Source organism: Lissotriton helveticus, chromosome 4_1 (assembly GCF_964261635.1).
Source record: "Lissotriton helveticus chromosome 4_1, aLisHel1.1, whole genome shotgun sequence".
Taxonomy (NCBI): Eukaryota; Metazoa; Chordata; class Amphibia; order Caudata; family Salamandridae; genus Lissotriton; species Lissotriton helveticus.
In genome coordinates this window covers 1,491,030,710-1,491,102,798 of record NC_136063.1, presented here as the reverse complement: position 1 = coordinate 1,491,102,798, position 72,089 = coordinate 1,491,030,710, and positions in this window count along the sequence as shown.

Sequence of the window (72,089 nt, the reverse complement as noted above, 5' to 3'; positions counted from 1 at the left end):
AATTGTTCAAGATGGGAACTAAGAGGCGTCCTGCGCCAGCAGCCTGGGCATCAGGTGCGATATGGGCTGACTTTTCCACACGTGGAGTGGCAAAACTCTGCAAACTCCACCAGCAGAGTGGAGTTTACCATCCACTGGCGGAGCGGAGATTACCGCCCACCCCTACTATGGGCCCTCATAGGCTCTCAATAATTTGCACAATCAAGATGGCTGCCACCTGGTAGTAGGACCTGTTCAATGTTTGTGGGCTCTCCCTTCCCCATGTAGCATCAAGGAGGCAGTAATTAGAGCAATCTCGTTTGAATCATCTTTCTACAACAATGTAGCATTAGGGTGACAAATACCAAAACAAGAAAATGATAGATGGAATGCTTGAATTAATCTCATCCACTGGCGATTGCTTGTGCCACAACCCAACCTGGGTCTGCCCCTGAACTGGAACACAGCATCCTAGGACCAGTTTCACCCTAATGAGGGCTCTTTAGCCAGGTTTATCTTGGTTCCAGGGGCAGAGTGAGCCTGGGATCCAAGTCTGGGCATACCTGGTATACTTAGTGCGGCAAATGCAAAAACTGCAAGGTGATGGCAGTTCAGGCTGGACTGTTCCTACTGGAGCAGGGTCAAAACTGATTTGCATATAGCTGGGGACAAACTGAGGTGGCATGGTGTGCAAAATTACTCTGGATTGGGATGCGGCCGACTGATTACCAGTGGCTGATATTAATTCAAGCATTCCATCAATCACTGTTTTGTCTACTTATTGTGTCTCTCCAGGTGTGATCGGTATGCCCAGAAGTGGGTCAAGTGCACACTGTGTTACTGGAACCATGCTGTACCCAGCTGATGAGCCCATTAATAGGGTGAAACCAGTCCTGGGATGCTTGTGGTCTGGTTCAGGGGCGTCCTGGCTTGGCAATACAGGCTGAACTGTTGCTATTGGAACAGGGTCAAGACTGATTTGCATGTAGCTGGGTCCAAACTGAGGTGGCATGGTGTGCAAAATAATGATGGCTTGGAATGTGGCCCAAGTGATTACCAGTGGTGATATTAATTCAAGCATTTCATCAATCACTATTTCGTATACTTATCATGTAGCATCAGAGAGGCAGTGTTCAGAGAGATCTTCTATGGGTCCTGTTTCTATGTCCTTAGTCTCTCAACAATTTGCAGGGTTAAGATGGCTGTCGCCCTGGGAGAAGTTTTGTTTCAATGTGGGTGGCCTCTCCATTACCCATGTAGCATCTGGAACGCAGTGATTAGAGAGATATAATTTGAGTCCAGTTTCTATGACTTTGGACTCCAAGCAATCTAGAGGAATCAAAGATAGCTGCTTCCCCTCACAGAGGGGATGGGCTGATACACATCAGGATGGATGAGAGAACAGGCTAGGAGTGGTGCTTTGCAGAGGGTATGCAAAGCAGTGTCAAGGTGAGCCCCAAAGGTCTCCTACCTGGATGCCCCACTGGTGGTACCTTGCATTAGGATGAGGAGGATGGGATCCAGAGAGGAACAGCCCCTTTAAGGTAAGCAGAGGGTCGAAGTTCCAGACTGGGCTTGGGGGAGGAATTTGTTGGTCTGTCTCCTCGTGCTGTGGGCTGGTAATCTTCTGATTAATTGAGGAATACAAGTCAGCACTTGCTGATGGGGCGGTGGGATGTGCCTGGTACTGGTTGAAGGCTGCTAGTGGGTGGGTGAAGTCAGACCCAAGTCATTGAGTTAACGGAACAGTCTCCATCCTGTTGCTCATCTTGCAGCTAAAGGCTGCAGACAAGTGACAGCAGAATTTCACTGAGGTCTGCGTCAGACAACGAGTTCCACCTGCTGTCACTCTTGGGCTCCGAACCTTGGGCAGCAGCTTGACCTGTCTGATTCAGCTTCACAGAACTCTCACATGACAAGACCTTAGTAATGAAAGTTCCTTTTATGGTGCAACCCACGGGTCCTGCTGGGTCTGTCATTATCTCTTAAGAAAGCACAAAGGGGGAGGAGGAGTCCATTAGATTTTTCCATAAGTTTGTAATGATTTGCTCATTATTATTTTTCCACAACTGAATCCAGTCCTTGGAAAGACAGGAGTCACTGCAGTCAAGTGCTTATTTGTGCGGGTCCTTTATGGGCAGGTAGGCATGTCACCAAATCACCAAATCATTGGTGAGAAGGGTGAAACACTTCTTCATACTGCCACATTAAAGGAGGATGGACAGCCTAATTTAGAGCTTCCAACTTCAGATACCCCTCTTTTCCACTAAGATAGCTCCATCTGCCACAGCGGAAGATCCCTCTAGGGAAACATTTCTGTGATCACAACTCCACCAAGCTTATTCAACTTGGTGAATTGCATACATGAAACGGGCCACCAAAGTTTGGTTATGTTTCCAGTTCGACATTAAAAGTGTTCCACATGTGCTGAGAGCTTTCTCCCAGCACATGAGGCACATTTTAAGGGTTTTCTGTTAAAGACCACTATGGTTTACCTGGTGGTCCTCTATATATATTGGCTCTGCCAAAAATGGTGGAATACAGATTGACATACATTGGGAGGTTGGACTGATGCCATTTTGGGCAGTGGCAACCTGGTGACATTCCAAATGTTAAAACTAATGTGAAGAACACTTTCCCCACACTCCACTTGATGAGGGGAAGGTCAGATTTAGAAGGATGATAAATCCTTTGTTTTTTGGCAGATGTACCCCTACTATCAATCAATCAATCAATCAATCAAACAGGGAATTGTAAGCGCACTACTCACCCCTGAGGTTCTCTAGGGGCTGGGTTGGGGTCAGCCGTTCCGTGCAGCCGAAGAGCCAGGTCTTGTGAGTCTTCCTGAAGGTGTCCAGAGAGGGGGTGCATCTGATGTTGATTGGGAGCTCGTTCCAGGTCTTGGCCGTGATATAGGAGAAGGGCCTTCCCCCTGCTTTGGCTCTATGAATGCGTTCTGGGTTCCGATGTTGTGCAGGCATTTGTAGGCGTGGGTGAGTATTTTGAAAGTGACTCTCTTCTCGACGGGGAGCTTCCGTAGGTGTTGGCTAATGTGCTCATGTTGAGGGATACCAAAGACTAATCTGGCGTCAGTGTTCTGTATTATCTGGAGTTTGCGGAGTACAGACCGGTTTATGCTGGCGTAGAGGGCGCTTCCATAGTCGAGCCTGCTGGTAATGAGTGCGTGGGTGACCGTCTTCCTTGACTCGGGGGGATCCATTTGAAAGTCTTATAGAGGATGCAAGGTTGTTGAAGCAGCTGGAGGCAGAGGCGTTGACCTGTAGGTTCATGGAGAGGGAGGAGTTGAGTACGATGCTGAGGCTTCTGGCGTGGTCCGTGGGGGTCAGTGGTCTGCTGAGGGTGGAGGGCCACCAGGTGTTGTTCAATGCCGATGGGGTGATTCCGAGGACTAGGACTTCTGTCTTCTCTGAGTTGAGCATAAGGCAGCTATTGCTCATCCAGGCAGCGATTTCCTACATTCCTTCCTGGAAGTTGAGTTTGGTGGTGGTGGGGTCCTAGGTGAGGGAGAGGATGAGCTGGGTGTCATCGGCATAGGATGCTATACTATACTGAGGCCGTGCTGTTGGACGATGGAAGCGAGGGGGGCCATGTAGATGTTGAAGAGGGTTGGGCTGAGTGATGATCCCTATAGGACTCTGCAGTTAATTTTCGTGGGTTGCTATAGGAAGGGTGGCCGTCTGATCCTTTGCTTCTGCCGGTGAGGAATGATCGGATCCAGTCGAGGGCGGTTCCTTGTATGCCGGCGTTGTGCAGTCTGGTTGCCAGTATGCGGTGGGAGACCGTGGTGAATGCTGCTGACAGGTCGAGTAGAATCAGGGCTGCGATGTGGCCTTGGTCGAAGATGGTCATGGATGTCGTCTGTGGCGGCGAGTAGGGTGGTCTCGGTGCTGTGGTTGCTGCGGAATCTGGATTGAGAAGTATTGAGGACGGCGTTGTTGTCGATGTACCTTGTCAGTTCTGCGTTGACGGTCTTCTCAGCGACTTTCGCAGCAAATGGGAGGAGCGAGATGGGTCTGTAGTTCTTGAGGTCCGTCGGGTCTGCTGAGGGTTTCTTGAGCAGGGGTCTGACTTCTGCGCGTTTCCAATTGTCAGGGAAGGTGCCGGTCTTGAAGGTGGTGTTGATGGTGTGTTGTAGTTAGGATGCTATGGTGGTTCACCTCTAAATCAAGCCCTGGCTCTGACCTTATATGGACAGATTAAAGGATGAGTTGAGATTTTCTTTATTAAATGAGATCATGGCATTAACAGGATCAAACAACCAGAATTGTATCTGAAAAGCAACACATTACATCATTTTGTATAAGTGCTCAATTTGCCTTAAGCTATTCAACTTCACCCATTCGGAGAGATCAACATCTGACATTTATCCAAAATCCTCACTATCGCTAGGGCATTTTTTGAGATTCATAAAATTAACAGAAGACTTAGGGCCTAATTCCGAGTTGCACAGTATTGGTTGGGTGGCAAATGCTAATGCGATATGTACGTAACTGTGCGATAATCCCATGCTGCCAGTAGTGTGCAATTATGAGTTAAAACCCATGCAATAAATTTAGTGATCATTAAGCCATACAGGATTCCCAATTCAGTGAGTCGAGGGTATACACCTACCACCTGCTCTGACTAGGTGGTAAATATATACTACAAACTCTGTGTGGGGTGAAGATTGAGGGAAGGGGGTGTGGAGAGTGGGGGAGGGAAGGGGAAGATAAGTTGTGGCATGCAGGGTGAGTGATTATTTGCTTCCAATCTCTAGAAAAAAGTATGGAGAAGGGTTAGCTACTGCAGTACAAAAGCTCCTGCATTTTCCCAGGTGGAATTACCACTTGGAAAAATTGGGCGCCTTGTATCAACACCTTGGAAAACTGGATCTGGGAACACTGATCCACTCAAATCAGAAGGGGTGGAATTCCATACAGGAATTCTGCTCTGCCTGACACATAATCAAGGCCTTATTGGCATGGAAGGTAAGACACTGCAGCATTTCCTTTTCAGAGGTCATAAATTACGTTTTTCTCTTACAAAAACTAGTTTTGAAGAATTATTGAACACCTAGTGGATGCAATGGATTTGAAAATGTGATCAGAGTCATCAGTTTTTTAATTACAATTTTATAAACAATTACAATGTTATTCTGGACGAAGGAATTTGTTGTATTTTTATAACTTAACATATTCATGGATGTTATTAAATGGTATACACTTTTATAAAGTTTATAATTTTATAACTAAACATATTCATGGATGTTATTACATGGTTATTGTGTCATGTGGAGACTGTAAAACAAGATGCATAGAGAATCAATACAAAAAAAAACTTTAAGCATAAAGGAAGGAAGAGAGAACAGTTTTCCGAAAATCCAGTGCATATTTGTTCCCCAGATCAAGATGAAAATGAACAACAAGTAGATGGAGAGGCCCAACTGACAGCTCTGCAACTGTCATTCTAATATGCAAGGGAGATTCTGTTATGTAACAATTTACTTAGGGTAGAAGAAGAGATTTTCAGATCATTTGTAGCAGCATCATATTGAATATGCAGAGATGAGTTTCTTTCAGCAGCGGCCCATACAGGTAAGAGCGGCGGGCCGGGTGGAGAGGGGATTCGATAGATGACCATGAGGGAAATTTAAATAAATAATTATTTTTCCCTCATCGGCGCCTATCGGAAATCCCCACCCCCAACCTGGCCCCTCCGCTATTTGGCGGCCTCGTACCCATGGGGGTCCTGCTGGGGGGCCCCAGAGACAGTTTCTGACTGCCTCTTTCGTGCCGGACACACCGGCACGAAAAGGCAGTGAAAAACTACCATTGTACTCCCTAGGTACAAAAGGGGTGTGAGTGTTTGATTGGTTCAGATGCTCCGTCCATCACCACCCCCTTTTGTACCACTTTGTTCGCCATAAGTTGGCAGGGTATGCTCAGACGTGAGTCCCTTGCTCACTTTGCCACTGGATTCAAGCAAGCCGGGCTGAAGACGGCTGAAATGCCAGAAACCGGTCCTCGGAAGCTTGTTTCCGGTCCAGGGAAGGCATGGCTTGGCAGTTCGGGCTGGACTGTTCCCATGAGGCACAGGGTCAGACTGATTTGCATATGGCCATGTCTGAACTGGGGTGACAGAGTGGGCTAAAGAACGGTGATGGATTAAACCCAGATCTGTTGACTGGGTGTGAGTGTTTGATTGGTTCAGATGCTCCGTCCATCACCACCCCCTTTTGTACCACTTTGTTCGCCATAAGTTGGCAGGGTATGCTCAGACGTGAGTCCCTTGCTCACTTTGCCACTGGATTCAAGCAAGCCGGGCTGAAGACGGCTGAAATGCCAGAAACCGGTCCTCGGAAGCTTGTTTCCGGTCCAGGGAAGGCATGGCTTGGCAGTTCGGGCTGGACTGTTCCCATGAGGCACAGGGTCAGACTGATTTGCATATGGCCATGTCTGAACTGGGGTGGCAGAGTGGGCTAAAGAACGGTGATGGATTAAACCCAGATCTGTTGACTGGGTGTGAGTGTTTGATTGGTTCAGATGCTCCGTCCATCACCACACCCTTTTGAACCATCCTGCAATCTCCCAGCATTTTTTTTTCAATTTGAGGCAGATGCAAATAGACACTTGTCTGGAGAGCTGACATCATTGAGCACCTCAAATTAGGGGCCGATTCCGGTCAGAAGGGCTCCGAACCATGTTCGGAGCCCTTCTGATTGCATCGGTCAGTGCCGGCCGGATTCTTTTCCGACCGAGCCATTCTGATGGGTTTGTCAGAATGGAATCCGACTCGGATTTCCGGATGGCCTACGACGGGCTCGGAGAGCCCGTCTGCCGTCCGGAAATCCTTCAATACTCCCCCGGTCGCCTCTTTACGACCGAGGAAGTACAATGGTAGTTTTTCACTGCCTTTTCGTGCCGGTGTGTCCGGCGCGAAAAGGCAGTCGGAAACTGTCTCTGGGGCCCCCCAGCAGGGCCCCCATGGGTACGAGGCCGCCAAATGGCGGCCTGGGAGCCCTCTGTTGATCCCTGCACCCGGTGGCAGGCACCCTGAGGTGCCGACCACGGGTGCAGGAATGAACTGCACCCCTGCTCTACACAATGCAGGCATGCATTCCACTTGGAATGCATGCTTGCATTGTGAGGTATACGAGTGCGACCGAACCCTGTTCGGTCGCATCGTACTACCAGGGTCGTTACCGATGACAGCAGGTCGGTCGGTTACGGCTCCTGACCGATGTCGGATGGACTTAGGACCGTCCGACATCGGAATCAGCCCCCAAGTAGGGACTGGGACCAAAAAATGAATGTGGATATAATGAATAGCCTATGCTTTCAATGCAATATTCTTTACATTTTCCACTGAGCACACTAACATTCAGCTTGGTGCAAAGAGCACTGTGAACAATTTTAAGTATTGAGTTATCCCCTGAAGTTCAAACTCATTGACTATGATTTTTATATAGTCAATGCCAGAAGAACCTAAGTTATGTTTTCATAGACTGAAATATTAACAAAAAGAGGCACGATAAAGTACTATGGGGTAGCTCTTACAAGACGGTTGTAGGTGTACTGGTGGTAGTATTACTAAAAGTGCGAAAGTAGTAATGAAGTAAGAAATAGTTACATCAGTAGTAGCAGTATTACTAGAAGAACAAAGTAGTGGTGTGCTCCAATATTTAGTTGTACCATTAGTAGCATAGTAAAACCAGAAGTTATTCTGTCACTAGGTTAGCACCAGTAGTAGTATTAAAATGTAGTAGTAGGAGTGGCAACTCAGTTTTTTTTAGGGTGTTATTAGTTATTGCAGCACAAATGGCAGAACACTTAGCAGTAGTAATAGTAGTACTACTAGGAGTGTTTTCAGCATGACTTCAGTTTAAATGCACCAATAATAATAATAACAGTAGAATAATTTAAACGAATACTCTAACAACTAGAAGTACTAATACTAATAGTTCCAGCAGTGGTAATGGCAGTAGTAGCTGTCACTAAATCTATAGTTGTGGCTAAGAGCAGTTGAGCCTGTAATAGTAACAGTTGGCACATTATTATTAGTACTTTGTGTTCTACTACTAATAGTATAGATACTAGTAGTCAGACGCGGCCGATACAGGTAAGAGTGGTGGGGCGGGGAGGGTGTGGGGTAAGCGGGAGAGAAGTCGACATATGACGGGACAGGGGAAATAAAATAAATAAAACCACTTACCTTGCATTCACTGCATCGGCAAGTTGGCGATGCCGCGAGCACAAGGTAAGTGGTTTTATTTGTTGTTTACCCTATCCTGTCATATGCTGACTCCCCCCCACCCCACCGCTCTTACCTGTACCAGTTGCTCCTCCTAGCAGTAGTAGTACATACCTTATGAATGGCAGTGCTACAAGCATTATTTAGAAAAGTAATACCATATGTAATAGAAGTAGTAGTACGAACAGAATTAGGAGGGTAGTAATAGGAGCAATAGTGCTAGTAGGATGACTAAAAGCAGCACTGCAATTATTATTGACGAAGAATTATTTAACATAATAAAACATTCCCAACTAGACTTTATATTGAATTAAATATTATTTCAATTTTGGAAAGCATAGCCGATGGAAAGCTAGATATTTGATTTCTGACCTTATTACGAGTATGGCGGTACATAGGACTGCAAAATCCGTGGTCATGGTCCGAGCATCGCCACACTGCAGAACTACCTGCAATATCATGAGTGTGGCAGTCGGAACACCACAGGACCGCTGCTTCTGCCATGGATCAAGGATTCCAAAGCAGTCGCGCAGTGGTCAGGCATAGTAATATGCTGGCGGTGCTACTGCTGCATTTCCAAACATATTAGGAGTTGCCAAACCACCACCCTTTACATATCGTGAGCATGCCATGAAAAGGGTAGCGGTGAGGCAACTAATAGGGCCCCCTGCTGCCCCTGGGCCTGGGGGTGCATGTGTGGGGGGAACATGAAGTGCCCCCTAGATTTGCACCCGCATTTTCTGCAGTCGGTGCTCTGACAGCGGAGGTCTGCATGTAAGGCTCTTGTATGAATCTGACAGATTGCAGCTGTCAGACCACCGCAGGACTGCCTGCTAGACCAGGACTGAAGTACTAATCTGGCGGGCAGGAGCATCACCACTTTGGCGGTCCTACAGCGGACCGCCAAAGTCATAATAAGGCCCTTAGTGTTGTGGTATTCCTATTGCTAAAACAGTTTTAGTTGAGGAGGGAGTAGACATAATTGAATCAATGTGTTTCGTAAAAGATATATTTGGAATCAATGAAGCCGAATATATCTGTTTTTCCTCACAGAAGACATTAGTGAAAACAATATAATAGAGCACATTTAATTTTTTGTGTTATATGCACATAACAAGCTTGTCCTTGTCTCTCCATCCCTTCTACTGTAGCATTACATTTGAGAACACTTGAATCATTTTCCTTCCTTGATCTAGAAATAATGCCATCCAACCGAAAACGTCATTGGCAGCATGAAAATGTTAACAGTACAGCATTTTGAAGTCACGTGCCATTAGCTACCTTGAGATGTATTGAAACATGTTCACTTTGGGTTGCTGATTACATCAAGAGATTTAATATATTGCACCCTGGCATTTAATCCTCCCAGTGATGTTTTTCATTATTTAATGGAGATTAATTTATGTTTATGTATTGGTTATGAATAATTGCATGTTGTAATTTCCACCGACTGCTTCTATAGGTCACATGCAAATTGCATTTTGTATCTCAATATGGTGCATTAAATTGGTTAATAGTAATTTAGATGAGTAAATACATAGAGCTGCCTTAGAGAGTGGAAATTAAATTTGAAAGTATGTAAATAACCATAGGTAGAGAAATGCAAAGTACAACATTTTCTGATCTAGTATCACAAATGTTATTTCCTTGCTTGTAATTTTAGAAATGTATTTCCCCTTAGGTCTGTGCAAGAGTTCAAATTGAATTTAAACCATCAAAATATCCCCTCTTGGCCCACATTATAAATGGCCACTTAATTACAATGGGGTCAGCAATGACAGTTCCTTCCAAATTCTGAGGTCAACAGAAACACTGTTTACTTTCACACATGAATTTTGACTGCTGAAAGCAAAAAAATGTAAAATGATTTACATCTCTGCTTGAACATACTTTCACTTTTTTCAATTCATAAACATTGGAAAGTTGTACCAGGCAAAGGTTTCTGGTCATAGTGCTCTTGGAAACCACGTGTCAACTCTCATTGGCACTTGTGAAAAAATGCCCCTTTTTGCATAGTTACCCCTGTTTTTTTGCTGACTTTTATTGCTAGTGTTTAGACTCTGCACACTGGGGTATCAATGTCCAGTGTACGTGCTCTGACCCCTAAAACATAAACCAATGTGGCTAATCCCTGATTGGCATATTTAATTCTCCTGTAAGGACATAGTACATTGTGTAGACACTACGCCCATGGCATGGAAAGTTAAATGTTACCTGTGGACTCCAGCACCTATTGTGCCATTCACTACTGTGATATGAAAAAGATGGCCTCAGTCCTATCATTGTAACCTATCTATTGCAGAGCCCTCCCTGTCAAAATACTCTCTTTGACCGGGAGAAACCTCCCTTTTAAATGTTAATAAGTCACCCCATGTGGCCTTGTAGCCCACAAGGTAGGGTGCCTGGTATTTAAAGGTAGGACATTTAGAAATGTACTGTTACCATGCCCCTGCAGTAACCAGCCCCCACAATCTGTTTTCACCTTCGAAGGCTCTGGCTGCTTTATGAGAAAACTAGAATATAGATTAAAATATTAATTCTGATATCTCTGGTCTGGGACCTGCTAAAAAATGATTCAATCATTATTTTTAAAATGTATTAAAATATCAGTCTAATGGTAAAATTAGATTTTTAACCCACAATTTAGGAAAATGTGGTTTTAGAAAGTTGCCTTTTCCCTGTTTGAAGCTTCTGGAGGTTAATCTGGATTAGCCTAATAGCAGATGCCTAGTCCTTGCTTGATCTTAATGAGGTGTCAAAACTGTTTTTTCCTTCCCCTTGTAGGAATACCAGTTAGATTGGAAACAGAAAAGTCATTAATTTGTAAAGGAGACTGCCCTTTCCTGAGTAAATGTAAGGTGAGAGCCGGAGAAGGTAACCCTTTCTTCCCCCAGCGAGGTGGGCTCCAAGCCCGGTGGCAGGGGGGCTAACCCAGAAACAGTTTTGAGTGACCACAGAGTACAGGACTGCTAATTTCCCTGCTCACCCATCTGGGTGGGCACAGAGGCTTTCAACAAGCGAGAAAGGGTTTTCCCATTTTAGATTTTGGGAGTAAGGGTCACTTGTGGGATTGGTTACTGCAGGCCAAAGAGGAAATGCTGCAAAAGTGGGAATGAGTGCCCTAGGAACGTTACCCCATTGGTGAGGAAGGAACTAGGAGTCAACCCATCCACTAACAAGTGCAAACTATAAATGTGGCACCCCAGGGCACCCTACCTAGATTACTTTATGGACCAGTGTAACAACAAAAGAAGGACTGCAGCTGCTTTTTGAGACTGGTGAGGAGACCTGAAGGGCTTGACCTGTTCATATTTTTACCCAGGAGAAAGTAGCTGACTGCAAAGGTCAGTTGCCTGACCACCTGTGTGGCTGCAGGGATACATTAATCTGCAAGAGGCCATTTACCTTAAGTGACTATTGACCAGTTGCAACTGGATGAGGACTGGACCTTCATGGTGACCTCTACTGCAGAGAGTCCTTACCCCTAAGTGCTGTCCCTGAGTTGCTTGGAACCTTAGTGATGGCCAGAAAGATTTATTATGAAATCTCAGAAAATCGTGTCTTTGAAAAATTTTGGACATTCCCTGAAACATTTTGTGATGTTCAGACCTCCCAGGAACCAACCACCGAAGTCAATCCATTGACAACATTACCTCACTGGGTAAGAAAATCAGAATGGTCTCACTTGGAGCTTACACGCAGTAGAAAATCTGTTTAAGCAGACTCATGGTGAGAAGGTATCCAGCCTTGGGGAACTCATTGTCAGTTTTAACCTGCAGTCTTGTCACGCCGTAGGATCCTGAGTCCTGAAAAAGAGACTTAGAAATGTTCATGGGACAAAGGTGCAAAAAGAATTTGGCCAACAAGACGACTTCCCTGGGTGCGATATTGGAGCTCAGAGCTTTCCTCATCAAACCAATGGCTTCAGTAGAACTTGGTCTAATTGCTGTCTGGCTTTGAGAGGACTTCTAAAGTAAGTGTTCCCCATCTGGGGCTTGTCCCCTTCAGCACTGCCAAGTGCCCCTCTACAATGAGGGTTCCTTATTCACAATAAATCCCAAAGTCATCCAATTGTTGAATATTAACTTTTTTAATTAATCAAATCTGTGGTATTCATGTATGTGATACCACCTTTTAAGAAAAGTAATTCATTATTTTCTGTTCATCAATAGTGACATTCATTTTCATGTCATCCCAATGCATTTCGGGCTATGGAAGCACTTCATCAGGGGAAAACGTTCTGAAAAACAATTAAATGTACATGAGGAAATCCCAAAGAAATAATATAACATCCTATTTCATTAACATAGCAATTAGAACACAGCAAATGTCTCTTATTTTGACTGTACAAAAACATGCCGATAATTGACACCTTATTAACAAGCAATACATCCTGTTGTCAGGCTTAAAATTAAAGCGATATTAAAGAAATGACCAAACTTGAAAACCACATGTCTCAAGTGACCCTCATCTCAAGCATACGAAACCACTAAAAAATGAAACAACCGTCTTGATGCTCAAATTTAACTGACCATGTTAGCCGTCACTTGCCAACCGGACTCACACTGTTAAAAATCAAACGCAAACTGAACGTGGTGTCCCTAGGACAACAGCATGCAATGTGTCTTGTGCAGTCTAAATAATCACCAAACACCAATTGACATAGTGCAAACACACAAATTATTCTCTCAGTGGTGGTTACAATGTATTCGACATTGTGATCAGAAAAACTATCCCGTGTAAAGTAAACAATGAAAAAACTCCAATGTTCTACTTACTTCAGAAGCCGTGCACTTTAACAACAAGGCATGGGAAAATCGGAAATGTCGATTTAAATAAAGTTAATGAAGCTTCCGGTTAACAATCGCGGGTCTGCCAGAACCAAAAGTCCGCCGGCGGCCATCTTGGAGTATGTTGCAGACAGATATGTGAAAATCGGAGGGGAAATAGAAATCATCTTATATGTACACGGTTGTAGGAGGCAGAATAAGTGATAAGCTGGAAAATACACGGTGTGCAAACGTAGACTAACCCTATGAAAGTTCTAAATGAAGCTACAAAACGATGTGTCACAAAGACGGGACAGGAAGAATGGTCCTAATTTCTGAATTTTCCACTGTAAAAGGTCTGTTAGGATGGTGGACATCCGCCCGCGATCACAACCCGGAAAACCGCCGGTTCCATTACCCATTAGCATGGCGGTGAAGACCCTGGCGGTGAGATTTTCCGCCCGCCACTTTTCCGGCAGTACCAGTCCACACGCCTGCCTAGTGGGTGGAACTGGACCAATACAATGGTGCTGGTGCAGAGCCAGGCTCCGCCGGCTTGATTACGATGCAGTGGTAGCCAGTCTTTCCGCGGCAGTGGAACCGCCATGGAAAGGCATGCGGAGAATGTCTCTGGGTGCCCATTGCGGGCCCCCAATGTGTTGGGGGTGTGTGTGGGTGCACTGGGGGGTATGATGTCTTCTGTACCAGGTGGCAGGCATGTGCAGTGATATGCGTGACATACTGCTTTTCACATTGCTGCGGTGCTGCTGGCAGCAGCAACCTCCGCAATGTTAATGCCTGCGATAGTACCGCCGTGGTCAGATTTCGACTGCGGAGCATGCTAATCAGACCGGTGGCTATGCCGCGGTCTTTGCGGGAGATCTTTTCCCGCTTAATGGATGTCAAGTTGGGTCATGACCCTTTTTGATCTAAGCTTGAAGAAATAGTCAAGAAGGATTTTCATAATCAAAAATACAGCTAGCTTTTCCAAGAGAAAATTCAGGCGCACCCAAATTCTTGGTGTCTAGGCCACGCACCACCCCCTCATCTAGATGTTACAGAAGTGTTTAGTTTCATACGAAGCAAAATTAAATTAAATAAGGATGTGTCTTCATCCTCAGCCAAGGTATCAAAGGACTACTGGCCATCTTGTAGAACTGGCTTAGTCATTTATGCCAGTGAGGGTAGACTGGGCACTTTCCTAAAAGGTATTGCCCAAAAGGAATATCAGATTTTATAAAGCACTTCATAATTCTGGACTCGGCTGTGAAGGGCTCAAGAATAGGGTTTTCAGGACACTTTTGTTTGAGTTCATTTAAGGCTCTGCAGACAGGTTATAACTTTGGATTCCATGTTATAACTTTAATAGTGGAGAATCATCAGCACGATTTCACTTAGCACTGAATGTAAAAACATGTGAACTAATGACCTCAAACCACTTACAAATAGAGGCCCTTCAGTTGATTATCCCTTTTCTTTGGTCAGGATTCCTAAGGTTATAACGCTGAAATATGCTTATCCCCATGAATTCATATGGTCTTCTCAAATGAGGTTTCTTATTTGTTGTTCAAAGGCAACATTTCTAGATGTCAATGGTGTTTGGTTTAATGACATCTGTCAATGTATTTATCAAAGGTACAACTCCCCTTGTTGTCCTATTGTAGTCGCAAGAGATTCTCATGCATACCTTCTGCAGAGACTGGATAATTCTTTCTTCCTTGGTCATCCAGTCCTTGACTAACAAAGAAGAAGTGGGTGCCTTGCTCAAATAATATGGTCTAGTAGCAAACAAAAAGCAGTCTTGGTTGGTTTCAACAAACAGATTAGAATGTATTGTAATCTTGTTCATGATAAATACATGTGGCCTTCTTGCTAACCATCATGTTGGAGAGCTGCAAAATCAAACACCAGAGTTGCTACACTTACAAGAGGCCCAGGCATGAAACTGGTTTAGAGTTCATGGAAACATGATGCTATCAAGGTTTCCTGTACCAAGGGTCCAACTCTATTTAAAGCCATTGGTAAGATGCCTTTTATGTTGGATGAGTCTGGAATCTCAGGAGTTCTATCCAATGGTTCAATGGCTTTCCCTATTACTGGCAACCACAGTGGAAACTTAAACTAAGGAGCCACAGGTTGTGAAAGCAGTGGAATTCCCCACTTATAAACATTCTGAAAGCAAACGTCTGCGGTAAAAACCAGGATGCAATTCTCGAGTCCCTGATCGCACAGGATGGATAATCACTGAGAGATGTGAATATGTCTTCAGTTGGAAAGCTTTGAAGCATCAGAATTGACCATATTTGTGTTTTCATATTAAAGTAATGGATTCACAGTGCTGGTCAGAGCAGACAACACTGCCATCAGGGCACACCTCAGCTGGAAAAGGACACACTTGCAGGACTTGCTACTTGTGTGAACTGAACTGAAGTCAATGTCTTTCACTAATTGTGGTCCATGCCTAAAAGAGGACACTCAATAAATGGATCATCTCAGTCATGCCCATCTTCTCACCTATGACATTTCTATCTTTCTTAGCGATATGCCATGGGTTTGGGTGTCTGACCTGTTTCCCATCAGAAAGAGTGCATCAGTGTATACCTTACCTTCATTTAAACTAATTTATAATGTGCTTACAAACATTATGTGGTACGGAATGGGGGTGATTCTGGACCAGACTTTCCTTGTTTCCCCTCATGAAGATATTAGCAACAGACACAATCTAAGTGCTGAAGGGTTTCTCTCTCCTTTGCTGTTTCCTGACCTCTCACTCAGGAACTTAGATCAACGTCAACCCTCTGTCTGGATGTTGAAAGTTTGTGGATTCTGACATCGGGTTTGTCCAAAGAGCATCAGCACTTGCAGAAAAATGTATGAAACCATCTACTCATCAGGGAGTGTACATCAGAGGAATGTCAAGAATAGACTCTGGCATATATAGTGTGTCCTAAATATTGTTTACGAATATATTGTCACATTAGGTGTAGCGTTTCTATTATAAAGATAATATTCTGTGCTGGTCTTCAAGTATTTGAACTCTTTGTAGGTGGGTACAGAAGAGATTAGCATTTGTCTCCCTCAATGTGCAGAAGGCATCAATAGAGAGAGGCATCAATGGAGAGAGATATCCTTAGAGTTCGGTTAAAATTGTTTGTGCCTTTATTAAATCCATCTAGGAAAGATGTTCTTCTTCATGTTATGTGTTGTTGGTGCCAGTGTTTCAGTATCTCCTTGATGCTGTTGGATGAAGTTGCATTGGCTAAAATCCCATACAAGGTTATGTTCCAAAATTAATCAACTTAATCAGAATGTTGGAGGTGTATGATTTCAAAGGGCATGGTAATCAATTATTCCTACAAAATTGATAGGAAAATCCCCTTTGTAATGTGGAATGACTGTACACTCTTGCACTGGGTATGTATGTAAATATTATGCTAATTATTTTGCATGGAGACTTACTCCTGCAAATAAGGAAACCACTATTAACTGTAGCATGTTGATTTTGTTGAAGAAGGCATACGGTGAAGGAGGCCTGTGTGTGATAAGCAAGCAGGTAATGGGCCACATGAATTGTACTAGCAGTCTTTCAAATTCTATATTTCTGTCAGTTAACAGTCACTCTTGCATATAGTTATCAGAGTTGTCTTTTACTCTTGCAGTAATAAATATGTGAGATAGACAGATAAGTGAATGCATCGATACCTAATTGGTTCCAGGTAGATTAAAGCTTCAAATATATGAATTATTCGACCCCTCTGCCAAGGAAATCTCATTTGAAGTGGTGAAAGCAGTGACTTTTAATGACATTTAAGAGTTGCTTTCTGTTTACTGAAATCACATCCACTGGTTGATGGAAGTCTTCACTCTCCATCGCCATCCAATCCTGGTGTTCTTTGAAAAGATCGCTTTGCAGAAAATTCCATCCCTAGCCTTCTTGATAGAATTCACTTAGCATGTCCATTTCATTCATGACTTTTTTCTCTAATTCTAGATCTGCGCTCACCAATTCAGCCTTGGGTATCTCCACCCCCTGAAATGAGGGGGTGGGAACTTGTAAGTCTACACTTATGTGTAAAACTACACTCGCAAATAGTAAATAGCACAAATGTGTAGATTTATACCTAGGTGCAGGAGTAAGCTTTCACATGAGAACATTTTACATATGGTAAATTTTCCTTTGTGAATAAGCCCATGGTGTTTACGACTGACGGCTGGATCCGGCAATCCTCAGTCCACATCGAAAAGGTAATTAATTTGCTGAACTAAGTTTTATTTTTGTATAAATTATAAATAATGTCTCCTAATGTGATTTGTTTAACTGTTTTTAAAGAAATTAATAGATCATCAAGCTTTGGGAAAGTCAATAGGTTTGGCATTGGCTGGCAGCTTTGTGGCTAAAACATTGTCTAAAAGCAAAAATATTTTCTTGGTCTTAAAAAGCATTCATTGCCAAAGTAGTCACTGGCACTTAAGGAAGTTACTTTGTGGATGTGCATCTTGTGGAAGGGAAGAATGTGATGACTCACAATAAGTTAACCAGTGGCAGAAGTGGGCAGTACAATTGCCCCGTGCTATATTCTGTAGTGAGTGGAAGAAAAATGTGAATGACTTTATATCTAGATATATCTAGTTATTAAACTTCTTCTTAATGCATCAGTTGCACTTGCCATGTTCCTTGGGACAGTAGCGAGAGCACCCTCACTTCAGCTGCAGCTTCGAAAATCTTTATTTTCGTACAGTCCATTGAGGAACAAGCTAATTGTTTTTTCCTCCTCTCAATCTTTAGTCACTGAGTGAGGCCACACCTACCTGAATGATTTAGAAAGGTGGCGAGTCTTCTCAACGAGGAAATACTGGCAGGAAGAAGCAAGAATCATTCTAAAAATAATCCAGCTTTTACACTGGCATATTGTAACAGAATATACTAGTCAGAATATTGTATGACATAAATAATATGCCCTAAATATCCTTTATAAATATATTGCTATTCAATAATCATCCAAGGGGGACGAGTTTTTGTCGGGTCAGCACACTACCGGATTTAACGCTCGTGAGAATGTTTGAACACCTAACGCCTCACACTGTTATTTAATTAATTACTTGTGTAAATCTCTAACGCTGAGGGCATCCCTCGGCGGTGGCAATAGCGGGTGGCAGCAGTTCAGTGACGAGCTCCCAGCGTGCCCTGGACACATTGACCTTTAAGCGCGTGCATCCTGAGGTGAGCTGTTCTTAACGTCTCCTCTGAGACGTGCTCGCGTAAGACGTCAGGCGCACCCATGATAAAATTACCATTTACCTTTTTCCACACAGTTTCGGAGCTTGACATTCTAAATGTAGGTAACCTTTCATCCCGAGGATGCCTGCCTTCTGCACCACTGGAGAAATTATGTTAAATGAGCATGCTGAGCTGCAGAAAGAATGGCTTCACGGCAAGCTTGAATGGATGAGCATTCAACGCGATGTTTCTTTCGAGGAGAAGCCAGAATGAGTTGAGGAAAGGCAAAATAAAGAGATATAACGTAGTATTAAATAGAGAACAGGAATGAAACGACTTTCCTTTTGTAAAAGGGAAATATTTGTACTGTATCAGTTCCAAGACAGGGGTTTGAGATAAATGCCTTAGCAATAAACTCTTTACTGATTAAGTGGTGCTGCAACAATTTGTTGAGTAGGGGTGGTGTGCGGGGCATCAGCGTACAAAAATTATTTGGGTTTTAGAAAATTCCGCTGTTAGTGAACGAGCGAATGCAGCAAATGAACAGAAACTTAAAAAATATGAAAGCATATGTTTTAGTCGGGGGGAAGTAAGAGGATGAGATGTAGTCTGAGACATGTTTGCAAAAATATGGTTCAGTGGCACTTTATGATGCAATATTTTTAAATATCCGGATAGTGTTTTTTTCAATTGTTATACAAAGTGAGTTATTTACAAGAGATCATTTAGAGGTCGGGATTCTTTTAGCCAACTCTTGTATTTGCTAGTTTTCTCATCCTATTTTAAAACCTGCCTGCCATCGCTTTCCACAATTACAATTGCCAAATTAGTCTCATTTTTAATATTTTTAAACTTTAAAAATGAGCTATTATTAATTTGTGCCTTTCGTACGCCTAGTTATTTTATCCTCCATTAGACCGAATTACAAGTGCGACAAAAGTTAGCAATTGCATCCCTTTGAAGCCATATAATATAGGCTTAGATATATAGAAAAACCAAATATGTAATGGTATGTTAAAACTTGTTTTCTGGGCCTATTTTAGTTACCATTGGCCTTTCATTGCTTTTGAACAAACAGCTAATGCTACATGTAAAAATAAAACTGACTGAAAGGCCTCAAAGTGTTCCATTATTTTTCTGAATACCCTCCAGGTTAAGGGTGCTGTAGCACCTGCTACTCCCCTAGTTCCACCTTCCTTGTATTCATTTTTTTTTTGGTTTTATTTAACATGAACCATCTCCATCTGGTGTCAGATCCCCCCACATTCACGGGGCCTGTTAAAGGCTCAATTGATTAACTTGTAGGTTTCAGTCAATTACAAGAACTATTCGTTTTTTCGATGTGGAAGCATGGCATAGAAAGCAGTGATAGACTTTTTGGGTCAATAAGCAATACAAAAAAGTTGTTGGGACACAGTGGTAGTCTTGAGTTATTGTGCACCTGGTGACTCAAATTAGGTAGGGGGTCCCTTGACTGAGATAGACTCCTGTCATCTCAGCAATGACTAATGAGAGAAGTACACATACATCGAACCAGAAGACCTAGCAAGACTGATGTCTAAAGGATCTGTGTTTTGCGCTGTTTATGTTTAATGCAGTTGTATATTCACAGTCAGGGTCAGATTGGGATCACAATTTGGCCCGGGGACTGATGAAAAAGTGGCCCACATTTGAGGGGCGTGGCCCACATTCGCGGGGCGGGGCCCACATTCGCGGGGCGGGGCCCACATTCGCAGGCATGCCCTTTCATGAAACACACAAGGAATGTAAGTGGGAGGATATTGTTTTTGGGACCGACACAGGGCCAATGTGACAATGTCCTACGAACTGAGCACCTGAAAAACAGCCAGGCCCCTTCCTATTACCAAATTATTCCCAGCCCTCCAGCGCAGGAGCACCTGAAATCAGCGAGGCCCTTTCTATTAAAAAAATATTTCCCAGCCATCCTGCACAGGACCACCTGAAAAACAGCGAGGCCCCAGCTATTTATAAATTACTCAGCCCTCCCCAGCTTCACTGCCTCAGGGCAATGGCGTGGCAGGAGAGTGGCTAAAGCAAAAACACAGCTTCTGGGCCATCCATTGGGGTGGTGGAGGAGGCTAAGGTGAAGATGGTGTGAGTTCCCCACATCACCGGGCCCCCATAGTGAAACCCATTCTTCCTCGCCCACTATGCCCTGAATGAGAAGGGCTGTGGGCGAGGACTAATGCAAGCACTGTTTCTGGGCAGCGTGGGCCCCAGGGGGGCCGAGGTGAAAATGGCTCATAGGCCTGAGCAACACCTGGCCCCCTGGGAGGCCGATTCTGGCACACAATCACCCCTCCCCAGTCCACCATCAGCATGATTGCTTGGCAGGGCAGGGGGTCAAGGAGAGGCACAGCTGATCATTGCTGAACGGCGGCCGCACAGTGAAACTGCTTCCCTCTCCCTGTCAGTGCTCTCTGTGGACTGGTAAAGGGGAGAAAACCAGCCCCCCGAGCACACTGAGACACCGTCCCTCGGCCCATGTCCGAGTGCCCACAGTGCCAATCCACACCTGTTCACGGTGAGCTCTTTCGCCCAGATAATTCTAGAAATAGGGATTAAGGGTTTCTATGAGCACCATTACACTTTGAGGAGATTACTGAAAACAAATCTATACCAGCCTCACTTATTATTTCTTCTTTGGTGTTGTCTGTCGTGATTTCAAAGTGCCATTAAGCCAAATGGGCAAATGTGCACTACAGAAATCAAAATCTCATAATGTACTGTGGTGGAATCATGCACATTGAGACATATCTCATCCTCAGCATAGGTGAGAGGCACTTGGTGACACTCTTTTTCAGGTTCTGTGGCAGCAGTATCCGTGGTAGACACTGTCAGGTACCACTGAACTCCAAGACCTTGGGTGCTATTGCACTCAAAATTGCAAAACCAAGTCATCCTTTTGCAGTCCCTTCTCCCCAGTGGGTGGGATCTGTAGAGTCTTACTCCAAAGATGGTCGACGGTAGGAACTCAGACACAGTGTGACAATAAAAACACATATTAAACTCAATGTGCAGTCAGAGGTAAATATTACAAACTAACAAGTAATCAAGGGAAGAGTTCGGTGAAGTATCTGAAATACATCCTGGAGGCCGTGCAGTCTGGAGCCAGTGTTCACATATAGAAGCTCTTTAAATGCCCTGCCACCTGTGCTGAACATGCAAACACATTGCACTTATGTATTTTCGCTCTTCATACATGCAGAGACTATACAATGCAAAGGGACTCAAAAATGCATTTTCCTCGAGTATTCGAGGACGGTAGTTAGAAGAGCAAATTACCATCGACCTTAGATTTTCAGGGGAAGACGAGAGGTACACCTACTTCCCAGAGGCATGGAAATAAAAGGAGGGGGCACTTGAACAGTTAGAACAACCGATTTAATGAATGCTTCTTACTGGTTGAGCCAAGAAGTGTTCTAGCTCAAATATGGCGGCCATGTTGTCAACAGTGGTGTAGCAGGAATGCTAAGCGCCCTAATGCAAGCAAGCAAAATGGCCACAAGCCCGATGTTAGGAGCGGAATTGGAGTCATGTTGGGGGGGGGGGGGTGCATAGAGATACTCGGGCCTCTGTGTGATGTTGCCCCTGCGCCTGCTCCACCATTAGGAGCCACACTTCAGGTTTTTGAACTCTGATACACTTTGCTCGCACTACGGGGCATATTTACAATAAGTGGCGCATCCCTGCTTATCAGCAGGGATGCGCCACTTATTGTGCGCCATGCCTCCGCCACCATGGATGCGCCGCATTTACCATGCGGCACACCATGGGGCAAAAACGGCACAGATGCGTCACGCATCTGTGCCGTAAATGTGGCGCATTGCTGGAGTCGCGTCGCAGGCGCAACGCAGCTCCAGCAATGCTCTTGGGGGCCCGACATGGTTAATGTTGCGTCAATCCTCACGCCTGCTTTAAGCAGGTGCAGGGTTTTGATGTAGCATGGGCCCCAAAGTGACTGAGTGAAATCTTGTAGATTTCCCTCAGCCACTTTTAGGAGGCGTTCCTGTGCCGGATCGCCCCCCCCCCCCCCCCCCTGCCCAGGAACGCCTCCTTCTGGCGCAGGGCTTTACAACGTGACGCATCTCCCAGATGCGTCACGCATCTGTGCCGTAAATGTGGCGCATTGCTGGAGTCGCGTCGCAAGCGCAACGCAGCTCCAGCAATGCTCTTGGGGGCCCGACATGGTTAATGTTGCGTCAATCCTCACGCCTGCTTTAAGCAGGTGCAGGGTTTTGATGTAGCATGGGCCCCAAAGTGACTGAGTGAAATCTTGTAGATTTCCCTCAGCCACTTTTAGGAGGCGTTCCTGTGCCGGATCGCCCCCCCCCCCTGCCCAGGAACGCCTCCTTCTGGCGCAGGGCTTTACAACGTGACGCATCTCCCAGATGCGTCACGCATCTGTGCCGTAAATGTGGCGCATTGCTGGAGTCGCGTCGCAAGCGCAACGCAGCTCCAGCAATGCTCTTGGGGGCCCGACATGGTTAATGTTGCGTCAATCCTCACGCCTGCTTTAAGCAGGTGCAGGGTTTTGATGTAGCATGGGCCCCAAAGTGACTGAGTGAAATCTTGTAGATTTCCCTCAGCCACTTTTAGGAGGCGTTCCTGTGCCGGATCGCCCCCCCCCCCCTGCCCAGGAACGCCTCCTTCTGGCGCAGGGCTTTACAACGTGACGCATCTCCCAGATGCGTCACGTTGTAAATACCTCGCACCATGGCTCATATTTTGCGCCACCGCTGCATCACAAAAGTGATGCAACGCGGCGTAAAAGAGGCGCAAGGGGCTTGTAAATCTGCCCCTACATTTTTAGCAGCATTGTACTGAATACAATTATGAACAGCTTAGTTAGACTAGGTCTAGTGCATGGTATGCCGTCCAGAATACTCATTAAATAAAAATGTACGTTCAACTGATCTCGCCAGTAATATTTCGATTAATCCAATTTGAATTATCAGAAAAACACACCGTGTAAATATCAAAGACAGATTGTTCTATATGCATTGTTTCCAAACCTATTGAAATGTACATCAAACAAAATACTGAATACATTGATTTGACCGAAAGAAATGAAAGGCAGGTAGGAATATACACATTTCCTTGCTTAATCATTAATAGTTGGGAATAAGAAGTCACTTTATCAGAAACAGTTACATTTATGCCAACTTATTCACTTTTAAATACAGTCTTCCTTGTTCCTACATCACCACATGTTGGAAATTATTCAGGTGCACATGAATACAGGCACATGCTGGCTGCTACAACTTTAAACCATCCCTTTAGTTTTTCTTGAACCGATTTAAGGATTATCTGTCATTTTCTACTACTCCTTGAAACCTTATAGCCAAATGTGTTTCATATTTTCTTTTCTCGGAATAGCACAGGGAAAGTTTGGAAGAGCACATTCTAATTAAAATATTTCCTGTTGTAAGCCCCGCCACTTTGAACACCATTTATTAAGAGCTGCATAGACTAGCTCAGCAGGTAATTAATTTCTGTGATCAGGGGGACCTTCAGTTTATTGCAATACGGCTGTTCCCTCGGGTGCTATTATGAGATAAATCTACTGTGGTATCTCTTCTTGCTCATAAATCATAATCTTTTGCTGTTCATCAGCGCTATGACGCCTCAGCATTTTTGGGTAGGACAGGTCATTGAATGCCCTTCACCAAGTCAGATGCTCAGTCTCCCAAAGCAGCGTGCAGGCAGACACACACTGCAAAATAGCTGTGCCACGTGTTTAATACAACCACTGATGAGGGAAGGTCAAGAGAAGATAATTACTTAGCTGTTGTGTTAAGACACAGAAATCCTGCACTGGTTAATGGTGTGACTTAAACAAATAGATCTTGTTCTTAAAGAGGAATTTTATTGAAAAAATAAAAGTGGCAGCTCACCCAAGTTCTGCTGCTTGGCCAGGACCCTTTTAGTTCTGGCTAAATGCTGCTTAAGTTGTTGCTTGAACTATTGTTGCTACTCTTCCAAAAGGGGGATGTAGAGGTGTACATCTTTTTCACTACCTGGTATTGGCTGTTAGCGGTATAATTCCGCACCCTACTAAAGGTTTTCATTCAAATCTAGGAGGGCTATTTTACATGAGTTCTTTCTTTCATAACAAAGAGAGACATTGTTATTACAGATCCTGTACAGTAGAAAGGAACTTTTCATGGTTTAACTCCTTGAAAAATTCAGTAGGAAATGTTTTTACATTGGGATATCTATGAGAAATACAATATCAAGGGGTGTGAACGCTGTGACAAGCACCATATGAAGGGATGTTACATTGTTTAACATTCAGAGATCTTAGATCTAGCTCGGGTCCGGGAGTGGTTAGATCAGCCTGGTTTTCATTGTTTATATTTGGAATGCATCTTTAACATTTTGTTGTCTGTGAATAAAATAGTTTTTTTTTTTTAAGTAAAAGCTCTAAAGGGACGCATGTGTGCCATTGTGCTCTGTGGTGTTCTGAGCTTATGTCATGTCACATCCGTTGGGTGGCTTGGGCCTCACTTCTACTGCCTTACTACCCTAAGGGGCAGATTTATGAAGGCCTTGCGCCGCCGGTGCGTCATTTTTAACATGGGAAAAAGTGACGCACCGGCGGCGCAAGGCCTTCATAAATCTGCCCCTAAGAGTAAAGTGCAGAAGGAGTATACCTGGTTCTCAGTTTTGGGAAATAGTATGGTTTCTTTGGATCAAGAGAGGTGAAAACATCCATAGTTGTTACTCATTACCCTATAAAACTCCAGCAAGCTATTATCCCTCTTGACCCCCAGTAGCCCGTGTGGGGGCACAGCACACTACTACAGCAGTAGTACCCATTGTTGATGAAAAAAGCAATAGAGTTCCAGACAGCATGAACCAGTAGGACCAGGGCCAGTAGTAGATGGACTGATGCAGTGGGGATTCCAGTTCTAGGATGGCTGCCACATGCAAAAGTAGCACTTTGGCCATGTATGTATGGAGTGGACAGATGGGCATTGTTTGTTGCAGAAACAAGCAGCGAAGCTGGTGTGGTTTACCCCGCCTCTTCTCCAGCAGAGTTTGTGAAATGTATTCCCACCGTGCTGCCACCATTCCATCCCGGTGCATACATAATTATAAACTCTTTGGGACATATTATCAAGCCCATTATCACCACTTTAGCGGCCGTTTTCGGCCGAAAAGCGGCAATAATATTATCGCAGTATTATCAAGGACCTGCTAACAGGCTTTAGCGTGTGTTTCCTTGTGCCAGCACCAGTTTTACTATCGCCTTGCATCGCATCACTAATGAGATGCAAAGTAGACGTTCCTCACATAACTTCATGGGAATACATCGCTAACGCAGCTTTGTGATATTTACAACGATGCCCGAGACCTGCGTAGCAGCAATTAAATTCGTGCTAAGCCCCCATTAAAGCTAGAATCTAACATCTGCAAAATTCCTGACTTAGCTATATTATCCTATTGGAGATGGATTGTCAGGCTAAGTGCACCATGTTCTATTATCGAGGATTTACCTATTGCTGAGTTTTTGTCGCTGGATTTCATGCGATATTCCCCCATTTCCCCACTATCGCTGGATTTATTATCGCCTTGGAGGTAAGCGTTGATAGTAACGCGCTATCTCGGTGATAAAATCCACCGATTGCTGGCGATAAGAAAAACCGTGCTAAACTCGCTTAGCGATAATCATCGCTGTTTGTTGATAATATGCCTCTTTTACTTTATGGCACACGTTCAGAATAGGGATCATGACCTGTAGTGCAGGAACTCCTCCCATGAAGCTCACTGTACTGCACATATGTCTTGCATGTGATTGTGAATTGCACTTTGGTGCACATGTAAACTATGCATGCATTCATGCAGTGGAGCTGATGTGGCTTTAGGGTAGTTGCACTAGAATCGAGATCAGCTAGGGAGAGCAGCTGTTGGAAACTGCAGTGGAGCTCTTTGCAGGCCAGTCAGGCTCACAGCCAAGAGGGGCAGTTGCAGCCTCCCAGGCTGGTCAGGCTTACATCGGGCTGACGACACACAGCTGGCGGTGACACTTAGTGGAGACCCCGAGGTGGAGGCTCCCAGATTCCGAGAGGGTCTGGTGGCAGTAGCAAGCTGGCTCCGGACCAACTGCCTTCAGTTGAATGCCACCAAAACTGAGGTGTTGGTATTAGGGAAGCATGCGGAGCTATGGGGAAATCAGTGGTGGCCACCAGAGCTGGGTGTCATTCCGATTCCTGCCTCTGGCGTCAGAAATCTAGGCATTTGGCTGGATCCTGCACTCACCTTCATGGATCACACCAAGAAGGTGGCGGCCACATGCTATGGCATCTTGCGGGGTATAAGGCCGGTTTTAAAGTACTTTGACCCCCCCACTAGACAGCTTGTGGTCCAGGCATCAATACTATCCCGGCTGGACTACGGCAGTTCGCTGATGCTAGGGATGAATCAAGCAGAGGCCTCTAGACTACAAAGGGTTCAAAATGCCGCGGCACGTGCCATTGTGGGCCTCCCCAGACACTGTTCAGTGGCTGGCACGATCGTGGCCCTACACTGTCTCCCGGTCAGACAGCGAATCAAGTTCAAAGCGCTGTGTCTGGCTTTTAAAATTTTGAAGTTTTCTTCGCCGCCGGCACTTCCCAACTTACTTACTCCCTATCTTCCTTCAAGGTCCTTGAGATCTGAGTCGCTCCACCTGGCAGTATGCCCCCGTTTCAAATTGTGCAGAATGGGTGGCCGTTCCTTCCGGGTGCTTGCGGCAGGGTTATGGAACTCGCTTCCGGTCCATATTCGAGCTCTTGACGACCTGCTTGCCTTCAGGCAGGCGATTAAAACCTTCTTGTTTCCCGTCTCTGAATAGTTGCCCCTTTCTTTTATTGTGTGTTATGTTGTAGTGTCTGTCCAAGCGCCAGGACGCCCCTTTGCTGGGGCAGCTGTGCGCGATAAAAATACAATTAACATAACATAACATAACATAACATCGGCAAGGTGTACTTATGTCCTCCCAGGCTAAAGGGGCTCACAGTAGTGAGGTGCCTTTTTGATCTTTTGGGGTCTGCAGCAGCAGCACTAGTTCGTATTCCACAGTGGCTGACTGCCATGCTTGATCTGGTGCAGTCTTTGGGACTGCTCTTAGGAGCCAGGCTGACAGACCAGGGGACCCATTCATGATACAGGTCACTCGCTACCTGGCGTTGCTCTCTGATACTGTATGCCTTCTCTTAGTTGGAAAATGCTGGGCATTTCCTCATTAACAGTCTCTCCTCCTGCGTGGTCACAACCACTCCTTCCCTATTTCAAGACAAGAGTTCAGAGTGTCCATTAGAGCCTCACTGGTAGACTCCTATTGTTCATCAACGTTGGCACTCTTGAGCACCGGAGGTGGAGCAGTTCAATCTTAGCTCTTGGAGAAATCTGATGTCGCACAGGATAATGTACCCCCCTCCAGGGGAGCACGTTGGATCTGTCCTGTCCAATGTCCAAACAATGCACCAATCTCGCCTCTCCCTAAAATACTGCTGGTACTATAAGCAAAGCACACCCTGACTTGCGCAGTCCTTCCCTGCTAATCTGACTTCTTCTCTGGTGCACTGTTCCTCCGTCGGGGCATAAATCATACCTAGCTACTCCAGGCACAGAGAGGTCAGTAAAGGGGCCAGTGGAAAGGGGCTCTTGAATGGCCATAATCTCTGGGGGCACTGCAACATTTAGTACCTCATTGTTCTTGGCCTCTGTTTGGGTTCACGTGATCTTGGCATCCGATAAGGGGACACATCTTGGGACTTGCTCCTACTCCGAGTCACAATTCCTTCCTTGACCCACTGATCAAAGGGCAAGGGTAGAGGCACTCTGTGGCAGTGTTGACTATGAATCCAGTTCTTTTGGCCGGTGACCTTTACTGCTGTGTGAGTTGCAAGGAGGACCTGGACTGGTCCTTTCCAACCTGGCTCCAGGTTCTTCTTCCTCAGAAAATTCCTTATGAGGATGAAGTCACCAGACCGAATATCATGTCCTGGCCCCTCGAGTACAGGCGGGAGGGAATCCTGGATGTCATGGCTAGGCGGACATAGGCACATGGGTATTATACACTACACAGTATGAGTGAGTAGATATAAACTACATCTCCCAGACACCTTAGCGAGGGCTTCCCAGGGAACCGGACTTGGATACTTAAGCCCCGCCATCACAGAGCTTGGGGCTTGTCACTCGAGAATCTTTCTTTGTAGCAGCGGATGCTGGAATTCTACAGAGTCAGACAAGCTGTTTCCTTTTGGGGTATGTGGATTTCAAGCGGCACTGATGTGAGGACGGCCGCCTTCCTACATGTAGTGAACTTTGTCTAATCTCCAACCGCACGGCTGGCGTCTATTCACCCCTTGGTGCGGTCTTGACTTTTGAAACCCGAGACGCCTCTCTACTTCCAGGTTAGTGTGTCTAAACTGCACTCGATTGCGGAGTGCGAGTAACTGACTTTTCTTCTTTGAAGCATCCCCCGCTCGCCCATGCTGTTCTGGACCTTTTGCGAGCAGACGCTGAGCATACGGGCTGAAGAAGCACTTCTAGTTTTGACATTTTGCTCAGGAGAATGCGGAAACACCGGTCTACAGGTCCTACAGCTGCCTTGCTTACGCACTGAAGAGGTGCTTCTAGTTTTGACATTTCAAAATCCTGGCGTTGCGCTCAGGAGAACGCGGAAACGCCGGTCTACAGGTTCTACATTCTTTTTTGCCTCCTAAATGAGGCAGCCTAAGCGCGAAGAGAGTTTCCTTTTTGTTATCTTCAATCCTTGCTCAAACACGCTCAGGAGAGCGAGATAGGTTGGGGAATTACCGGAGTACAACCTCTGAACTGTCAGGACACAAGACTGCCAGAAGGATTGCGTATTCTCCAACACTAGAGGAATATCTACTGTTAGATTAGTACCTCAATCTTTTTTCTCTTTTTGTGCCATGTAACATTGGGAGAAGTGTAGCTGTATATAAAGTGAGTACAAGACACATAGGGGCTTAAGGTGGTTCTATAACATGAGGGAAGGGTGATCTCATGTGTGTATTGTGTTTTCACTTACAGGGCTTACGGGGTGGATTGTAGGAGAGTGAAGTCCACAGCTTCCGATGACATCCCTTTTCTATGCCTACCAGCTGCAGCCTTTTTGTTTTGTTTGTCCCTTTTTTCCCTTTCCCCTGTGGTGGTGTTATACTTGCAGTGTAATATATATACACTCATGGGTATCTCCATATGGGGGAAGGGAATAATTAGCATCACCATCGTTCCTGCTGTATCTGGCTGTAAGGTTAGTGGTTAACCTCGTTTTGCACGACACTGGACATGTTGGTGAATAGAACACAGCCTTTTAGTTAACTCATACAGATAGTCTACTAACAGAGGATATTCAATTTCAGAAAATCTATGCAGCTGCGGGACGCACCAGACATTTGCCGGGCGCCCGAACAAGACCTCGTAGGGTGACAATCCTGTCCTAGAATGCGCAGTGGTTCTTGTGGACAAAAGGGCTAATGGTAAATCATCTGGCCACTGCAACACTGTGGTCTCCTGAATCTTTGCCAGTTTCGGTTTGAGAGTACCGTTATACTTCTCAACCAAGCGGGCGGACTGGGGGTGGTTTGCACCATGAAAAATTTGTCTGATATGTAGTCCTCCACAAACTAGCTGAATAACTTTGGCATTGAAGTGACTTCCGTTATCACTCCAGATAAAACGAGCAAGCCAAAGCGAGGAAAGAACTCCTACCGGAGTACCTTTGTATTTTCTATGGCTGTATTTTCTGTCGTGGGATAGGCATCAATCTCTTTACTGAATGCACAAACAACCACTAACACATATTTCAAATTATTGACTCCATTCATCTCTATGTAATCCATCTGGAGAACCTCAAAAGGAAAAGTGAGAAGTGCAAAATGACCAGGTGGCATAGGGGTACCTTTTCCAGGATTGTGCATTGTGCACACCATACAATATTTGACCAAATGAGCAGCAGTCTTTGAGATATTATCATTTTGCCATACATGGTCTAACAACTTAAAAATGCCTCTAGCACTGATATGATCTGGCCCGTGCGCCATGGTGACTACAGGGAGAATATATCCATCTGGTAGCATCCATCTCTGTTTCCCTGACTTATCAGTCCAACACCCCATCTCATCCAAACGTGCTGTGATTTCCTGCTATATTGCTTATTCCTCAATTTATTGTTTCCTCATTCTGTATCTCCTTAACGTAGCGGGACCTGCTACAAACATTCTTTTCATCTTCGTTCGGGTTGTCTCTTTGGCTGTCTGGTCTGCAAAACCGTTCCCCTTACCCACATTGTCAGTAAACTTCGTATGGGCACTGCACTTCACGATAGCCAATTTCTTAGGGAGTGTCTAAGCAACAAATGCTTATGTATAAGATGGTCATACTGGATCTTCAACCCTTGGGAAGTGAGGAACCCTCTCTCTGCCCAGAGCCACCCAAAATTATGGGCAACTACGAAGGCGTACTGTCTATCAGTATAAATATTGACAGCCAGTCCCTCACTCAACTTGCACGCTCGAATAAGGGCAACACGCTCTGCAGCTTGGGCCAACTGATAGGGAACTTGTGATGTCTCAACTACCGATTGCAGTATTGTGATTGCATATGCAGCAGTTGTAGTGCAATCTGGTAACTTAAAACAAGAACCATTGACATAAAGTTCCCCTTGGGGGTTAGATAAGGGAACATTAGTCAGGTCTACCCGTCCTTTTGTCTCTTCCTCCGTCCGGAATATACAATCATGTATTTCAATTTCCTCATTCTCGGAAGGGAGGGGTCGTAACGTGGCTGGGTTCAGAGTGGCACATCTTTTAATTGCGAACAACACAAAGAACCTAGGAGGTCTATAAGCCAATTATTCTGGACTGACTGACTTGTGATTACACTATGTCAGAGGGTGCTCCAGTCACCATTAAGCTAAATATTAAGAAACAAGAAAAAAGGGAGAAGCAAATGTGCAGTGAACTTAGAACACAAACCAAGGAGCGAATTCAAGAACTGGTCAACATAATCCAGATCATCTCATCATGGATAACCATCAAACAGACCAGGTGATCAGTCATATCCTGAGGCCTCCCCCAAGCCTCAGGATTGCTTGGTGGCACCGACGGAGAGAGCGGGGCCTCGTATACCTGAGCACGGTCCAGGTGAGGTGAGGTCCAGTCCCCTGTCATTTTGGATTATTTTTGAGATCCACTGACAAGGAGGATGAGTACATAACTGTAGGTACAGGTTGTATAGTTTTTAACAGTTATTTCTTTCACTGATTTGTTTGATGTACCATTTAGTTTACACAATTGTTAACAGTAGCAACAAGTTAAGAGCAGTGGCCCTGATGAAAGCCAAGGGACGTTTTGCCCGTTAGGCAGAAACATGTTGTCCCATATTGCGACAGTTATTTGTTTCATACTGTCGATTGCGCTGTTCCCGTTTTTTAACTAGGGGATGTGCCTTGTTTTTCATTAAAATAATTTGTCTAGACATATCACCCTATTTTAATTCACCACTTTTGGTTAGTTGCACTGTGTTTTCACTATCTTTGTCTACCATCATTAACTGGCTAACAATTGGTGGCTCATAGCCAATTGTAGACCTGATCCAGTATTAACAACTCACTGTCTGGCATAGGGTCTCGATGATCAAGGGACCTGCCAGGTCACAGTTTGGACGGCCAAATGATATGACTGATCACCTGGTCTGTTTGATGGTTATCCATGATGAGATGATCTGGATTATGTTGACCATTTCTTGAATTCGCTCCTTGGTTTGTGTTCTAAGTTCACTGCACATTTGCTTCTCCCTTTTTTCTAGTTTCTTAATATTTAGCTTAATGGTGACTGGAGGACCCTCTGACATAGTGTAATCACAAGTCAGTCGGGCCAGAATAATTGGCTTATAGACCTCCTAGGTTCTTTGTGTTGTTCATATTGTGTAGCTGGGGAAGTGAACCAGTAGTAGGTCTTTAAACTCTGCTTCCCTATGACCCTCCCTTCTCTGTTTGTTGTGTCATCTTTTAATTGTGACATGTGGTGCAAAGAGAGTCAGCTCATAACCAGTCAGAAGTGCACTGGTGAGGTGCTGCATCTTGGTCTTAATCAAAGGGGTATCCACAGCATGGGGCACCATGACTGTGAGGTCAGTATCAAGTATGATACCAGCTATTTGCCTTATGGAGACGGCCACTACCGCGACCGATCTTAGACAGCTCGGGGGGGGGGCCCTTGCGACAGGGTTAAGAAAAGCAGAAAAATAGGCACACAGCCGTTGCTTACCTTCAAAGGCCTGTGTTAAAACAGAAAGCGCACAACCAGCCATCTTATGTACGTACTGTCACAAAGGCACTCACCTGCGTTCCAGATTGCTTTACCTTGACGATGAAGACTGATTAGCGATGACAATTCCCAATACCCCCTAAAAACTAACAGAGTGACTCACTGGCAGGAGACTAGAAGTCAGTCTGAAAGTCTCCAGGGGGAAAGGGGTTGAGTTGAGAAGAGAGAGAGAAGAGAGAGAAACAGAGGCAAGAAGAGTCCATGGGTCTTCTTTTTGGGGAAACAGGATTTCTAATGATTGGGTAGAATACCGGATACCAGGATTAATATTGTGACTGAACTATCTTAGGTGTCTTGAGTCTTCCACTAGACTCCGATCTTTGAAGTATAGAGACAAAAACAATAATGCGTAAACCTACGTAATTAAAGCCTAAACACAATTAAAGCATTTATCAAACCAATCTTGAACATGTCTTTTTGATTATCCTTACCTATCTAACAATTCTGTTTGGCCTGGGTTACGTATTGCATAACAACTCCAATATTGGTTGAGAAATCTGTAATAAAAAATGCCAGTATAAATATCACTGTATAAATGTTCACATTAATTCAACAATATTATTATCTCCATTAATACAATATAATGGTTGGGTACCTAAATCCTTCTGTGCACCCCTTTAGATTCTGATGCTACGATTTTGAAGAGTTGTCTAAATAATTGACTAAATAATAAATTAAATGGATTTAAGAAAAGATAACACAAAGTAGAAAACTGCATAAGGATGCTGTAATCATTGACGTTATTTGCTTGTGCAACTTATTGTCCACTTTTAAAAAGCACAATGTATAAGGTTTCAGTCTGTGTTTTTGTAGTGTCAATATTTTCGTGCAAATATGGTAATTCCTACCACAGTATTCAAATGTGCATTCCTCTCTCTAGTTCGTGAGGTTAAGTCTTTAAAATAAATCGATCAGCAGAATAATGTCTTGAATCTTCTTAGGAATTACAAACTCACTGTGCAGCTGCAGTTTTTTCAATGATATCAACTGAGAGCTTTTCTGTATACGGTACTGAGAAGCTGTTGGAGGGAAGTCATCCATCCGGAATCAGGAAGTCAGGAGACTGATGAGGAGCTGCCGTCCTGGGGATGCCGAGCCGGAGAAATGAAACCAGGTAAGTCCTTGAATCAGCAACGAGGCCAAGCGCAGAAAGATGAATGGGAGCGGTTTAAAAAGGCTCCCATTCACACGCTGGGGATGTTTGCATACACGCGCCTTCAGCAGTTGCAGCGCGTGAGGCTCAACTGTCTTCTGAACGCGTGAGAGGCTCATCGATATGTATAAGGGGACCCGTTGTCAAAAATACAGCAATTATACAAGGAAATACACGTTGTCAGTTTTGATGTTACAATACACATGGAAATACATGTGCCAACCAGTATCAATCTTCATTTTCACAATATACATAGGTAAACAGGTGATCATTTATTCGTCTACAACATTTATTTGAAAATAGTGAGTGCAATGATCAGACATAGAAACATGATGCACTATTCTATCAAACCATGAGAATTTTGCTGGCTGGCATTTTAAGGTGGACAGGGAAGGAGACGGGCATGTGACAATAAGCCCATAACAGTCCCCCCCCGCAAAGGCCGTCTAACTGGACGTGTCTTGTCGGGGGAAGGGCGTAAAATCTTCTGACCAGTTGATCAGCATGTACATGAGAAGCGGATTCCCATGAGCGTTCAGAGGCATCATAACCTTTCCAGTCAAGGAGGTAGCACAACTTCCCCTGTATTCTTTTTGAATCTAGAATTTGCTGAAATTCAAATTCAGGATGGTTGTTAACAATAATTGGAGGAGGAGGGGTGTATTTCCAAGTTAAAGGATGGTATTGCTTTACTATGGATACATGAAAGGTGGGGTGGATTGCAAGTTCTTCTGGTAATTGTAACTGTATGTGACTGGATTTACAACCTTTTTCACTGGAAAAGGACCAATAAATCTGGGTTGCAACTTTCTAGGACCGTCCAATTGAATATTTCGTGTACACAACCATGCTAGATCTCCTATTTTATATACTGGCTCAGGTGATCCATGTTTGTCTGCTTGAAGTATGACCTGTAGTTTATGCTTAGCTAGACTCAACTTAACCTTCTCCTGCATGGTGTGTAGTTGATTGAGACGCTCTGTAACTGGTGGTACAATTATCGTGTAGGATAATGACAGTGTAGGGAGAGATTGTGGATGATAATCAGTTAAAAAATAGAATGGTGAGCGTCCTAGTGCAGAATAAACACTATTGTTGTAAGCAAACTCAGCCAACGGGAGAGCTTCTTCCAAGCTTGAAATTAGAGTAGATGTCAGACAACGTAAACTTTGTTCTAAATACTGGTTCACCTTTTCTGTCTGTCCATCGGTTTGTGGGTGGAATGCTGAACTTAACACTACATCTATACCCAAGTGAGTACATAAGGTCTTCCAGAATTTTGAATTAAACTGAGGGCCCCAGTCAGATATTATTTTACTGGGCAGACCATGCTATTTTCACAACGTGTTTAAAAAAAATAGCACTAAATTCCATAACAGTTGGTAATTTAGGAAGTGGAATAAACGGACTCATTTTGGACAATAAGCCTACTGTCACGAGGATGGTCGTGCACCTATTTGACTTTGAGAGATCTGTGATGAAATCTATGCTAATAGTATGCCAAGGTACGGGCGGAATAGACAGCGGATGTAATAATCCAGCTGGTGCTATATGTTGAGTTTTATTCCGTGCACAGGTAGGACATGAGTTTACAAAGTTTTGAACATCGTCTTTCATGTGTTCCCACCGGAAGTTTCCGGCACGTAATTCAAATGTTTTGTGTGCACATGGATGACCAGCCAAACCTGAATCAAGTGATGCCAAGTAATGATCAGCTGTCGTAATTCCTTTAGTGGGATGAACACCTTATCATTATGAAACAAGTAATCATCTCTCTTAGCGTTTTTGCTGTTTTGTACCCATTTTCGTTTATCAGTAGTTTTAGATGCCTTTTTGATATCTTGGAAGAAAGAGTCGACCTGAGTCAGGGAAACTAACTTGGTTTCGGGTATAATACTAGGTGAAATGGTTGGATGTCCTCTGGTTTCTTTTTCGTCAATCCTTAACAGTGTGCCAGATAACAATTGCTGTTTACCAGGATGATATATTATTATAAAATCAAATTTACTAAAAAAATAGCAACCATCTCATCTGCCTGGGAGTTAGAGCCTTTACTGAGGTGAAAAACTGAATGTTTTTATGATCGGTGAAGATGGTTATTGTGTGTTTGGCCCCCAGCAAATGATGTCTCCATTCAGTGAAGACTGCCTTAATAGCCAAAAGTTTGCGCTCCGCTACAGTGTAGTTTTGTTCTGCCTGCAGTCATTTTCTGAAGAAGTGTGCAATAGGGTGCAGGTGTCCAGTGTTGGAATCCTTCTGGAAAACCCCCCTCCCAAAGCAGTCTGTGAAGCGTCTGCTTCCACGAAGAAGAGGTGATGGGGGTCAGGATGACAAAGAATAGGGGCTGAGGTGAAGGCTTGTTTTAATTTCTAAAAGGCCTTTTCTGCTTCATCGGTCCTACAAAAGGTTTTTCCCCTTTTTAACAAATGGGTTATAGGTGATACAATTTCAGAAAATTGGGCGCTGAACCATTTTTTTTAAAAATAGTTTTTATTGCAGACTTAGAATATACACCAGTCTTCTATACAAAGATGCTATTTCTGGTATCATCTGGGCGTCAGTCTCCGTTCAGTACCATACACAGCCATTCAGCCCACACCCCAGAGGTCGGGCGGCGTTAAGTGGGAGAATGTCAGAGGTAACAGTACCATACTAAGCTGTAACTAATTTGTAACAATTTTTCACATCCGCATTTTCTTTTTCCCCCCTGTCCCTCACTCCCCCCTCCCCCCTTCAACTCCGAAATTATCCCCAACTGTCTGCCCCCCCGAACTTCACCACCCACGCATATGAGCTTATCTAGTCTACATCTGTGAATATGGTCAGGAGCCAATGATTGTCTAGTTGTGTGATGTGCCTGGAATGTCTTGGGGAGTGTCGGCATCAGCCTCTGGTCCCTCCTCTTCATCTGGCGATGCACAGTCACGTAAGGCCTGCACTAATGCTTTCCACGCAGCTGCTGAGGCCAGTGCCCTGTCGTCTAGTCTCCGACGCGCCATCTGGTACCGAAATGTGCTTTCGCTAGTGGCCCATTTCAATAGCTCGTTGATCCATCTCCTGTATGTGGGACCCGATCTCACCTTCCATTGTCTCGTGATTTCTCTTTTGGCCAGGAGAAGGCCCATATCTAGAAATTTACTTGTGACCTTGTTTTTGGAAGTATGTGGGAACCAATGTAAAATGCTGGTAGCCATGTCAAAGTGCAGTTGTCTCTCTGTTACCTCATTCAGCGTGTCACCAATCGCCCGCCAATAGTCTCCTAGTGCAGGGCAGGACCACAGCATATGGCCTAGTTCCGCCTCCTCTGTAGCACATCTGGGACATGCAGCCTCAGCTGCCCCGAAATATTTCTTGATTTTACCAGGCGTTAGGTAGGCTCTGTGGAGGATAAAGAAATGTATTTGCTGGAAGCGTGCGTTCCTCGTACTCTTCCTCGCCCATCGCACAATCTGCGCCCAGGTTGTTTCGGGGATCTCCTTACCCAGGTCCGCCTCCCATTTGGCCTTCAGCGCTGTCAAGGGTGGCAAGCCTTCTCGGAGCATCCTAGAGTACAGGCATGTGACTGCTTTATAGGTCCCTGCCGCCATCATGGTGTATTGACAGGCCATGGTCGTCGTGGGTTCCAATAGCTCTTCTTTCCAATGCGCTTGCATAGCCCTAGTGACCGCAGCATGTAATAAGTACCCTCCTCTCGGGAGGTCGAACCTCTCCTGGAGCGTCTGATACGGCAATAACTTCCCATCCTCGTACAGGTCACCAAGAACCTGTAGCCCCGCGTCCTCCCAGACCTGTAGTTGCGACCAATCCCCTCCGTGAGGGAGCGCTGTTATCATCCCGAGAGGGATCTCAGGTACGTATGGGTGTCGTACGCCCGCTCGGCGTTGGGAGCGATTCCAGCAAAGCCGTAACGTCCTCTCCTCAAGAGATAAATCACTAAGGATAAGCCGCTGCTGTAGGGTGATATAGGCAAGGATATGCCGCGGTGTACCCCCCTCTCTTTCATTCTCCGATCCTCGAAAGACTCTCGCAACTTCCAGCGTGAAAAGTTGCAGCTGTGCCGCCAGGTAGTAAAGCTCGAAGTCTGGGACTGCCAGGCCCCCCTCGTCTTTCGGACGGGTAAGGGTTTTCAGTGCAACCCTGCCTCTGCCCGATCCCCAGATAAACGAGGTCAGTTGTGTTTTCAGTTGTCAAAAGATGGAACTGGGTATCCACACCGGTAGCGTACGGAAGTAGTACAGAAGGCGTGGCAGGGCTATCATTTTTAGTATGGAGATTTGGCCTGTTACCGAGAGCGGGAGGGTGGCCCAAAAGGCCATGCTACCCTTCAACGCTCGCAAACATCTGCCCAGATTGCCTTCCAGCATATCTGCTGCCGTGTGATAGATATATACCCCTAGGTATTTCATGCAGATGGGCTCCCATTTGAGTAAGGAACGAATGACAGGTCGTGCCTCCCCCTGTCGCACAGGGAATAAGCAGGTCTTGGACCAGCTAACTTTCAGGCCCAAGAGTTCTCCAAAGTGCATCAGTAAACTCTCCGCCCCCGTCATCGCCGGTTCCGCGTTCTCAAGGAATAATAATAGATCATCCGCATATAAAGAGATAAAATGTTGTCCCTCTCTAGTGCTTAAGCCCTTATAATATTTTCCCATCCTGGCCTCTGCTGCGAGGGGCTCCATCGCTAGAGCGAATAAGAGTCAGCCATGCCAACAGCGTGCCAGCCTTATCACCCTCCGCATGCGCCCGAAGCGTATAGGACTTGTAGTCAAAACTACGGAGTCGCTCCAACTCGACTGCTACTGCTTCCCTAGCCGCGCTAACCGCCTCTTGGAGTTCCGGGTGGCCCGGCCGTGCCACCTCCGCTGCTCTCAGTTTAACCTCTGCTTTGTCAAGCTCCCCTAACAGAACCCTTCATACTCCCGCATGCTTCCCGATACAGCGCCCCCCTGACGACTACTTTGAAGGCGTACCATTCCATCGCCCTAGATGTCGTCGTACCAGCATTTTCCGCAAAATACTGCGCTATCCCCTCCTCTAGCGTCGCATGGAACAGGGGACCATCCAGCGTCTCAGGTCGCAACTTCCAGGTCGGAACACATGAGATCTCAGTCATCCAGTCGACTGTGATCAGCATGGGGTTATGATCCGAAATTGTCCTAGCAAGATATTCCGTTCGCGCGACAGTCGGCATCACTGATGGAGAGCATAGCACCGTGTCAAGTAGGACATGTAAATCATGTAGGCTGGAGAAGTATGAATAGTCCCTGTCAGTGGGGTGCTGAGTTCGCCAGGCGTCAATCAGGTCCCACCTCCCTTGCCAGTCCAGTCTGCCTCTAGTGAGTCGGTGTAATGGGGAGTCCCCCAAGGGCGGGTGAGATCTGTCGAGAGTAACGTCCGTCACTGAGTTGAAATCCCCTCCTATCATTACTGGGCCCGCCAGATAGTGCCCAAGCCCTCCCGATAGCCTCGTCAGGAAGGACAGCTGATCAGTGTTTGGTGCGTATACACTACATAAGGCTATATCTCTACCCCTGAGTTTGCCCTCAATCGCTACATACCGGCCATCAGGGTCTATCGTTTGCCTGGTCAATTGGAATGGAGTACCCGCCCTGATCCAAATCAGTGTGCCCCTAGGAAATGCGGAGTAAGTAGTGTTAAAGAATTGCCCTCTCCATCTGCGCTGTAAAGCGAATCCCTCCTGTTTTGTCAAGTGTGTTTCTTGAAGGAGCGCAATATGCACCCCTCTACGGACCAGGTAGGCATGAACCTTGTGCCTCCTTGCCATTGTGTGCAGCCCTCTCACATTCCAGGTCATAGATCGTACAGTACCTGTATTAGCCATTGTCCCGCAACAACCGATGTGGTGTAGGCCAGTTGCTCGCTCCTGCGTGAGTGGTGGTGTCCCCCCAACATGTCTCCAAATTCTCGAATGCCCACCCCCTATCAGAACAAAGCCAAGTTGTTCCCAGTGGAGAGCGTCCCCAACAATCCCCTCCTCCCACCCCCCCAGAACAGGTCCCAATATCAGTCTATCAGTCCCCATCCAAACTCGGGTAAACAACACAACGTCCCGCCTATTCCACAGTCGTCGCTGTGGTTGCCTTAAGGGCTATCAGAGCGTGGTCTTGAACCGGAAGGTAGCTACGCCAGCCCCCAACCCCCGCCCCCAAGATCTCCCCATTAACAGCAGCAGTGGACCAACCTAATTTGCAACAATCACCCGCCTGGAATAGCATGCACTCCCCCAGTTACCAGTAATGTCCGCCACAGTCCGTTTCCGCATCAGGCGCTCAAGATTCCCTCCGAGGTCTGTGGCGTTACTATCGGGCCTTTGGTACTGTGTACTTCCGATTGGTCCGTTTCCGAGCCCGTGACGTGGCCCTCTGATTCAGTGCCTCGTTTTGAAGGGGAAGCATCCGTTCCAGAAAGTGCCGCCACTGCTTTCAGTGCCGACGTCCTCTCCTCATCCGTTTGTGACATCGGCGGTTTCCGAGATCTCTGTCGCCTGCTGCGGAGCCTCTGTGATTGCCGCACCTGCGCTGGTCGTCGTTCTTCCCCCTCCCGGCCTTTTGCTCCGTCCGTGCCCGTCTTGTACATTTCCCACCACTCTCAGGCATCCGCTGAAGTAGGGAAAAAGAGCGTCTTGCCATCTAACACCACCCGTAGCTTGGCTGGGAAGAGCAAGGAGTACTGTATGCCTTCAGTTCTGAGTTCCTGCTTGATGGATAAGAAGGAGGCACGTAGCCGCTGCGTTTCATAGGTGTAGTCAGGGAACAGGGTCACCTTACTATTGTCCACTTGGAATGTCCCCGCATCACGGGCTCTCTGGAGCAGCAAGTCCCTGTCCTTGTAATGCAGTAGCTTGGCTATTACTGGTCTAGGCGGCTGACCAGGTCTTGGAGGCCTAGCCGGGACACGGTGGGCACGCTCAAGCGTGAAGAAGGGGGAGAGGCCCTCCGGTGCCGCCTCCGTCTTAAACCAAGTGTCCAGATAGCTGAGCATGTCTCCCCCTCCCGCTTATTCAGGAAGGCCCACTAAGCGGACATTGTTGCGCCGGCTTCTGTTTTCGGCATCTTCGGCCCTTCTCTCCAGCGATTGTATGCGGTTCATGGCGTCCGCTAGCGTCACCTCCAGTGTTTTATGAGCAGGGGCCAGTTCCTGTAGGTTGTCTTCCGTATTCTTGAACCTGTCTTTTAGTTTGTCATGGTCCGCGTGCAGGAGCCCCAGGCCTGTCGCTACCTGCGCGATATCCTGCTGTATAGTGTCTCTCATTGCCGCGATAGCTTCCAGAAGGCGGTCTTGGAGTTGTTTCAGGTCCAAAGGCCCTGGGGTGGAACCCTCCGGTGCTTCCAAGTGCTCAGCTCCGTCCGACTTCCCCTTGGTCTTCCCCATGATTCAGCTGTGCTTGTCGTTATGCTGCGCCATGTAAGGGGTGTGTCCGTGGTCTTAGGGGATGTGGTGGTTCGCAGCAAAGGCCCCTTTCGGTCTAGTGGCTCACCTATCACGGGATCGGGAGCGGCTACAGTACCCGTTGCGTCCGGGCTCGTGGGGCCTGCCAGCTCAAGTGTCCCCCTCTGTGTGCAGTACCCGAGCTCCACCCGTCGCTGTTCGTGTGCCTCCTTTCAACTGTGCCCGAGTCCTCGTGGTTTCCCGCTGCGGGTCGGCTTAAATCGTGGTCAGGTGTTGCACTTCTTGTTAGCCCCTTGGGTTAGGTCCGTGCGGCACTCCTAGCCATGGTAGATATGGGCTGCTCTGAATTTCAGCAGCGTCTAGTCGCCACACCCGGTTGCCAGTGCACCCTAGTTCGTGGTCTAGGGCCGTCCTCAGGGCTTGAGCCCGCTAGGTCTCATCAATATCTCTTCCACAGGCCACCGCTGTCTTTGGGCGCCAGTCCGTTGCTGCCCTCACTCCGCACACTGTGGTGTGATTAGTGCGCTGCTCCTGTCCACCTTAGCCCTGGGTAGACGCCTCCCAGCGCAGGGTCCCAATCGTCAGGCCCGATCTTCTACACCGTGTGTGTCGGCAGTAGTAAACAAGTGCAGGGTGAACAGCCCTGCTCGGGCTGTGCACGCAGCGGGGGTCTTTCCCCTCGTGGGGCTAATCAGGCTGCTCTCGCTCCGGAGCTGCGCTGTCTCACCCGCCTCGTGCACCGTTGCTCCTGCGTGCACCCGCAATCACCAGAACGAGGATTCCCCCTCTGGAGCCCAGGGGGCGTCCCGGGTGCTCGATCGCTGCCAAGGCGCTCAGGCTCTCCGAAATACGCTAGCCGCCGCAGTCTCCGCTTCCTACCGGAGCTTGGCGTTCGCCGCCATTTTGCGGGACAGTGTTCTTGGTGTCAGGGCAAGAGGGCAGGCCGATGCAGGGCCACTCTTCTCGCTGGATCCGGTGCTCCCCCGGCCACACGCCCAACGTCTCTTTCTGCAGTGCCAAAGGGATTAACTCCTCTGGAAGCGTCGCGAGTTGGCAGGGCTCAGCCGTATCAGTCGTCCTACCCGGCAATGGCCGCCATGGTCCTATGTCTCCACCCTCAGGATCTAGTGAACAAAGAAGGGGGTTCCCCGTGGGTAGCTTAAGGATATGGCAGGAAAAAGGGGGGAAAAACCATAGAATAGAAAAGGAGAGTACCCTGCCTCAAGATATAAAGGCCCTAGCTAGAGGGTCCAAGAGATATACATAGAGGGGTGGTTAACCTAGGGATTGACACTGAACATCACAATCACATGGTCAAATCAAATAGACTGAACAGTTCATCTTGAAAAATATATTTTTTATTTTTTGTTTTCTGATAACACAGACATAAAAAGTTTCTTCTTAAAATATAGAAATATATTTTTTAGTATATCAGCAGTGCATATAGGTCATAAATAAGACAAACATACATATAGGGACAATAACAGAAGGGAAATTTGTCCTACCCAGTAACGGCCAATACTTAACACACACTAAATCATTCACATTCAATCCTTCCTTACTCTAACTAGTCTAGTACCATACATCATTCATTCTATCAGTCAATTTTCTACTCCTTGCGGGTATAGCACAACGATGGTTCATGTGCTGGTTATGTCAAGGTGTTAATCCGGATAGGTGGTTTTAGCTACGGGTCCTGATGTAGTGAGGACAATAACCGTATTCCTGGAGACATACGCCGACGCGCATTTCGGTGACAGGCCAGTTAGGCCGCACCTTCGTCAGGGCAAGGGGCAGTATACTGGGACGGGCACAGAGATAAACTTCTGCAAGATAAGGAGTAAAACATGCATTTTACTTTCATGTATGTATATATACTTTTCAAATTACAGTTCAGTGCTAGCAATAAACATTCATCATCATAGATGGGTTACTATATATTTCAGACATTTAAAGAGACTTCCAATATTTCAGCATGTTATTTTGTACATCTGATAAACACTGGAGCAATGCTCCTACACCTGACCGTTGATTGCCATGCAGTGTCAAACCTTCTAGAGACACTCCCTAGGATAGATTCCCCGAAAGGTGAAATCTAAAAGGCATCATGATAGCCTTGACTGTATGGACCAAAGAGCACATTCAATACCACACAAATTCTTTACTCACACGTAGGTCTATAAACTGTTTTTATCATACATATTAAGACAGTTCATAGTCTCTCTCAGCACTCCTCTCTTTTGAACACGCATGATTCTGTAGTGTAGATCAAGGACCGAGTCCAGAGTCAACAGGTAGTTCAGCTAGTCATTATTTGTTAGTATAGATCCCAGCTAGGACCAAGTAGTCTAGTATAACCATGCCCACAGTTGTTTAGTTATTTCTGGGATTTTCACTTTTATATTTTACCTGATTTTAGTTTTATTATTCAAGGATATCAGGCATCAGGCGACTTCTAGGAGGTATAGGGGCGCCGATGCTGCTGGTAAAATCCAAAGCCAGGCTTCAGGCCGTTCAGGTTCTGTCAGGGGGATAATTAGATTAACTCTTTTGTCAACATTTCGGGGTACTTCTAAACAGATCAGATTCTTGTTGTTAGTCCATATCCTTTATAGTATCTGTGCTTATGGCCATAGGGCATCAAAGAGGTCTTTCAGGTATCCATCTCTACCGCTCTCTAGTTTACAGAGATCGTGTTTACCGGTTTAAAATATTTAAAGGGCTTGTTATTGTCTAACAGATCTAGTGCTGTAAGTTCTCGAGATACCTACCAGAATCGATCGGCACCTTGGCGTGGTGTTTTTATTCCCCCTTCCTGTTTAGGCGGTCATATAGGGTCTGAATGATAGTAGGCAACAATGGAGCCTGTCAAAAAGGGCGAAGCTAAATCAGTGACGTATCATGGCCAAGATAGTAATTAGTTATTATTACTATAGAGTAATAGCGTGTTTCGGAAAGTTCATTAACACCAAGCCTCGCTATTCAACAGTGCTGTTTATAGCTACCAGTACATACCGGGGAAGTTGGCTCGTGGGGCTGGAGTTCTCCTTTTTAGTGTTAAAACAGGCGCTGAATGGTACATTTACTTCTGGCGTTCCTACAGATAAAGATGGCAATTCAGTAAAACTACAGAGCCCAACTCCTGCAGTTTCATATTACATATTTATTTTACATCATTATTTACCTTTTATAAATAAATGTGCTGTTCTTAGAAGGGGGTTCCAGTAGTGCTGTAAATGACATAGTACAGCACTACTGGAACCCCCTTCTAAGAACAGCGAATTTATTTATAAAAGGTAAATAATGATGTAAAATAAATATGTAATATGAAACTGCAGGAGTTGGGCTCTGTAGTTTTACTGAATTGCCATCTTTATCTGTAGGAACGCCAGAAGTAAATGTACCATTCAGCGCCTGTTTTAACACTAAAAAGGAGAACTCCAGCCCCACGAGCCAACTTCCCCGGTATGTACTGGTAGCTATAAACAGCACTGTTGAATAGCGAGGCTTGGTGTTAATGAACTTTCCGAAACACGCTATTACTCTATAGTAATAATAACTAATTACTATCTTGGCCATGATACGTCACTGATTTAGCTTCGCCCTTTTTGACAGGCTCCATTGTTGCCTACTATCATTCAGACCCTATATGACCGCCTAAACAGGAAGGGGGAATAAAAACACCACGCCAAGGTGCCGATCGATTCTGGTAGGTATCTCGAGAACTTACAGCACTAGATCTGTTAGACAATAAAAAGCCCTTTAAATATTTTAAAACAGTAAACACGATCTCTGTAAACTAGAGAGCGGTAGAGATGGATACCTGAAAGACCTCTTTGATGCCCTATGGCCATAAGCACAGATACTATAAAGGATATGGACTAACAACAAGAATCTGATCTGTTTAGAAGTACCCCGAAATGTTGACAAAAGAGTTAATCTAATTTACATGACATAGTACAGCACTACTGGAACCCCCTTCTAAGAACAGCGAATTTATTTATAAAAGGTAAATAATGATGTAAAATAAATATGTAATATGAAACTGCAGGAGTTGGGCTCTGTAGTTTTACTGAATTGCCATCTTTATCTGTAGGAACGCCAGAAGTAAATGTACCATTCAGCGCCTGTTTTAACACTAAAAAGGAGAACTCCATCCCCACGAGCCAACTTCCCCGGTATGTACTGGTAGCTATAAACAGCACTGTTGAATAGCGAGGCTTGGTGTTAATGAACTTTCCGAAACACGCTATTACTCTATAGTAATAATAACTAATTACTATCTTGGCCATGATACGTCACTGATTTAGCTTCGCCCTTTTTGACAGGCTCCATTGTTGCCTACTATCATTCAGACCCTATATGACCGCCTAAACAGGAAGGGGGAATAAAAACACCACGCCAAGGTGCCGATCGATTCTGGTAGGTATCTCGAGAACTTACAGCACTAGATCTGTTAGACAATAACAAGCCCTTTAAATATTTTAAACCGGTAAACACGATCTCTGTAAACTAGAGAGCGGTAGAGATGGATACCTGAAAGACCTCTTTGATGCCCTATGGCCATAAGCACAGATACTATAAAGGATATGGACTAACAACAAGAATCTGATCTGTTTAGAAGTACCCCGAAATGTTGACAAAAGAGTTAATCTAATTATCCCCCTGACAGAACCTGAACGGCCTGAAGCCTGGCTTTGGATTTTACCAGCAGCATCGGCGCCCCTATACCTCCTAGAAGTCGCCTGATGCCTGATATCCTTGAATAATAAAACTAAAATCAGGTAAAATATAAAAGTGAAAATCCCAGAAATAACTAAACAACTGTGGGCATGGTTATACTAGACTACTTGGTCCTAGCTGGGATCTATACTAACAAATAATGACTAGCTGAACTACCTGTTGACTCTGGACTCGGTCCTTGATCTACACTACAGAATCATGCGTGTTCAAAAGAGAGGAGTGCTGAGAGAGACTATGAACTGTCTTAATATGTATGATAAAAACAGTTTATAGACCTACGTGTGAGTAAAGAATTTGTGTGGTATTGAATGTGCTCTTTGGTCCATACAGTCAAGGCTATCATGATGCCTTTTAGATTTCACCTTTCGGGGAATCTATCCTAGGGAGTGTCTCTAGAAGGTTTGACACTGCATGGCAATCAACGGTCAGGTGTAGGAGCATTGCTCCAGTGTTTATCAGATGTACAAAATAACATGCTGAAATATTGGAAGTCTCTTTAAATGTCTGAAATATATAGTAACCCATCTATGATGATGAATGTTTATTGCTAGCACTGAACTGTAATTTGAAAAGTATATATACATACATGAAAGTAAAATGCATGTTTTACTCCTTATCTTGCAGAAGTTTATCTCTGTGCCCGTCCCAGTATACTGCCCCTTGCCCTGACGAAGGTGCGGCCTAACTGGCCTGTCACCGAAACGCGCGTCGGCGTATGTCTCCAGGAATACGGTTATTGTCCTCACTACATCAGGACCCGTAGCTAAAACCACCTATCCGGATTAACACCTTGACATAACCAGCACATGAACCATCGTTGTGCTATACCCGCAAGGAGTAGAAAATTGACTGATAGAATGAATGATGTATGGTACTAGACTAGTTAGAGTAAGGAAGGATTGAATGTGAATGATTTAGTGTGTGTTAAGTATTGGCCGTTACTGGGTAGGACAAATTTCCCTTCTGTTATTGTCCCTATATGTATGTTTGTCTTATTTATGACCTATATGCACTGCTGATATACTAAAAAATATATTTCTATATTTTAAGAAGAAACTTTTTATGTCTGTGTTATCAGAAAACAAAAAATAAAAAATATATTTTTCAAGATGAACTGTTCAGTCTATTTGATTTGACCATGTGATTGTGATGTTCAGTGTCAATCCCTAGGTTAACCACCCCTCTATGTATATCTCTTGGACCCTCTAGCTAGGGCCTTTATATCTTGAGGCAGGGTACTCTCCTTTTCTATTCCACCCTCAGGATCTGCAAGGACGCCGCCCGGGCCGGTGTTCTACAGGTGGGTGCTCTTCAACCCACCCGAGGATGCCGCCATGAGACTCCCAGCTAGTGGCAAGCAGAGGAACGTGTTTGTGAAGGTCTCCGCACTGTTTTTCAGGATAAAATGGGGGATTAGGCGCGGAGCTCTCAGCTCACGCCGCCATCTCCTCTGGCGCTCACGCCAAGCCCCCATTGGGCGCTGAACCATCTGTAAAAATTTGCGTAGCCTAGTACCCGTTGAATATCTTTTATTGATTTGGGGGACGGCCAGTTCGGAATAGCATCTTCCTTTTTTGGATCCATAGTGATCCCTTCCAGAGACAGAAAATAGCCTAGAAATTTTGCTGTGGTGGTATGAAATATGCACTTTTCTGATTTTGCATATAAGGAATGTTCAAGTAATCTTTGTTAAATGGCGCGGACACGTGAAATGTGTTCTTGTTCATTCTTGGAAAAAAAAAGAATATCGTCCATATAGACAATAGCACACACATCCAGAAAATCATGTAAGATTTCATTGATAAAATATTGGAATGCCGTCGGGGCATTACATAACACGAACGGCATTACAGTATACTCAAAGAGTCCAAATTTTGTGCAAAAGGCAGTTTTCCATTTGTTGCCTTCCTTGACACGAATGACATGGTAGGCGCCCTCAAATTCAATTTAATATAAATGGTAGATCCCTTAACTTGATTTAACAATACAGGGATTAAAGGCAAAGGGTAACAATTTTTATTGTAACTTTGTTAACTGCGCGGTAATCTATACATGTGTGCAGATCTTCTGATTTTTTCGCCACGAAGAAAAGTGGAGAGGAGACAGGTGACGTGGAGTGTCTTATTAAACCTAATTGTAACAATTTGTCTAGATATTTTCTCAGATATTGTATCTCTGGATCGGTAAGGGCATATATCCGACTACAAGGCAAGACTGCTCCTGGCACTAGGTCTATTCTACAATCATACACCCTATTAGGTGGCAATTGTGAGGCCTATACTGGGTCGAATACAGCAGAGAAATCCCGATAATGTTCTGGTAAGATTTTAGTTTAATCCAATGTGGGGGCCACAATATAGCGGATGAATGGGATCTTGTGTCTCCTTATAACAAAGTGTTCTGAAAAATACAGAATCCAAGGTTACAGTTCATTGCACCCAATCTATCTTTGGGTTATGCAGTTCTAACCAAGGAATCCCTAGAATAATTCCAAAAGTAGGGGTATCGATAAGGTCAAACCTTGTTTGTTCTGTGTGACCATTTTCACTGACCAATATCAAAGGCAGGGTGTGAAAACAAATTTGGCCAGATACCAATGCAGAGCCATCAACTGCCCTTACTGGCTCTGGTTGTTCTTTCGAAATGTGAGTAATGACAAATCTTTTTGCTACGGTCAAGTCAAAAAAGTTACCCGTAGCACCTGAATCAAGTAAAACGGATAAACTATATCTTTGTTGGTCAGAGATAAAAAAGGTAATTTGTATGGTCATGTGGCGAGGAATACGATTGAGAGTGTTAGTAGCATACTGAGATATCTTCATGTCGTTATTTCCCAAAGGAGTGATCTCTTCATCCCTTGAGACATTTAGTTTTCCAACTCAGTTGGATTGGAGGTTGAGCTAGCTATTGATTTCTTCTGTTTAGGTTTTATTGGGCAATCTTGAGCGAAATGACCTGCCTTTTCTTCGTCTATCTTTTTCTTCTGTTTTCAATGGGCCTTTGATACCTCCTATTTGCAAAGGTTCCGTTTTATCCTCGCTATCTTTTTTCTCAGACTTAATTGTAATAAGTTTAGTGTCAAACCTGGGTTTGTCATGTTTTCTTTCTCCAAGTCTATGATCCACTTTTACAACCAAATCCCAAAATTCTGAGTAATCGTCAGGTAAATCTACAATGTGGGATAAAGAGTTTTTTAAGTCCTCCCTCAAGCCACGGTAAAAAAGAGAAATTTGTTTCTCCTCAGGCCAATGAGTTTCTAGCAAAAGACGGTTAAATGTGGTCATGTAAGTGATGAGATCCTTAGAACCCTGTCTCAAATGTAGAAGTTCATTATCACTGGCCTGAATGAACGTGTGACGGGAAAATAGATGAGACATGGCATCTTTAAATTGAATGTAACTGTGTAGAAGGGGATCATCATTCTCTATTAAGGGTATTGTCCAATTCACAGCAACTCCACCTAAATATGAAATAATAAATGCAACTTTTTCGGTATCAGAGGGGATGCATTTGATACTGGCTCATGAAAGAAGCAAATCTCGAACTGTCACCTACAAAATGCTCAGGGGTGGCCAACGGAACATGACTTGGACTAACCACAGTTACTTGCACATTTTGCTCAGAGCAGTGATGACTTGGATCTGATACTGAGAATGGAGTTTGACCAAATTTTTGGGGGGCTATTATAGGACGGGTGTCTGAATTTTTGGGGTCTCTCCATTGTGTAAAGCATGAACTAGCCTTCAATAATTCCTCTCTTAATGTAAGATTGTCTTGTTTAATTTGTTGCATTTCTAATTGAAGATTCCTAATGATATCTGTTAACTGTGAGGTCTTATTCAAGCCGTTGTCAAGGTGAAACAAGTTGGGCTTGGCCTTCTGTCACAAAGACACTCACCTGCATTCCACTTTGCTTCACCTTGACAAGGAAGACCGACTAGGGATGGCAATGCCCAATACCCCCTATTAACTAACACCGTGACTCCCTGGTAGGAGACTAAGTCAATCTGAAAGTCTCCACGGGGAAAGGGGTTGGGGTGAGAAGAGAGAGAAACAGAGACAAGAAGAGTCCAGCTGTCTTCTTGTTGGGGAAACAGCATTTCTGATGATTGGGTAGAATATCGGATACCAAGATTAATATCGTGACTGAACTATCGTGGGTGTCTTGAGTCTTCCACTAGACTCCTATCTATGAAATATAGAGACAAAACCAATAATGCGTAAACCTGCGCGCGTAATTAAAGCCTAAACATAATTAAAGCATTTATCAAACCAATCTTGAACATGTCTCTTCGATTATCCTTACCATTCTAACAATTCTGTTGGGCCTGGGTTACGTATTGCATACCAACTCCAATATTGGTTGAGCAATCTGTAATAAACAATGCCAGTATAAATATCACTGTATAGATGTTCACAATAATTCAACAATATTATTATCTCCATTAACACAATATAATTGTTGGGTAACTGAATCCTTCTGTGCACCTCTTTAGATTCTGATGCCACGATTTTGAAGAGTTGTCTAAATACTTGACTAAATAATAAATTACATGGGTTTAGGAAAAGATAATAACATAAAATAGAAAATTACATAAGGATGATGTAATCCTTGACATTATTTGCTTGTGCAACCTATTGTCCACGTTTTAAAGGCACAACCTATAAGGTTTCAGTCTGTGTTTTTGTAGTGTCAATCTTTTCTTGCAAATATGGTAATTCCTACCACACTATTCAAATGTGCATTCCTCTCTAGTTCGTGAGGTTAAGTCTTTGGAATAAAAGCTTTCAGCAGAATAATGTCTTGAATCTTCTTAGTGAAACAAACTCACCGTAGAACTGAGGTTTTTTCAATAATATTAAATGCAAGCTTTTCTGTATACGGTAGAGGGAAGCCATCAGAGGGAAGTCATCCATCCGGAATCAGGAAGTCAGGAGACCGATGGTGAGCTGTCATTCTGGGGACGTTGAACCGGAGAACTGGAACCAGGTAAGTGCTTGAATCAACAATGAGGCCAAGTGCAGAAAGGTGAATGGGAGCTGTTTAAATAGGCTCTCATTCACACGTTGGGGATGTTTGCAGTCACACATCTTCAGCAGTTGCCTCGTGTGGGGTTAATTGATTTTGTATTAGGCTCAACTGTCTTCTGAATGCGTGAGAGGGTCATGAGTATGTATAAGGGGACACGTTGTCTAAAATGCAGCAATTATACAAGGGAATACACGTTGTCAGTTTTGATGTTACAATACACATGGAAATACATGTGCCAACAAGTATCAATCTTGATTTTCACAATATACATAGGTAAACAAGTGATCATTTCTTCGTCTACAACATTTATTTTAAAACAGTGGGTGCAATGATCCGACATAGAAACATGATGCACTATTCTATCAAATGCAAAAGAAACAGATGATGGACAGAATGCTGGACAATGCAAACATTCACCCCCAGTCACAATTATTAGGTTACATCTCTCATTCTTTTGCTCACCACTCAACGCTAGTTTGAGACTATTCTATCAAACCATGAGGGTTTTGCTAGCTGGCATTTTAAGGTGGACAGGGAAGGAGACGGGCATGTGACAATAAGCCCATAACACGTACAGCACGAACGGCTTAAAAAAGTCAGGCGTGCCAAGCACAGAAGATGAGCAAAGTGCAACTTTTAATTGCTCAAAAGATTTCTGACATTCAGGCATCCAAGGAAAGTGTTCATGCACACCTTTAGTGGTTAGTTTGAGTAGGGGTTTTGTTAATAATTAATAATTAGGGATCCAGTGACGACAATAGGAAATAATGACAATAAAAGCACACACATCCCTCTGAGTTTTATGGATAGGCATTTTAACAAAGGTACTGATGCACTCAGGGGTGATCAAACTCCTACCCTCCTTCGACAGTAGGTGACTTAAGTAGGTGACCTCCTGTCGACAATATTGAAATTTGGAAAGGGACACTTTATGTCCGTGGTGTGCCAAATGCAATAACAATCTAACCGTACTGTCTTTGCAACCCTTTTCAGTGTTAGAAGCGATGAGAAGGTCATCTACATATTGGAGCAATAAATTACCTGTAGGAAGTGCAAGAGTCCAATTGTGCTTTTAAAGCTTGACTATAGATACTAGGGCTCTCAGTATAGCCCTGAGGAACTCAACAGAATCTAAAGCTTCTGCGAGCTAGTGTAAAACCCAACACGTACCTGCTATCGGGATGGTTTGGAATACTGGAGAATGCGTTTTTTATAACAGAAAAGAATTTAGCAGTAGAGGGAATCATCCTCAAAAGGGCTGTAATGTCAGGGACCACCGGGAACTGAGGAACTACTAGTTTATTAATTTCGCGCAAGTCAATCACAAAAAGGTAAACATCAGATGATCATTGGAGGAACCCGAAGGTGCCCTTTTAAGAATAGGAAGAATAGGGCTATTACACACATTAGCAGTCGTCTCTTCAACAACTCCAGACTTAATCAATTCCTGTATATCTTGCAACAAGGCTCGCTCCACTGCTTGCAGTATTTTGTACTGAGGAATACGAGGCAAAATGCCATTGTCTTTAACTTTGATAGAAACTGTTTTTGGAACCGGGCCTCTACCCGTGGTCTAGTCACATAATCAGGCTGATCCCACAGCTAAGGTATTTCGGGGTGATATATTTGATGGTTCTCCCTCATCGGAAACTGGGATACTGTCTTCGGCTCTTCTCAAGCAGCCTACTGTGATAAGCGACCAAAGTCGCAACATTACCCCAAAAAAATTCAGGTGCCATATAAGCAGCATAGACATGATTCCTAATGTCATAAATCACCTGGGGTGCTACATCATTGAAACACTGTTCCCACAGTCCAAAGTAACCGACATGTGCTTCAGGGAATGATGCTGCACAAAAGGCGTATAATCTTTCATTACACTTCACACATCTTCCACACTGTAAATGGGGTTACGAGCCCACTGGGCGGCCTGATTGGCTACTACCTTTTACTCTTCATCCCCCACATCAGATCGTTTCAATATCCGCCCCAGTTGCTCCCTAGCAGTTGCCCAATCTCTGTCCCCAAGTCCACATACCGGCATACCACTGCTCAATAACGTCGGGGGATGGAGGAACAGGGAAGAAGTAGCAACAGAAGTAACAGAGACCAACGTCATTGCTGGTTGTGTCATAGGTGTAAGGGCTGGCGATAGGGATGCAGAAATTATAGGCATAGCAGGGAGACTGGCAGTCATTATAGGCACAGAAGGCGATGTCAAAGAAAGGGCAGAAGGCGCTGTGGCCGAAACAGTGTGATCAATAGCAGAAGAAACAGAAGCAGCAGTGACAGAAGGAACGGATGATTGAGGAGTGTCATTCTCTTCTCGAGCAACATAAGACTTTTCACATTGTAATCGAAATCTCCTATCAGCACACTCTATTACTTTTTCAATTTTGTCTCTATCATGCGCTACAACTGTCTGCATTCTTCCCTTCCGGGCCTCTTTCTCTGCTCTAATTAATCTCTGTTTAGTCTCCTTTTGCCATGTTCTGAGGTAATCAAACATAGACTGTCTACACCCATTGGCAAACAATTTCTCCTGTAGAAAATTAATTTTCGGTTCATCAAAAGTGCCCATCAACGGCCACTGCAACTCGGCAATGTCCCTCGTATATTTGTGCCATAACATACTAATCATAATAGGGCCAATACATTGACAAACATATCAAAATTTGGAGTGCCTTCTGGAGGTGCTGGCTGACATTTTTCCAATCGAGCATCAGCAGAACAACAACGACAGCCCAAACAAAACACTTTAGTAAGAAACCGCATTTTCAAAAGAAAACAAGTTCACTATTTATGCCTAGCAGATATTTGCAAATATCTTTACCAAAGTCGGTTCTCAAATCTCATCAAATACAAATCAAAAAGGGTACAATGTTCATAAAGAACTAAAACAAATTCAAGTGCTTGTCCAAAGACGGTCCTCAGACCGTATCAAATACAAACCAAAATGGTGACATATCCACAAAGAACCAAAACAAACTCACCTGGTGCACACATGTCAAACAAGTTTATTCTCCACTGTTGACTCTTCGGACCAAGCAGCCAGTTCCAAGGGTTTCACCGTTCAGGACCCTAGTCAGGGTGATCACTGGACGAGGCACCACCCGGTCAGACAGATGGGGCAGCTGCGAGTACAAGACTCTCTCGTGCAGGGATCTCCGGTCCGACCGTCCGACCTGACGCAGGCTGACCTCCTCACCTGTGAGCGGGCATGGATGGGTCACCGGATGGCGTCCCTGTTTGGGTGCCAAATGAAGGAAGTGGCCCATTTAGGGTCACTTGCAACCACCTCTCAGCCTTCCATACAAATGAAGAGTCGGTCAGACAGTGGAGAATACAAACCAACGGTATTTATTAAAGGTACACGTGAGTGTAGTCCAGTCTGACCAGCCTCCTTAGATTGCTGCAGAGGGACTGACTTCGGCCAGTGTAAAGATACATTAAGTACATTTCAAACCAATGAAGGTACCTACCAGAATTGACATTTCCAGGCTCCTACAGCTAAAGCAAAGAGGTACAGGAGGTTAAGTTTCAACTCTAAGACTGTCTGGGTCCTTCCAGTGAGGAAGGAGCATATCCATCAGAGTGCGTGTCTGTGGATTCTGATGTTGTGTAGGCATTGGATGAGGATGGGGTGGGAGACTGTGTCAAATGCTAGTGAAAAGTACAGGGGCTTGAGGACCACCATAACTCTTCTCTCCAGAGTCATGAGAATGTAATCCATGGTGGCAATGAGTGCAGTTGACTGTGGTTGGGTCTGAAACCAGACTGAGTGGTGTTAAGGATTTGGTGGTCAATGAGGTATTTGGTGAGGTGTATTTTGAAGATTTTCTTCAAGGCTTAGTCCAGGAATGGTAGCAGGGAGATTGATATGTAGTTGGTGAGAGCTGAAAGGTCCACAGAAGGTTTATTCAGCAATGGCGGACAGTAGCATGTGTCCAAGCATCTGAGAAGTTTGCAGAAGAGATGAAGGGATTCAGAATGGGTATGAGCATGGAGCTGATGGGCTGCAGTCCTCTGGAGTAGGTGTGGAGTGGAAGGGGTCTGATGGGGCCCCTGAGTGGATGAACTTCATGGTGCCAGCTGTTTCTTCTGGCATGATGATGGACCATGTGGTTAGCACTGGTTCTCTGAATAAGATCGGGACGCATTTGGCACGGTCTGTTGGGCCCATTGCGGGTTAAGTTGCTGTAAATGGTAGTGATTTTGTTGCTGAAGAATTGAGAGGGATTGTTACATTGGTCCTCGGAGGGGGTGATCGAGTTGGAGGAGGCCGCTGGTGATGTGAAATCTTTTACAATGGTGAAGATTTGTTTGCTTTTGGTGGTGGTGGCATTGATGTGGTTTACCAGTGCAGCACGTTTGCTGGTACTAATCATTTGGTAAAAGCATCTTAGGGCAGATTTGAATGTGCTCCTGCCTACATTCTCCTGGCTCATTCTCCATGTGTGCTCCAGTGGTTTACCATGGCATTTCATCAGTCTGATTTCCCCCATGTACCAACTGGCTTGGGGTCTGAATCATGTTATATTGCTGTGTTACATGGGGGATAGAAAGTCGACACAGTAGGTGATCCAATTGTGGAAATTCTTGATGGCTTTGGGGAGGCTATTGCTGTGTTCAGGTCTGTGGATTTTGAGAGTGGTGTTCCAGTCCTTCTCAGTGATGCTGTTCCAGTTTGTGTATGTTGGACTGGGATGGGGTGCTAAACTTGATTAGGGTTTGGTCGGTACAGGGGGCTGGTGAGGTGTCTTTGATTTTGATGCTGTTGAAGTTGATGACAATTGGGTCCAGGTGGTATCCGGAGACCTGTGTAGGTAATTTTACTAGATTGCGAGGCCCAGGCTTCATAAGGTCTTTGATGAGTGCTCTTGAGGTGAGGTCAGAGTGGTATTTCCAGTAGAAGTTCAGGTCTCTGAGTAGGATATCATTGCTAGCATCTAGGGCTAGTGATGCGACGAAGTCCATGAAGTGTCAGTGAAGTTGGTGTGTATTCCCGGTGGTCTGTAGATGGGAGTATAGCTTAAGGTAAAGTTTGCTATGACATGGAGCTTGAACTACAGATGTTTTATGTTGGAGAATGATGAGTCCATAGATGCCGTGCAGCTAATGATGTTCTTGTAGATGATGCTAATTCTGTCTCTGGCTTATGAAGTTTGTCTTTCCTTGCAATCTAGTAGCTGGGGGTGATTGTAAAAATGTGAGGTGCCAATGCAGGGTTCAGCCAGGTTTCTGTGAGGAAAAGTAGGTCGGGGCATTGTTGTGCAGAAGGTCCCTTATCTTTTTGGCATGTTTGGTGAGTGAGCAGGTGTTGAGGAGCATACATGTGAATGTGGGGTGCTGTCGGTGTGGGTCTGGTAAGTGTTTGGGGTGGGTAAGTGCATGCAAATTTGCAGGAAGCACAGGGAAATGCTCCCTCAGTATTGTGTGGTGCGGCGAGGCAGTAGCGTGTGGCGTGGCGGCCTGTGTTGTTGATGTGGAGGGATGCAGTGTGGTAACGGAGGGAGAAGGGAGCCTTGGGTTCCGTCAAAAAGAGATAGCAATGTTTTCAATTTTAGGATTCTTTTCTTTGTTGTTGTTAAGTGAGAAGAGGGAGGCATGGGAGGCCCAGTTGAGAACCTCCTTAAGTGTGCATTATAAACAAAGTTCTAAACATTTTAACAACCATCCTTCACTCACATTGTCAAAAAGCTTTCCTTGACTCCAAATCACATATTGATTACATGCAGAGAGTTCAAATCATCAGTCTAGCCACATCTCAAACCAAATTCCATGATTCCATCATCCATATCGGTCAAAAAAAATTGATCCTAACCCACAATTATAACTGCTTATGAATTGGAACTAAATCAGATTCAACTCAGAAGGAATAGCTCCAATTAGCAGCACATTATAGCGTCTGGAGTTTCCTCTCGCAGCCGTCCAGGGACAACATTGTGCTGACTCGAGGCTACCGCAGCATTTGTGGCCTCCATCACAACAACAGCAAAGGGCGCCATCAGATAGATAGAGGCAGCTCAGTCTCCGGCTACAATAAACTCACAAGCCTCCTTAGGCACCTCAGATGCAATAAACCCAGCAGACACTGAGGCAGCTCAGTCTCCAGGTAGAGCGGGCACTTGCAGTGCAGTGGGTCTCGCATTTGCGAGGGTTTGATCTATTGGCCTTGTAGATGATCATGCTTTTTATTTGTGTGTTTAGAAAACCTGCAAGCGGTGGGTAAACGCAGCTTGCGGGTTTATAAACGCATAAATAAAAGGCATTGTATGAGCATCCAGGCAGCGCGTTACTCTGCTGCATAACATAATTCTTAGGAGCTGAGTTGGCGAGCAGTATTTGACGAACCGGATTATTTTAGAAACTGAAATTTAGCGATTTTAAAATTGTATGAAAAATGTATTTTATTCACTGAATTTGCAGACAGCATACCTGTAGCTGACCCGCATTCATTTGCTAGCACATTTTCGCCCGGTACCTGCCGATCTAGGGCAAGGCACCGAGCACCAGGGACTTTAGTGGCGGCCATCTTAGGTCGGGACAGAGCGGTGAGAGCGCTCTAGTCTCGGGCATAAAAGGAGCCCCCAGACATCGGCTGCGAGTTGAATGAGCATCCAGGCAGCGCGTTACTCTGCTGCATAACATAATTCTTAGGAGCTGAGTTGGCGAGCATTATTTGACGAACCGGATTATTTTAGAAACTGAAATTTTGCGATTTTAAAATTGTATGAAAAATGTATTTTATTCACTGAATTTGCAGACAGCATACCTGTAGCTGACCCGCATTCATTTGCTAGCACATTTTCGCCCGGTACCTGCCGATCTAGGGCAAGGCACCGAGCACCAGGGACTTTAGTGGCGGCCATCTTAGGTCGGGACAGAGCGGTGAGAGCGCTCTAGTCTCGGGCATAAAAGGAATCGGTTCCTCTCCGCGCTAGCGGACGAGTTTGTGGACGCGCTTCGTCAGCGCCAGAGTCCAGCCTGAGTCGGCCCGTCTGTGCCCGTCCGGGCCAGGCCGGGATACGGGGCTCGGATGTCTGCCCCACCTACTTTAGGGATGACAACAAGTGAGCAACTCAGGGCTCTTCGCCCCATGAGAGATAATAACTGTATTACCTTGAATCCATTACTTGCTGGAGCACAAGCATGCCCTCATTGCACCCTCTATCTGACTAACTATCAGCCCTATCCCGAAGCTAAACACGGTACTAATAACAAAGCCTATTCCCTGCGAAAGGGCCCCTGTGATTTTACATTTTATACGGTAAACTGTAGATCATTACCACAACACAAACTAGATATCTTCCATCTTCTAATGGAGGAAAAGCCTAGTGCAGTTTTTCTGACTGAGACGTGGCTCCACGATTGTGCAGGTCCAGATGTTGCAACTGCCCTCCCCTCGAGTTACGCTATTGTAAGAAAGGACCGAGTAGGACAAGTAGGCGGGGGGATTGCAATTGTTTATAATAGAGATCTTGTGTGCAACCTCGAACCTGCAGGCATTCCTAGCTGTGAGGCGGCATCGTTTAAGATTACCCTTAGCCCCAATTTTACTTTCTCTGGCCTATTGATCTACCGCCCGCCAGGGAATAATTCTTTATGGTCAGAAAATTTGGTTAACTACATTCTACCATACCATCTTAATGCCCAAAATTTCACAGTACTAGGGGACCTAAATATTCACTTAGAAGACGATAACATTACTGCTTGTATAAATCTCATTGATGACTTTGCGGCCTTAGACATGATGCTGCGCAACAAGGGCCCCACCCATAAAGCTGGCCATTTGTTAGATCCCATCATTTCTAATATGAGAGAACTTACATGGTTGAATACCATTCCCATCTGCTGGTCGGACCATTTCCTCACACGTTTTGGCATCTCACTTAAACACTCTACACTGCCTTCCGTGACTCCCTCCGAAACTTTCAGGAGGAACTGGAAAACCCTTAACAGGGAGGAGCTACATAACGTACTGAGGAACGATCCCCCATGCTTAGTTGGGGATATGGAAAGTATAGCAGACGCTACACATAAATGGCTTAAAAACGCAGTTGATGCCTGCTTGCCTCTTTCTCGTTGTAAAGGGAAAGTGCACCGCCCCCCTGCCCCCTGGTATACTGAGGCCCTCAGGAAGGAAAAATCCACATGCAAGGCTCTGGAGAGGCAGTGGCGCAAGAAATATGAGTCGAACCAAAAAGAGGTTTATCGCAGGGCCAGAAACATTTACCACTCGGCCTGCATGAAAGCCAAAGCGTGTTATGTTACAACTTCCATCAACACGGCTGTAAATAAATCCCAGACTCTTTTTAATACCGTAAAAGATCTGGCTGGGGAGAAATCGAGAGCTGAGGTGAACCCTCTTAACACTCAGCAGTGCCAGGATCTGGCGTCTTTTTTCGTTGGAAAGATTGAGACTATCATCTCCAACATCAACCAAAATTGTACCGATACATATAAGCAGGACGACACCCCCCAAGCCCCCAGAGGAGACTACCGCCTTGAAACTTGGCCTCCCATTACTCTGGATAAATTGAAGGAATTGTCAAAATCCATTAAGTCGGGTTCCCCAAGAGACCCTATTCCTATTAGCATCATCTGCCAGTTGGAGGACTCTGCTTTGACCATCATAGCTGAGACACTTAACTCCTCCATAGAACAGGCTACAGTTCCAGCGCTATGGAAACACGCTATGGTTAGTCCACTGCTTAAAAAGCCGGCGGCCGACCCCACGATACTGGCCAATTATCGTCCAATATTGTTACTTCCTGCTTTCTCTAAAATTTTGGAGAAGCACATCCATAGTGCCCTCTCAACCTACGTGGAAAATAATGATCTGCTTCACTCTTCCCAGTCCGGTTTTAGGACTGGATATTCCACAGAAACTGCCCTTCTTGGGGTTACAGAAAAGATCAGGGAGCTAATGGACGATGGCCAAACGATCGCATTGGTTCTGTTGGACCTTAGTGCGGCGTTTGACACCATTTCTCACTCCAGACTGCTTGTCAGGCTGGAGGAGAATGGTGTTGGTGGCACGGCACTGAATTGGATTAGGTCTTACCTATCCCTTCGTACCTTTCAGATCTCCTCTTCCTTGGCATGTTCTGATGTGCTCTACTCCCCCCACGGTGTGCCACAGGGTTCAATCTTGAGTCCTCTATTTTTCAACTTGTACCTCCGTCCACTTGCTGACCTTGCAGAGAGTTATGGTCTTGCTTTAATGACCTATGCAGACGACTCGCAAATCCTTTTCTCACTTTCCAAATCTGATCCGTCTGCCCCATCTGCACTCAAAACAGGCATTCACGAAGTTTTTAACTGGATGTCGGAAAACCAATTAAAACTTAATGGGGAGAAAACGGAGATCCTCCTCTTAGGGAAAAGCAAGGACCTCTGGAGTGATCCCCATTGGCCGACGTCGTTGGGTAGGCTCCCGCCACCAGCCACCCAGGTTAGAAACCTTGGGGTTATCATAGATGATGGACTATCTATGACGCAGCAAGCCAACAAAGTGGCAGGCATGTGCTTCACCATTCTTAGATGGCTACGCAAAATTGTCTGGATGTTACCGCCTATTACCCAGAAGACCGTAGTCAATGCCTTAGTTACATCTTGGCTTGACTACGGGAACATCCTCTACCTGGGCTCCAACAAAGCAGTGATAAGACGCCTGCAGCTTGTACAAAACTCTGCTACTAGACTGCTATGCAGAATCCCTAGATCTGCTAGGATCACAAAACATCTTAGGGATCTGCACTGGCTAAGGGTGGAAAATCGGATTCGATTCAAAGCCCTGAACTATCTGTTTAAAATCAAAGCTTGCACTGCCCCCAGGTACTTACAAGATCTTGCCAAGCCCTATTTTCCCAACCGCAACCTTCGCTCTTGTACAGCAGCAAATTTTGCTGTTCCCAGGTACAAACTGGCCAGAGTGGGTGGGAGATCCTTTTCCTACCTAGGACCCACCCTCTGGAACACACTCCCCCCCCCACATACGCAAAGAAGAAAATCATCTGAGATTTAGAAAAAGTATTAAAACTTGGCTGTTTGACAAATAGTTGGCTGCTGACTGTCTCCTCTCCTGTTGTGTTTTGGGCTCTGCTATCTTGGCGCCGGGAAACCCTTTGTGGGTAGCTGCGAGCCTTATAAGTGCTATAAAATAAATAAATAATAAAATTAACTAATCAAATGTATCTTGTCCTTACCTTCGTCAACCTTTCCCCACTTTTAACTATCCCGAATCAAATAGAATCAATCTACTCCCGGATCAATTTTGTCTGCCCAATCCAATATGTATTCTCATTCCCCATACCAACATTTCACTGCCATAAACGGGCTGATCTGTCTTCCAAATATATAAAGTGCCGCCTCAGTGGTATACTCATTACTCTGTGCATGCTCAATTTCACCAATAAATAAATGGTCCTCAAATCTAGTTAAATACACTCCTGTCAATGCCATGGGTGGATACATGCAAACCGGAATCTTGCAAATCATTTGTACAATTAATGCTGGTTTTTGTCTTTATCCTTCAGGGATTTCCTTCTTTATTACATGTGTCAAAGAGAGTATATCCATTACAATTTTCTACATAACTCTGCCATTCACTGGTTAGACAATACACTCTAATTAGGGTAGTTCCAATTAGTGTTGTGGATACTTGATGAATGCCACAGTTTAGGTTTCATTAGTGACTGAAACATGTCAACTTTTAGATGTAGAAATAACTGATATTCCCCAACATCACCATGGTTTTAACCATTACACGGACCTCTTTTGTTGGGGGACTTACTAGGTCATTTTAATCTGTTTTTTCAGACCCCATGTATTATCTATTGCTTTCACAGTGCCCAACTTTAGTTGATTTCATTCAGGCCATTAATTGCCTTGAATGAGGATGGTATCCCTTGATGAAGTATTCCATGACTAGTGAATGAGGGTATTGTGTCCAAAGAAATCTATAAGTTTAAGATGTGTTATAAGCATTAGCTCTCCTGGTTTGCTACACCGTGTTTATTTTTTATATGTTTGTGTTTGGGTGTATGTATTAACAGACTGTCAATCATCTCACGCCCACTCGAGATTTTTTTACATTTTCTAACAATTAGTTATAGTGAGTTCTAATAGTCTAGCCTGGAACCTGGTAGAGCAATAATTGCCACAGAATGGCCTTTCAGGATAGGCAAGAGTTTCTTTAGTAGTTTAAGTTGTAAAAATTAAGGGGTGACCATCTGAAATTTGAGAAGCAAATGGGAAATGGAAGTCATATTTGAACCATAGGTATGTGAAATATGCACTTATCTAGTGCATTCTCATAATTCAGCTGCCCCGAAGGGAGGTGACCCATAATACTATCACCTCCACTTTAGCAGAATTAGCTCCCATTATGCCTGGAACTCTGGAATTTGTCTACTATTGCTTTCTGATGATCACCCATTTGAAAGATGATCGGAGTGTTATCCCCATACAAATAAATCAGAACACCATATAACTGACTATGGCTGTCAAAGACTTGACCTCAATATTAAATGCATTTTGTGAAAGTGTTGAGGCCACTGCAGAAAAAAAAGTGTGTGGGGGGGGGTAAAATCTCATAAGATCTGTCCTTCAGCAAGGACTAAATATTGGAAATGATAACCTTTATCTGAGTGTCCTGGAGCCTGTTCTGCTTCATTCCAAGGTCAACAGTGTCAAATACTGGTCTCTTCCCTTGGTGTCCAAACTGTTAGCAGTTACTTTCCAGTACTTAGTTAATGATAGCAATGATCTGTGTATACCCTGGATAGACTGCAATCCCTATATAGTTTTACTGATAGTGACCCAGAAATGTAAACCGATCATTAGGGACAAGACATAGAAGAAGACTTATTGTCTGGGATCATACCAAATATATACCTCAATGTAATAGTAAATTAAGTATGTACTCTCTGTTCTGTTGTTTATCTGTGCTTGGGGCTACATTCTATTTATTAGCTGGCATTTTTGGTGTTTGATCACAACAGATTTAGGAGCGATTTTCAAAGGCATTTGTGTTTGCACAAAGTAGTACTCTGGTAGTACTACCTCATGTACTCATAAATGTCTCTGTGAATTGGCCCTCTAGTCCCGGAATTATACAGTTATAGATTAATAAAGAGAAAAAATAGTCCACCCTTAATTACAATAATATATGTGCGGCTGAAATATTATTATCTTTTTTGGTGCTACTAAAGAGAATTAATTTTAAACCTACATTAAATAACAATTGTCCTCCTTCTTATGCTTTGTTTGTGATAGTACTCATCTGAAGAATTACAAACCAAAATGTGTCCTTGATGAATCCCCCAGACTCCTGTGTTCTATCAATTTTTAACCTGTCTATGCATATTGTTGTGAATATATCTTCATGAGGATCTAGCACTTAGTTGCAATCCCCACAAGTAATGATATTGTCATCGGAGAACTGTATCAACTTGAATCAAAAGTGTAGGCCAAAATGTCAAATTAGCAATATTTGGACCACAGATGTTCACAATTCTTACAGAAATTATCATTCAGTAATACGTGAATAAATATCCATCTAACTTCTGAACCTTTTTTTTGTGATGTCTAATAACAATTCAAAGGGTCTTGTAAAATAAAAAATTAATGTCATTGTTTTGTTTATGGCCGGTGAGCGAACTACCTTACCCACCCGATACCGTTTCAATTTTTCTCCTCCACCTCAGATAAATGCGTTTCTTGTAATAAGACAACATGAGCATGTAAGTAAGATAAATGGGTAAAGACTCATTGTCTTTTAACAGGATTGTTTAAACCTTTTACATTCTACGAAATGACTATAGACATAAAAAGAGAATCATATATGAAGATACCGAAATACCAACAAAACAAAGAACAATTCACATAACATAGCACATATCCTATAATAGAATGAAACCTTATGAAATGAATTAAAAAAGATAGAACAGTCAGAGTAAGATACGAAGATCAACAAAAGTGACTCGGTCAATAACCAAAAGGGAGAAACTGATAACTATGCCTACATGAGGTAAAGGAGAAGGACAGGGAATGGTGAACACCATAGGAAGACAGCAAAGGAGAGAAGATCTGCAACCAGGCAGCACCATGTCCAATATAAGATGATTATCTCACAATACAGAAAATAGAGAGCATACACATATCTAAATTGGATGAAAAAAAGAAATATGTTAAAAACTTCAAACACTTCAAACATATAAAACTTGAATGTACCAAAGATCCGTAAATTCCTATAATTAGGCAATGACAAAAGTTCATAGACAAAATGCAAATATGATTCATTTAGAAGTGTATTTTGGCACATCCATAGCTTCCTCTTCTTGATTAGAAATATATGTTTTTATTTTCACTGGATTGGAGTTAATAATAGTTTAGCCCTTGTGTGTACCTTTAAATGAACACATATATATCAAACCCTATTGTGCATTTAGTTTCTTAGTGCAGGCCATACATCAAAACACTTCTTTGATCTTGCAAATTTCTACTTGGCATCATCCTGCAAACATGTTTTATGACAGTTGCATACATGTTGTTTTTGTTAAGCTGCTGTGAGCACTTTTAACATATTTGTGAATGCTATAAAAAGGACAATAATGCCTCTAGGTTTAGCTACACCCTGAAAATTCTGTATACCTCCAAGTCTATGTGCCCTTTCAATATTGGGAGATAAGCAATGACAGTCCCTCAAAAATGTAGTGATCCATGATTTCAGGAATGAAATCCTATCACAATCTTTACTGTTTTCTGGAAGATCATAAACATGCAAATTGTTTAGCAATTTCTATTGTCAAGGCCTTCTGTCTAAATCTTGAGCTCCTTAACCTCTGTCTACAATTTAGAAATGTTACTTGTCAAATCCTTAACACCACTGACCCTTTGCTCCACATTAGAGATCCTAATTTCTAATAATGACCATTTATCATCAATTCTGTCCAGTCTTTTGGTTGTTTCTTCCCTGTATGGTTTCAGAGCTCTTATTGTATCTAATCATATCTCCATAATATGATGAGGACATGACTTAGTAGTAAATGGAGCAATCTGTTTTACTCTTGTACTAGAAATTGGCACATTAGAAAAGTCCAGTTTCATGATGGCACTAGTGTGTGACAGTACATTATGCCCCTTATTCCGATGCTGGTCGGACATCGTTTCGGGGTCAAGACCGCCCGGCAAGTAGGCTATTGTCCAGATCTCTAAATTATGATCTGACGGCATGTAGGTGGTCGGAAATATGCCTTTTTGCATTGAGGCTTGTGCTGCAGCCCAGAAAAGGGCTACAGCACAAGCCTCAATGCAACAAAGGCATGTTTGGAAACATCCCCACACCGGGTGGCAGGGACCATGTGGTGGCTAGCACAGGGTGCAAGGATGTTTCGGGGGCACCACTGGTGCCCCATGGGCCCTATAGCGTAGGCCCAGGGGGGGGGGGGGGGGGAGTCCTGCTGGGGTCCCCAAAGTCCTTTTACGACAACCTTTCTATGGCTGTCAGACCACTGCACTAGATTTCGGCTGGACTGGCACCGCAGGCCGTTGGTGGCGGTCTGTCCAACATCGTAATCGGGCCTATGTTTTATCATACAAAAGGTGCAGGCATCCATCCTGTTAGTACAACTATTTGAGGCTACATAATAATTTTGGACCTGGAAATTATATGCTCCTAACATAAATTGCATTGTTCACCCCTTGATACACTAGGTCTGTGATATCTTATCTCCTTTCTCATACAATATAACACACCACCGACATAAAATCTTCATTGAATTTCTCCTATAGCCAGGACTTTCTTCTTCAGGAGGCCTGAAGTTGATTGATTATAAACAAATCCACAAAACAGCAATTCATTTAGGAATGAGGAGTGGTCAGGTTTGATTTGTATGGGTGGAGGGAGGAACATGGCGGCCGTTAGCTAAGCGGTCGCGGCTCGGCTCGGCTCCCTGGATGCAGGCGTGATTAAGGTTCTGAATTCGGCTAGGATTCGGCGTAATTGAAGCAGCTTACCACTCCCTGGATGTTCCTGGCGAGTGGAAGTGGCTGGAGGATCGAGGGAGACTGGAGTGGATGGGCGTAGGAGCGGAGCAGCGTGACCTGGCGAGGGACGCGGGGGAGGCTCCGTGGCTTGGAGGCGGTGTCGGCGTTCGTGGAGGCATCAGCGGGAGGTCCTGTCGAACGCGGTGGGAGGAAGCAGCTCTAGCGAAAAGGAGACGCGATTCCGCCCGCAGTTCCCTGGGAGCGTTTGGAGTGCACATAGCACTGAGGAAGAGAGGAGAGACATTTTACCAGGGCAAAAGTGGCAGCAACAAGGGGGGTACGTTCAGTGCTGTTGATGCAAGTTTTCCAATCAGCGCTTTCAGAGTGAGTACAGAGTTTTGTGTGCATATAGAATTTACAGCTGTAAAACAAATAACTGCTGCTGTGGAGAGGCATCACAGGAACTATATTTTAAGACACCTCTCGGAGAGGGCTGATCGGGCTGATCGAGCTGATTGAGCTGGTCTATTCAAGTTAGTGGAGTTGTCTAAACTGAAAATATCGGATACATTTGTTGCCACTGTATTATTACAGAAAGGGGAATGGATGGATGATGCAATTGTATGCTCAGAGGGGGCCAATGAGTGGGGGGTGTATGACCAAATAAAACCTGAGGCAGTTGAACCTGTGGGAGAGACAGTGGATTCTGTGGGGCAGAAGGGAGGCGCTGCCCAGGCACAAAACTGTGGTGTACAAGTCAACAGGTATGCACTGAGGGCAAGGTTAATACGTGATGCCTTGCAAGAAAACTCAGGATACCCTACGAGAGTGTCCCCGCTGATTTCTACTGTAAGGTCGAGCAATAGGCTAGCTAGGCAAGCTAGGCAAGGTAGGGGAAAAATTGATAGCCCGGATAATTGTCCAGAAGAAGCTGTGGCAAGAACAAGAACACCAAAAAGGAAGACTAGAACTAAGAAAGAAGTCCCCCTATATACCAATGTAACCCCTTCACTGAAAACTTACTACAAAGTGATGGCTTCTAGTACCTCTCAGACAACATCCAAACCACTAAAGCCCTCGAAAATACAGACATCCTCACCACCATTGGCCTCAACCCCCCAAATGAATGCCATAAAGCAAGGAATAGGGGCAGAGCAAAAGAAACATTCCCCTGCTAAGGGGGGCAGTGAGAATAAGAGGAAACCTGCAAAAGTCTCCGTGGAAGTCCCTGTAAATAATGAGACAAACAGAGTAGTTGCAATCGAAAGGGCGGATGAAGTGGATGTAGGTGAGACTGAGACAGTCAATTCAGACAATCTGTCTATACATCCAGATGTGACTCTCTCTAACAAATACTCTGTGCTGATAGACGGTAACACAGAAGAGGGAGATATACCTCATCTCAGTCATCAGTCTCCCAAGAAGCATGAAAGGCCTGAGCTGCAGGGAAGTTCAGCGCGGATTTGTACTAGTGAGTCAGTTGCCACTAAAGCGGATGTGACATCTTCAACACAGGCAGATATCCTTCTGACTATGAAGGAGGAAATATCAAATAGGTTTACGGTTTCTGAGAACAATCAGTCTGAATTGGCTATCCGGTTTTCGACCTCTGAAGCAAATCAGGCAGCCATTCAGGCCTCCTGTGAGGCCCTAGCAAAAAGACTAGATGACGTAACATTAAGGACTGAAACATTGGAGAAACAACTACCACTTATAAGGGATTCGGTTCGCTCCACGGATGAAGTAGTTGCAAAGTTGAGTGCACAAAACCGAGAATTAAAAGAGGACATTGAGAGGTTAGAGAATCATTCTAGACGGAACAACTTAAAAATACTCAATGTACCAGAGGCAATGGAAGGAGCCGATCTGAAGGGCTTTGTGATATCAATGCTCAAGGGGACTATTTTGAAGGGGGACGAGACGGTCAATCTAACTCAGGAAATACAGAGGGTGCATCGAGACCCCTTTCGAAGAAATCTTGCTAAACAAAAGCCAAGAAAAATGTTGGTAAATTTCTTGACCTACACTGTAAAGGAGCAGATTCTCCTATCAGCATTGAAAGAAAAAACAATTGCATTCAACAGCTCTAACCCGTTTCATTTTCAAATAAGGTCTGATATCTCTCATGTGACTGCCACTAGACAGTGGGAGCTGGGGAAAAGACTGGATGAATTGAATGGTTTGGGGGTCAAGGCACAACTAAAGTTCCCGGCTCATTTACGGGTAATGTGGAATAATCACATGCATTTGGTAAAAACAGGGGAAGAAGCTGATGATTTAATTTTGAGAATCAGGGAAGAACAGGGTACAAAAGGCAAGGAGTAGGTGGTGAGAGGTGTATAGGTTGAGGACAGAAGTTCTTCTTTTTCTCTGATCTTGGTATTAGTTTCTCTCTACTTGTCTAGGTCTTTCCTATTATATATTGATATATAGGACTCAATATGCCCGTTCGGTGATATGTGGTAAGACCGTAACATAAAGACCGGTGAATGACAGAACACTATAAAATTAATTGAAAAGAAAACTGCATCCAGGAGAGGGAGCTCAGCCAAATAGGCTTGCCTATTGGAAGGGAGGGTTCCTCATGGGGGGTAGGGCACAGGGGGAGTTCGTGGACAGATTCTACCGCTGCTGCGCACGCGCTGCTGCTGGCGTTTCTGATTTTTAATCCTCCTGATTTTGCTATTTGTTTTATTGTTCGTTTATTGCACATTTCCCCTGTTTTTAGCAGGGCTTGGTTAGGGCTTCCTCCCTCCCTCTCACCTGCATTTAAATAGTTGGTTGCACCGCCATTTGGTGGGTCCTGGTCCCCAGGGTGGTCCTGTGGGCGCCATCTTGTGTTGGGCTCATTTTTGGAAAAACGGGCGCCATCTTGGAGCGTACTCGCGCTCGCGACGTGATTGGTCGGCCTATTTAAGGCGGACCCACTCATCTGGCAGTCTGGACAGATTCTACCGCTGCTGCGCACGCGCTGCTGCTGGCGTTTCTGATTTTTAATCCTCCTGATTTTGCTATTTGTTTTATTGTTCGTTTATTGCACATTTCCCCTGTTTTTAGCGGGGCTTGGTTAGGGCTTACTCTCTCCCTCTCACCTGCATTTAAATAGTTGGTTGCACCGCCATTTGGTGGGTCCTGGTCCCGAGGGTGGTCCTGTGGGCGCCATCTTGTGTTGGGCTCATTTTTGGAAAAACGGGCGCCATCTTGGAGCGTACTCGCGCTCGCGACGTGATTGGTCGGCCTATTTAAGGGGGACCCACTCATCTGGCAGTCTGGACAGATTCTACCGCTGCTGCGCACGCGCTGCTGCTGGCGTTTCTGATTTTTAATCCTCCTGATTTTGCTATTTGTTTTATTGTTCGTTTATTGCACATTTCCCCTGTTTTTAGCGGGGCTTGGTTAGGGCTTACTCCCTCCCTCTCACCTGCATTTAAATAGTTGGTTGCACCGCCATTTGGTGGGTCCTGGTCCCGAGGGTGGTCCTGTGGGCGCCATCTTGTGTTGGGCTCATTTTTGGAAAAACGGGCGCCATCTTGGAGCGTACTCGCGCTCGCGACGTGATTGGTCGGCCTATTTAAGGCGGACCCACTCATCTGGCAGTCTGGACAGATTCTACCGCTGCTGCGCACGCGCTGCTGCTGGCGTTTCTGATTTTTAATCCTCCTGATTTTGCTATTTGTTTTATTGTTCGTTTATTGCACATTTCCCCTGTTTTTAGCGGGGCTTGGTTAGGGCTTCCTCCCTCCCTCTCACCTGCATTTAAATAGTTGGTTGCACCGCCATTTGGTGGGTCCTGGTCCCGAGGGTGGTCCTGTGGGCGCCATCTTGTGTTGGGCTCATTTTTGGAAAAACGGGCGCCATCTTGGAGCGTACTCGCGCTCGCGACGTGATTGGTCGGCCTATTTAAGGCGGACCCACTCATCTGGCAGTCTGGACAGATTCTACCGCTGCTGCGCACGCGCTGCTGCTGGCGTTTCTGATTTTTAATCCTCCTGATTTTGCTATTTGTTTTATTGTTCATTTATTGCACATTTCCCCTGTTTTTAGCGGGGCTTGGTTAGGGCTTCCTCCCTCCCTCTCACCTGCATTTAAATAGTTGGTTGCACCGCCATTTGGTGGGTCCTGGTCCCGAGGGTGGTCCTGTGGGCGCCATCTTGTGTTGGGCTCATTTTTGGAAAAACGGGCGCCATCTTGGAGCGTACTCGCGCTCGCGACGTGATTGGTCGGCCTATTTAAAGCTACCCCCCCCGCGCAGCGGGACGCGCAGCTGGGACGCCGTCGCTGTGCCGCAGTCGTGCCAGAGTCCTGCCCGTCTGCGCTCGTCCGCGTCGAGGTAGCGTGAGGCGGGCAGGCCCTGGCTCCTTTTATTGGGGAACTTCGCACTCCCTGGCGGGATGTTGTCTTATACACGGCCAGAACTTCTGGCTATAGGACAACGGTCTAGGGTATGCTTATGCAAGCCGGTAGATCCATTGGCTGGACCATATAGCTCTGCCTGTAAAGGCTGGTCACTCACGAGCCCCACCAAGATCCGTTCCCTGGAAGACGCTACTACCATCACACGCAAGCGTGTTGCGACTCGGGATCTTCGGATCTGGTGTTTGAATGTTAGGTCTCTGGCCAAACATTACCAGTTCATTCGTGAACTGATTGACAAAGATGACCCTGATCTCTTTTTATTGACTGAAACCTGGCTTCAGGACTCGGATTCTGCTATATTGAATTTAGCCTTTTCCCAGAATTATAAGATCTTCACGGCCAACAGGGCCACTAGAGGAGGTGGTATTGCTATGGCAGTCAAATCCTGTTTTCCGGCTGAATGGAAACTTTCAGGACTGCCCGCTTGTGAAAGTGCCATATTTAAAATTGCCTTTAGCCATCACTTTACATTCAGCGGTATGCTCATTTACCGCCCTCCCGGCAATGATTCTGTCTTCAGGTCCGCACTGGCCGATATGGTCAGCTCTATAGCGCTCGGTTGTGCCAATTTTAACATCTTGGGGGACCTTAACATCCATTTTGACAATGGGTCATCCACAACCGTGAGCACTCTATTGGCGGATCTGGAAGCCCTGCAACTCATCCAGCTTGTCACCCTTCCTACCCATTCAGGAGGCCATATTTTGGACCCCTTTTTTTCCACGCTTGATGGGGTGAAGGTGTCAGACCCTTTGTTGATGGGATGGACGGATCATTTGCTAGTGGAAGCCTTCTGTTCGGTCCACGATAAGCCTTTTATATCGGTGGACAGGCCTATTTTAAAAAGGCCTTGGCATAAGCTAAAGCTCGAAGAGTTTTATAGGCTACTGGAACAGAAACCTCTGAGCATCCTTGTTAATGCAAATGTGAACCAAGGATACCATCAGTTCTGCACCTGGATCACCGACGCTCTGGACTCTCTTATACCTATGCGGTGGTCGAAAGGACGGATAAAAACACAAAGCCCTTGGTATAATGAGTCTCTTGCAGAGCTGAAAAAATCTTGCCGAAAAACAGAGAGGGAATGGAGAAGATCTTACGATCCTGCTCTGAAAATTCGGTATTTCGCTGATCTGAAGGTTTATCACAGGGCTATTTGCAGAACACGAGCTGCTTTCTATGCACAGGAATTTGCTCTCAGTTCCAACCCCTCGAAACTGATTTTCAAGGTCCTGAAGGACCTGATGACTAAAAGAGCCACCTCGGAGGTGATTTGCACAGACTCCCACTGTGACAATCTGGCCACTTTCTTCTTAGAGAAAGTGGAAAAAATCTACCAAGGATTTGATACAGGCTGTTCAAATCTAGAGGTAACTGAACCTGATGCTATGGGACATGATACCCTGGCTATTCTACCAGACCTGCCTATTGAAATCTTTGACAGGCTCAGCCTCAGGGTCAAGTCAGGTTCTCCCCTGGACCCGTTGAAGCCAGCTTTTATCAACACACTTTCCCCGTTGTGCCGAGACCCCATATTGAAATTAATCAATATGTCACTGTCCAACGGAATGGTACCCACCGCATGGAAACAGGCAGTGATTACCCCTATTTTAAAAAAGGCCAATTCTGACCCCCGGGTGCCAGAAAACTACAGACCTATATCCCTTCTGCCTTGGATAGCGAAAATAACGGAAGCCCATGTCAACTCAGTTCTGTCTGAGCATCTGGCTCGTAACCAGATATTAGATCCCAGTCA